Source organism: Tamandua tetradactyla, chromosome 15 (assembly GCF_023851605.1).
Source record: "Tamandua tetradactyla isolate mTamTet1 chromosome 15, mTamTet1.pri, whole genome shotgun sequence".
Taxonomy (NCBI): Eukaryota; Metazoa; Chordata; class Mammalia; order Pilosa; family Myrmecophagidae; genus Tamandua; species Tamandua tetradactyla.
The window spans coordinates 11,546,235-11,617,867 of NC_135341.1; the positions used below are offsets into that span (position 1 = coordinate 11,546,235).

A 71,633-nucleotide genomic window follows, 5' to 3' on the forward strand; every position below is an offset into this window, starting at 1 on the left:
GCACCTGGCACAGGACCTGGTGAGCTGTCGACACTGTCCTCCTTCCCCCTCACAATGACCCCATGAGGTTGGGGCTCGTTACTTCTATTTTACAGGTGAGCAAACTGAGGTTCTCAGAATTGGAGTGATTTGCCCAAAGCCTCAGCTGACTCCTGAGACCCGTGGGGTGACATATGGCGCCAACCCCTGTGCTGAAAGTCCTGTGTGTGTCATGTCCCTGCATCCCCAGGCCCTGCCCCCCAACATTTCACTCAGGTAGTTCCTCTTGGAAAGACATTTGGCCTCCTTTTATTTATTTATTTTTAAATATTTTTATTTTTACAATCAATGGCTCGCAACATCATCACATAGTTGTGTATTCATCACCATGATCATTTTTTAGAACATTTGCATCATTCCAGAAAAAGAAATAAAAAGAAAAAAGCTCATACATCCCATACCCCTTACCTCTTCCTCTCATTGACCGCTACCCAATTTTTTACCCTTTATCCCCTCTGTTATTTATTTATTCTCCTTAATTTTTTTTTTTTTTTTAAAGAGAGAGGGAGGAAGGGAAGGAAAGACAGAGAGAAGGAAGGAAGGATGGAAGGAAGGAAGGGAGGAAGAAAGGGAAACATCTTTAAACATTTTCTTGTTTTATTGTATTTTGTTTGTTTGTTTGTTTTTTACATGGGCTGGGGCCGGGAATCGAACCGGGGTCCTCCGGCATGGCAGGCAAGCACTTTGCCCGCTGAGCCACCACGGCCCACCCTCCTTAATTTTTTTACTCATCTGTCTATACTCTGGATACAAGGAGCATCAGACACAAGGCTTTCACAATTACATGATCACATTGTAAAAGCTATATAGTTAAGCATCCGTCTTCGTGAATCAAGGCTACTAGAACACAGTTCAACAGTTTCAGGTACTTCTCTCCAACCACTCCAACATGCCATAAACTAAAAAGGGATATCTATATATGTATAAGAATAACATCCAGAATAACCTCTTGACTCTGAAATCTGTCAACCACTGAAATTTGTCTCATTTCTCTCTTCCCCCTTTTGTTCAAGAAGGCCAAAGGGCTCATCCCAGGAGTCCTGTCCCATGTTGCCAGGGAGGTTTACACTTCTGGAAGTCATGTCCCACACAGGGGAGAGGGCAGTGAGTTCATCTACTGAGATGCTTACAGAGAGAGGACACATGTGAGCAACAAAAGATGTTCTCTGGGGGTGACTCTTAGACAAAGTTATAAGTAGACTTAGCTTCTTCTTTGCAGTAATAAGTTTCATAGGGGTGAACCCCAAGATCAAGGGCTCAGCCAATCTAATTGGTTGTCCCCACTGTTTGCAGGAATATCAAGAATTCCCCATTTGGGGAAGTTTAATATTTCCTCCTTTTTCCCCGGTCCACAAAGAGGACTTTATAAATACTTTTTTATTCTCTGCAGTTGACCTCCTTTTAGCCAGCCTCCCCTATCAGCATTGCTTCATGCCCTCACTCTCAGGAGTTGTGCTATCTGCTTGATGTCCCTGAATATTTGTCCTTCCTGCTTCTTTAGTAATCGAACTTCCAAATATTAGGTAGGCACCAATATTAGGTAGTCACCCCCTGATGTAAAGATGACGTTCTCCAGCCTACCATGCTGCTAGGTGTGGCCTTATGACTAAGTCATGCCCAAAGGGATGTCCTCCTCACCTTTAGGTCCGCCTTTCTGTGAATTAGCAAAAGATGCAGCTCCTCCTCCCAGGCTCTCCAAATGGACAGCTGCTCTGCGCCCATTAGGGAACGGGCCCCTCCACCGGGAGGATGCAGCACCGTGCCAGGACACACAGCTCGAGAACGGAGCGTGCACTGGGGCTTAAGCCTCTACGCACTCCCACATAAGCCAGTTCTGGGGCTCTGGGGGTGCATTACGGGGCTCCGGGCTTGGCCCCTGTGTGTGCTCCCATCCTCAGGCTGCCGGCAGCACAGGACGTGGAGAACGTGCCTCCTGAGCTGTGTGGACCCAAAGCAAGACTATCTTGGAGCCTGCAGCTGTCTGTAGTCAACTTTCCCATCCCAATTTCTCCCTCCTCCCTCCTTCCATTCCTTCCTTCCCTCTCACCTTCTTTCTTCCCCTCCCGCAACCCTTCTTCTCACCCTTCTCCTTCTCTCCTTCCCCTTCCCCCTTCTTCACACTCATCTCCTCCCGCCTCCTTTCTTCCTTCTCCTCTGCACTCGCCTCTCTCTCTCTCCCTCCCCTTTCCTGGGTCTCTTTCTCTCTCTGTAGGTCTATCTGTCCTTCCTTCATCTCCTGCCCATCTTCCTCCTTCAAGCTTCCCTTCTCTCCTTCAGTCTGAGTGTCCCTTCTTGTCGGTCTCTGTTTGTCCCTCCTTCCCTTGCTCCCTCTCCCGACTCCTATTTTATTTCTTTCTCCTCTGCTGAATCTGCGGCCATGCACTCACGCTTGCGAGAGCTGCCATATTTCTGTCTACTCTTCAAGATAACCAAACTCAGACTCCAAGGGCCAGCCTGCCGGGTGGCTGGGATGGTCACACCCAGTACTCCCCGCCATCCTTCCTGCAGGTGCCGGAGCAGGTGAGAGCTTCTGGGAAACTCCGCCCAGCCCCCCTCCCCCAACCCTGCCCCCGGCACTGCAGCCTCAGGTCTGCTGCCTGCTAAGGGTGGTTCCTTCTAAGCCACAGCCAGGAGTTAGCAGTTGGTATCAGAGCCTGGGGCCGGCCTCCTTAGGGACAACGTGGCCGCCCCCGCCCCCTGCTGCCCCCCCCCCACCGTCACAGGCCCGGCCACCTCCGTGGGGGTGCACTGAGCATCTTCCTTCTCCATCCCCTTCCGAGGGAATCTTTCCCCTCTCTTCCTTCTGGGAGCCCAGTTGAATCTAGATTTTACAACAGCCAGAGGAGAGGCTCTCTCCAAGCCCTGCAGGAACCCCAAGGGCCTGGCTAACCCCTGGGACCCACGATGAACAAGCCACAAACAGCTCTCCTTTCTGATTCTTCTCCAGCTGCAAAGACAAAACAAACGCCCAGGCTTGTCTCAGTTAAGCATTCTCCTTCCTCCTCTGGGCTCCTGAGCCCCAACTTTTCACACCCTTGATGCACCTTTTGGGTGCACCTGTGTCCTTAAGGTGGGAAGCTGGGGTAGGGGTGTGTCAGGCATACATGTGTTGGGGTGGGGGTGGGGGGTGATGGGGGTGGGAGGGAGAAGTGTCCAGCCAACTGAGGCCCAGTGGCTGGCTCCTCTCGGGAGGACCATCCCGCCGTCCAGGCTCCCTACCCTCGCTCTTTCCCCACAGCCTCGCTTGGAAAATCTTGGGGTTTAAAGAGAACTTAAGCTTCTTGGAAAAGACTGCCAGGGCCTCTGGGGAGGGGCTGGGTGTGGTGTTTTCCTCCTCCCAGTCCCTGTCCCCCCTGCCCTCCCCCCACCCCCGGCACCCAGCTTCTGCTCTCTCTCCTAGTCGTTACCCAATACAATGCTTATTCACAGAATTGATTTGGGGCTAGATGAATACGTAAGTGGCTAGGAGAAGACATGGGGGTAGGGAGGGCAGCGCCTCTGCCTGGGGAGATTCCAGCGGCACAGCAGAAACTCTGATTTGGCTGAAGAATTTGGATCTGCATGGAATCGGAGATACCTAGAAGCTGTCTTTCTCGGATTGAGGGGGGTTGGTGGAAAAGGCTTCTGGGCTTCCAAATCACCGCTTCCTGTGGGGCAGTGAGCTAGATAACCAGTGACTTAATGTCCTGAAGACAGCTCTTTACCAGCTGGGGCCCGCACAGGAGGTGGGAGGGGCCTCCTTTATCCGTGAACCCAGCCTGTCAGCAGTAACAACCTGGGGTTCTCTCCCGGCACTCCCGAAAGGGTGTAAGAGGCCTCAGTTTGGGGCCCGCCCTGTGGGAGAGATCCCCGAAGGGCTTCCCAGCAGCTCTGAAAAGGCCTTTATTTCGAATTACACTTGGCAGTGAGGAAGCTTTTTGAAGGGCTGCGGGGTGGAAGTCTTCAGCCAAAGCCCTTAATTCCCAGACCCGAGGGGCCTTTGCAAAGACAGTTCCTCTCCTGCTGAGCACAAACCCACCATTTCCCTCACTTCCAGGCTCCAAGGAGGAGGGCCAGGCCACAGTGTGAAATGCTCTGAGAGGAATCCTGCTGGGGTGACAAGACTCAGAAGAAAAAGACAGATGGCTCCCTACTGTCCTCGGGATGACATCCAAACGCCTGCCTCCTGCCACCTGGGGGGCGGAGTGGGGCCTTGCTCCAGCTTGGGCCCTTGCCACAGGCCCTTCCAGTCACCATCAGCTTCTGCTATTCTTGGAGCAGGTCTCCTAGCACCCCAAGTTTCCCTTCTACCAAGGACACTCTTCTGTTGCATCATCTCTCAGCTAACTACTACACAACCTTCAGGATTTAGAAGCCACTTCCTCCAGGAAGCCTTCCCAGTATGCCTTGGAGTAGAAACTCCTAATTGTTGGGACCTCAGATACACTTGGGTTAGAACCCCACTTACTAGCTTGGTGACTTTGAGTGTGTTACTTAACTTCTCTGAGTCCTGCTTTCCTCATCTGTTAAATGAGGAAAAAATGAGGAAAGAGGGAAGCATTGCCCCAGGATGAAAGGTTTAAAAATTGACCAGCTGTGTGGCATTGGGCAAATCCCTTATCCTCTCGGGGTGAGTTATCTATTGCTACATAACAAACCACCTCGGAGCCTAGTGGCTTAAAACAATGATAATGATATATTTTGTTCATAAATCTGCAGTTTGGGCAGGGCTGGGTGGAGACAGCGTTTCTCAGCTCCACATTGCAAAAGTTGAGGTAGCTCGACTGGGGCTGGATGAAACATTTTCAAGATGGGTCACCCATATGGACAGCAAGAAGGCGTTGGCTGTGGGCTAGGAGCTCAGCCAGCGCTGTGGGCTGGGGACCTTGGGTTGCTGTGTGTCTCTCCACGGGGCTGCTTGGACTTCCTCATGCCATGGTGGCTGTGTTCCAAAAGCAGGCATCCCAAGAAAGCCAGGCAGAAGTGGTATTGCCTTTTATAACCCAGCTTGGAAGTGGCACAGTCACGGTCACAAGCCTGCCCAGATTCCAGGGCAGGGAGCATAGACTCCACCTCTGGGTGGGAGGAGTGGCAGTGTCACATTGCAAGGTGCATATAGCAGATGGAGATACTGTTGTGGCCGTTTTTTGGAAAATGCAACTTGCCGTCTCCTATTGCCCTATCAATCAAGAGTTACCGCCTAGCCAGGCACTGAGCCAAGCCCTTCACATACACAATCTCATTTAACTTTCACAACGATGCACTGGTGCTCTTATCTCCATTTCACAGATGAGGAACCGAAGTTCAGAGAGGTGGCAGCTGGAGAGTTTTGCCTCCAGATGGACATCACTGGCTGCTGCTGCCCCAGAGCTCCTTGCCCATCCCACCCCATCTCTGGCTGTTTGGCCCCACCCTGGGGCTTACTGGGTTCCTGACATGGGGGATTCTCCCTTCTATGCTGTTTTCTCATGTTAGAGAGAGCCAACCGGTGGTGGTGAGGCAGGCGTGGCTCTCTGGACCAGCCTTTAGGCCCATGGTGCCTTAAATAAGCTCTTGTGATCAAGGACCATTATTCTTATGGGAAAAGCAACCGAATTGATCCCAGGGCTTTCCAGATACTCCTGGAAATGCAACTGGAAGCTGCATCTACCAACAATTCACCCAGATGGGTATTGAGAGAAACGGGGGCGTGGTTTGGTGTGGGTATTGTATATATGTGTATAGATAAGGGTTCAGAGCCTGACTCACCACCTGGGTGTCCCGATTCTGGCGGTCACAGGGTGTTGGTTCCCCATCAGAGCAGAAAGGGCCGACAACTATTACTTTCTGTTCACCTCACTCTCACCACTATCCCATTTGACTCATGAGGGAAGTTCAGAGAGGTGAGCTAACTTGCCCAAGGCCACAGGCCAAGGAAGGGGAGAACAGGGGAGCTGATTCCTGAGCTTGAGTGCTTCTCTTCTAAGTTCTTCCACTTACAGCTGGGCACATGAGGAATGCAAATGACATAACGAATGCGATAGTGACAACGGCTCCTCGGCTTGTCCTGGTCTCTGCAGGCTCTGCACCCACTGGTGGCAGAAGGAGGATGAGTGGTTTGGTTGTGTAGTTTGGTTGTGACAAGCTGGCTTAGACCTGATTTGGGATCCCGACTTTGCACAGAGGTGCTCCATAAATGTTTGTTGGTTGATTGAAAATTTCCATCTAGAGATGAGAGGGGAGCTAACTTTTTATGTTCTAGAAAGGCAGAAATGTGAGGACGACCTGTCGTGTGAATGAATGCATACATGCGTGCTTGCTGGGTTCAGCTGGGTTCCCTCAGAGGCAGACTCCAAGGCAGAGATTTGAGGACAGGTAGTTTATTTGGGACGTGACCCCAGGGAATAGTAGAAGGGGAGTGGGGAACAGAGGCAGGGAAGGGAAGGCTCCCAAGACAGGGCCTTGATAATGAGAAGGTGACTGCTGGGGGCTGCTGGGGCTCAGGCCCATCAGGGACCCCCGGGGAGCAGTGGGAAGCATGCCTTCGAATTGCCCCAGATGAGGTGCAAGGAAGCTGAGCATTTAACCCCCAACTCCCACCTGTCATTGGTGAGGCTGTTCCTGGGGGTGACAACTCCATATGCTCTGTGTGGCCAAGAGCATCCCAGGGCAGGAGAACTCCTGGGGCTTCCGAGAAGGTGTTGGGTGTCACGGGGATATGGGGGAGGCACCAACGTGGGCAAAGCTCATATTGAACTCTGAGGGTGCCCTGACTTGAGAAGTCCTTCAAAGGCAAAACATTATTCGGAGAACAATCTCCTATGGTCCTCCATCCTTAGCTACCCTGTGAAGGGCCTACGTTGTTCCTTTAGAACTCCTGCCTCGTCTTGAGGGAATCTTCCTCCCCCCACCGTCTTCTCCAGCATTCTCTCCCCAGTTCCTTGATAGTAGGGGGTTTGAGCTGGAGACCATCCCCCACCCAGAGGAGCAGAGCCTGGCTGGGAAGTCAAGGGGCTGGTCTGGAGGAGCTGCTGGGTAGGAGGGCATCTAACATGTTTTTGGGGAGAGAAGGAGGAGGAGGCTCTCTGCATGAGTATGCCAAGAGTGGGAGAGAAGCCATTTGCCTGTGGTCTGCCCACCCTACCTCACCTCCACCTCTGAGTCCTTTGGAGAAAAGGGCTGTGGTAGCAGCTGAAGTCACCTTTTTCTGTGGAATGAGGGGACAAGCTGCCTGCTTAGCACGGAGTGGGGGCATGGCATTTGTGCTGGATTTGCAGTCGAGCCTGGGTGCTGATCCTGACCGAGCCACTTTCTGGCTGTAACCTTGGACAAATCACTTTCTTCTCCAGCCTCATTCTTCCTCATCAGTAAAATGGGGACAGTTGAGCTGACTTTGTAACCCTAAGCTTTGTAACCCTAAGCTTTCAGTTGGACTTTGTAACCCTAAGCTTTCAGTTAAACCCTAGAGTGAGACGAGGAGTGTCTCCCCACTTCTGCCTGGAACCTGGGGCTTCTCTGGATGCATTGTTGGAGGATCTGAGCCTTTGGGGATCCTGGGAGTCACAGAGACTACTGGCCTAGATGTTGGGATGCGCTCAGCTGACTTGGCATTGGGGACACAGTGGAGGACCCTTTCAAGGGACTCCAGGCAGTGAGCATTGGTGAAGAGGGACTGGAAAGGAGAAGGGGTCCATGGCAAATGCTGCACAAAAGCCCCCATGAGACACCTCCATGGCAAACCTAACACACACAGGAAAAACTCAGCAGGGAGCTAAAGATCCTGATTTCCGCTTACAATGGGGGTGGGGGGTAGGGTGGGGCCACAAAATGTGTGTGAACTTTCCTTACAACAACAATAATAACCAGCATCCAGTAGTCTGGCTGGTCACTACCAGCCCAGCACCATGCTGAGCGCTTTAAAAACTTCCTTCATCCTGGCAGCAACGAAATGAGCTGGGATCTATTCTTATCTTCATTTTATAGATGAGGAAAAGGAAGCTCAGAAGGATGAAGCAGTTTCAAGGATGAGATTTGAAACCACGTCTGCACAATGCGAGCACCTGCATCTTAACCATGAGCACAATTTAAAAAAAAAAGGTTCCTGCTGTATTCTGAACAGGGGAAAGAAAAATAAATTGAGAAACTAGTCTAGCGTGCAGATCAGAGGAGCCCATGAAGAGGACAGGACAATCTTCTAGCAAGACCAGTTACATATTTTGCAAGATGCAGTGCCAAATGAAGATACAGGGTCCCTTGTTCAAAATTATTGAGAATTTCAGGACGGCGACCTCAGAGCATTAAATCAAGTGTGAGGCCCTGATGTGTATAGGGCCTGGGGCAGCAGCTCAGGTTGTGCACTCAGGCAGTTGGTTCTGTTTCCCTTGTTTTGAACAGCTGATGGGGATAGATGGGGTTACCCGATGGTTAAACAACAAGCTCCAGGGTCAGCTGGCCTGGGTTTTGAATCTTAAATGTCCTGCTTCTTAGCCAATGAGCTCGAGCAATTTTAACTTCTCTGCGCCTCAGCTTCCTCATCTGCAAAATGGGATGTTAATAGTTCTTATCTTCTAGGGGTGTTGTGAGGCGGCAAAAACTAAAAACGATGCAGCAAAGAGTTGAGCCAGGGTCTGGGCCATAAAAGAGGCACCAGTACCAGGTATTAGGGTTATTAGTGCCGCCCCACCCCCTACAGACCCCATGGGAATGCCAGGCCCCAGCTGCCATTACCTCTGTGCTGCTCAGTCTGGGCTGGAATCTGGAAGGCTGCAGCCTCACTTCTCCGGCAGCCCCTCCCCCCCACCCCCATCCCCCAGGCTTTTAATGAGTTTAGTATTTTCATCAAATCATTCTTCCTACAACACAGAGCCAGGGGAGGCTAAAAATAGCTCCCCAAGTCACATGATGGCTCCAAATGCAGAGGCTCCCAGCAAAGGTACAAGTGCGACTCCCTGTTTCCTAGGAAATGAGAGTCATTGTGATGCCTGACGCCAGGCCGGCTGCCCGCCAACGCAGCCAGGGCGGCTTGCAAAGCACAGCACATTGTTTCCTGCGATATCCCCGCGTGTGACAGGCAGGCAGTGCTGGGGGGTGGCATTGGGGAGCAGAGAGCTCCTGGAACTGGCAGATCCATTGCCTGGCAGCCCCGAGTCTGTGCCAGAAGCTGCCCCCTGCCTTCAGGAATAAGGGGTCCTCAGGCAAGGACTTCCTCACACCTGGATCCTGCTGTCCCCAACCCATCTACCTGGGTGCAGCCTGGGAATTGCTTTGCTGTCAGGAGAGGCAGTTTTTACTCACACCCCCCTTCCTCTTACTTCCCTGTCAACTCCTTGCAACTAAAGGCATTTTATTATTTGCATAATAAAGCAAATCTGTTGACAAACATTGCTCAGTGGTAACCCTTCTGGACCCACCCACACCACCACCATCATTCAGAATAACTCTTAGCATCTAGAGCAGTTGCACAATTCTCAGGCTTAAGTGCATCAGAATCATCTGAAGGACTTATTAACACACTGGTTACTGAGCTCCAGCCCCAGAGTTTCTGGTCTAGTAAGTTTGGGGTGAAGTCCCAAAACTTACGTGTCTTGCAAGTTCCCCCAAGATGCTGATGCTGTGCTCAGGGGAACAAACTTTGAGAACTGCTGTCCTAGATGCTGTGGCCGGTTTTTCCCTCAGCCCTTTCATTACCTTTCACTGATCGCTTTTTTTTTCAGAAGCCCTAAATTACTTTTAGCAGCTAAACCCACTGTCTCCATGCCCTGGCCTTGTGCTCAACAAGATTTTTCTGGTGTTTGGGCGTTTGCTTTGGCTCTTGCAGCCTGGAATGCCCTCCCTCCCACTTCTCATTTGGCTCACTGCTTCTCATGCAGCTATTGATCGGGCATATTCATTGTATATTCATATTCATATTCATTGTCTGTTCAAATTCTACATGCTAAGCACTGTTATTTGCGTTTTCCAGGTGATAAAATGAACATTTAGAGGCAGGATGTCACAACCCCAAGTCACAGAGCTGAAGACCCTGGAACTTAATGAAGCCTGAAGTTCAAGCCTACAGGTGAGTCACAGCTCACCAGTCCCCTTACTCAGGAAGCTATCACCAAAAGCTTCCAGACTGGAGTTTGTACAGCTTCTTTGAGTTCCTCTACACTTTAGGTATATCTTTATCCATGTACTTACAACCTTGCAGAACAGTTATTTATTGATGGGTCTGTTTTATTAGGGGTGGGGGAGGGGGGAGGTTTGCAGAATAATCATGCATAAAATACAGGATTCCCACACATCACCCTATTATTAACGCCTTGCATAGATGTGAAAACTTTGTTACGAATTGGTGAAAGCACATTTTTATAACTGTTGCTTAAAGGCATGGACTTTGTACTGATTACTGCAGCATCCTATGTACCTGGAATAGTTCTCCATCCATGTTGTCAGTTGAATGAATGAATTAATAATAACTGCGGAGAAATGTTTGCTGTATAAGTTAATGAATAGATGAGTGGCTAGTAGGTGCTCGTTAAGTGTCTGTTGTCTGGTTGAGTGAATAGATGTGTCATCTGGCAAAAAGACAGATAGGTTGGGTGGATGGATGGACGGACAGATGGATGGATGGGTGGATGGAGAGTGGATGGGGATGCTGGTATAGAGGTGAAAGGATGGGTGACTAGATGGAGGAATTGATAGGTGGTGTGCTGGTTTAAAACTATTATGTACCCCAGAAAAGCCAAGTTCTTTTAATCCAATCTTGTAGGGTCAGACCCACTGTTGGGTGGGACTCTTTGATTAGGTGGTTTCCATGGAGATGTGGCCCCACCCATTGGGGGTGGGTCTTAAATCGACTTACTGGAGTCCTATAAGAGGGAGACCATTTGGAGAAAGCCCAGATGCTTGGGTTCAGAAAATGCCTCCCGGGATGCTGAGCTAAGAGATGAAATCTAGAGTTTGCCCCTGAGAAGCCAAGAGAGGACCCACAGACACTTAGACGCGGGAAACACCCCAGGAGCAGCCAGAAGGACCCCACAGGATCTGAGAGCCATTTTGGAAATCAATCCAGGAGAGAAAGGTCAGCAGATGTCACCACGTGTCATCCTATGTGACGGAGAAACCCCGGACATGATCAGCCTTTCTGGAGTGACGGTATCCTCTTACTGATGTCTTACTTTAGACATTTTCATGGCCTTAGAACTGTAAATTTGTAACCTAATAAATCTCCTTGTAAAAGCCAGTGCATCTCTGGTATATTGCATTCTGGCAGCGTTAGCAAACCGACACAGGTGGGTTGGGGGATGGAAGGACAGACAGGTGGATTGGCGATTGGGGGATGGCAGGCAGGCCCTTGACTTTGGGCTTGTTAACATGAGGTGCTGTGTGTGATCCAGGCCTGTCAGGTGGATGGAGAAGGGTGAGTGACCCACAGAACCCAGAGCACGTGGAGCCCACAACCACCCGGACAGCCCAGCCCAAGGGCGCTGGGCCACCAACTCCGTTTTGAGAAACGACTGGCAGATGCATCATGGGCATCAGCAGGAGGCTTGGGAACTGTCTCACGTGTCAGAATGTCACTGGGATGGGAGATTGGGGCTTGACGTCTGCCGTATCCCCGAAGCGCTTGTTTTAATGACTAATTATTTTTCTTCCTCTGACATGGCTGCTTGGGAGGGGGTCTGGGGTGCTTGGCTAGAAGCCGGAGACCTGTGCTCAGCAATTGAATTTCATAACAAGCCAGAAGTGAATTACCCTGACCTGCCAGCTGCAGAGCAGACTGGAGGGCCGGGCGCCCAGGCCCAGCCCAGGTGATGCTCGGTTGGGAGGCCCTTCCAGGGCTGGCTGGCACCTGCAGAGTCCAGAATGTGCCAAAATCCAGGTGGACGTCTATTTGAGGAGAGGCAAGTGTTAGCTTCAAAGTTACTTGATTTTGATTAAAATGAAGTTATTAACCATGTATTAGAAAAATACATGCTTCCTATATTTGGGACATTGCATAAATGCCTCATCGGAATTATTTCCTTCACTCTTAACGTCATTCTTTTTAGGTGGACTGTTAGCATTTTCTTCCCCATTGTCTTAGTTTTTTGGCTACTAAAACAAACAACATGCAATGAGTTGGCTTAAACAACAGGAATTGATTGGCTCACGGTCTTGAGGCTAGGAGAAGTCCAAAATTGAGGCATCAGCAAGGTGGTGCTTTCTTCCTGGAGACTGTGGGGTTCCAATGGCCCCCCTTCTCTTGCAGAGAGGCAAGACAGAAAGTGGGGAGGGAGTCCTCACCTCTATAACTAGAACCGTTCCTGTCTTGCCTCTCTGCAAGAGAAGGGGGGCTGGCTGCACCAATCTCAGGGTCCTTGGCTTTTCTGCCACATGGCGGTGCCCATGGCGGCGTCTCCTCCTTTCATTGCTGGGTTCCATTGATTTCCAGCTTCCACGCCTTCCTCTGGTGTTCTCTCTGTCTGATTTTTATTTCACTTGTATAGGACTCTACTAATTCGAATTAACACTCACCCAGTTTCACAGGGGAGCACTTGAAATGTGGCTGCTGTGACTGAGGAGCCGGAGCCTTTATTTTACTGCGTTTTAAGTTGTTTGAACTGAAGCAGCCTGATGAGGCTAGTGGGGGCCAGGTTGGACACTGCAGGTCTAAAGGTTTGAAAGAAACGGTTCTAGTTATAGAGGTGAGGACTCCCTCCCCACTTCCTGTCTTGCCTCTCTGCAAGAGAAGGGGGGCCATTGGGCTCACTGGTGGGGAGGGTCACCCTGTGGTCGCATGTCCCTCACAAGGCATGGCTCCTCTCCTCTCTCCTGGAGCTGGATAGCTAAGCGGAAGTTCGGGCCAGCGTGACCATCTTGTCTTTCTCTTTCCTGCTTCTCGTGAGGCCAAGCAAGGCAGCCATACCCTGGGCAGGGCTTGCAGATGGCCGAAGCCTGCATGGGTCATCTGTGTGCTTCGGCTCATAATAAAAGGGCAACTTTTAGTTCCCTTCCCCTGACTTCTCATGTGAGTCTGTCTCCCAGAAGAGCTTTATGGGAACAGGAGTGTGCGTGTGTGTGCGTGTGTGTGCGTGTGTGGTGTACATTTGGCAGGGAGGTGGGGAGTGTTGTCTGGTCCTGGTTGGGCAGGATTCAAGCATTCCAAAGTCCCTAAAATATTCACATCTAATCGGGTTTCGACCCCTAACAATGCTATGTCCTCTTTTTTTTTTTCCTACTGGTATTTTAATTAAAAAGAAAACAAACTTCACATATAATATAAAACCACATTCTCTTTGTCAAAGATTCAAATAACTCAGAAGGTCATCCCCATGGGTGAAATTACCTATGGTCATCCACCCGGTCTTCCTTCTGTACACACACACACACACACACACATGCACACACACGTGCGTGCACACACACACCAGTGGGGTGGTTTTTCCCGCAGGAAAAGAGATCGTACATATATGTTGTTCTGTGACTTCCTTTTTCCCTTATCGTATCTTGGGAATCTTTCAAAACCTGTCTTTAGAGGTAGAACCCATTCCTTTTTAACTGTCACATAGTGTTCCATTATATGCATGTCATGAAGTTTATTTATTCTTCCTTATTGGTGGATATTTGCTTTTTTTTCCCGCTGGGTTTCAGTATCACTAACTCTGTTGTAATGAACATTCTTGTGTACACCTCTTTGTGCACATGTGTGAGCATAATAAGGCATGTACACACATTCATGGCAAGGAGTTGTATAGATTATTTTATTGCTTATTGACCCCGAACTCATTAGGAGGAGAATACCTCCTGCCCCACTGAATCGGGCTTGGCCACACGACTTGCTTTGGCCAAGGGCATAGAAGCGGAAGTGATGGTGGCACAAACACGTCCCTTTTGTGCTCCTGCCATCTCCAAAGGAATTAGAGACCCCAGGGAGGAGGAGGGACCTTGGCCAGAGCCCAGCCCCACCATGCTGAGGCCTAGATCAGCCGAACCCCAGTCGGCCTGTGGGCAAGTGCATGAGAAAAGAAATGCTTGTTTTACTATGTAGTTGAAATTTCAAAGTTGCCACACAGGAAGCCTTGCCTGATACAGAAGTGGAAACTGGTAGAGCTTTCAGTATCTATCAAGATGTTTATGCATATGCCCTTTGACCTAACTGTTGTACTTCCAGGAGTTCTGTAACAATCTTTAAACAAACTCCCTTTTGGTAAAAGAGGGTGTCTTCTCAGTCCCCTCCGACGGAAGGGGCTGCTCGGGCATTGAGCTGTTAAATTACTGAGCAGCTCACACAGGGTGCCTGTGGTGGGCAGGAGGAAGCCTTGGTGCTAGATGTGTACCCCTTCCCACCCACCCCCACCCCCCTTCATCAGCTTTGCGTTCCAGCAGTAACACAGTACCTACAACTACACCTGTCTTGGCACACCTGGCCTTTTCTGCAGCCACAGAGCATTAGAGCCTCTGACTCGAGAGCCTTCCAGTCTCATCATCATGGGAGCCTGTCCCCAGTAGGCCCTGCGCCCCCACAAAAGTACTTCCAATCGCCACACGGCTGCCTAGTGCTCAAGATTGGCTGGGAAAACTCATAAGATGGAAGGCCTGGGCAAAGAATAATTTCCCGTTGGATTGAAGTTGACTTGTTTTCCACACCCCCCCACCCCCTGGCCCCCACCCAGACAGCCAATCCCTTTTCACCAAGCAACTGCCATTTCTTAGATCTGCACCCCCCCCCCCCCCCCCCCCCAGTACTCCGCTGGCCTCTTGGATGGGAGCATGTGAAAGCTTCCTCGGGTGGAAAGAGGCCCAGGGTGCAGAAGGGGCTGGCTGCCTGCACCTCAGGTCTGCGTCCTCAGCTGCTCAGTCCAGCCCGAGTGCAATAAAACTGACTCCAGCCCCAGGTCCTGCGGACACCTCCGCAGAGAAATTCGTCTTTTGTTGGGGGAAAGCCCAGATGCAATCTCTGAGCTGGGAAATAGATCTGTTTGCTTGCTGTCCCCACTCGCCTCTCTGTTCATCTGTCACTGTTAGCTCAGTGCAAGATAATTTCGTCGAGTTGGAACACTCGCCTGGTTTGGCAGCGAATTGAGTTGAGAAGGATTTTTTCCTCAACAGAAACTCGCTGTGTCTACGGTTATTTGCAGTGGGTGCTGTTGTCAGGGTTGGGGAGGGGAAGTGGCTTCCCGTGGGGGGCAGGGGAGGGGGTTGCGCCATCAGGGTCTCCCTGCCTAGCCCTGACAGCGGGCACCCGTGAAGCAGCTGGCAGGGTCTGCCCACCCACAGGGAAGTGACGAGCACAGGAAAACTGTTCTCATCCGCCAGCCTGGGACGTCCACAAAGTCATGCTGAGGGAGCTGCTGGGTCCCAGCCTCTGCTAAGGGAAGCAGTCACGGGGGAGGAGGCGGTGGCTATTGACTGACAGCAGGGCAGGGACTTGTGAGCTGACACTGCACCGAGCTCTGCCCAGCTGGCATAAGCACATTCATCCCATGGCCACCACACACTCTTCCCTCCGGGCACGTGGTGAAAGCTCATTTAATCCTCAAAACCACCCTGGGAGGTGGGTATAGTTATCACCCGTTTACAGGTGAAGCCCAGAACGTTTCGGAAACTTGGCCAAGGTCACACAGCTAGCGAGCAGCAAAGCCTGGCTGCTAACCCAGGTCTGACTGGCTCCACAGGCCACCCTGGAAACCTCTTCCTCCTTCGAGGCGACCAGGCATAGGCTACTGAGACACACCCAGGGCCCAGGACTTGGGAAATTTGCTGCAGCATTGTTGTTGACAGGGAATGTAAGATGAGTCACCCTGGAAGCTCAACAGGACCATTCCTTAGTCCCTAGGTCTCTCAAGGTCTCAGGTATGACAATGACTCTTCCTACCCCTTCTCAAGGGCTTCAAGTAGCCAGAGTGGGTCTCCAGTCACTGCCGGCAAGAGAGCACTGAAGCTCAGCAGCCTGATCCTAACTAAGCCCTCCGGTCGTTTTGGCTTTAACTGCTTTCACTTAAATTATCCAGCTACCTGCAGCTTCAGGAGTTATTCAGCTTGAGTCGCAGAAGCCAATTGCAGCTTGTTCTTCTGGAGAGAAGCCTTGGCTGTGCTGGCCCCACTCTGGGGTTATCCTTGTCACAGTTGTTGCCTGGAACCCCAGCGTCAACTCTCGTTCTGCTACGGCTGGAGACCCCGGGCCCAGTATCCTCAGAGAGATGCTCCGGACCCACCCTTTGTTGGTCTTGGGTGTAGGGTGGGGGTGCAAAGGCTGCCTACTGAACTCTTGCACGCAGCCAGGAGCACTGGAGGGCCAGGCTGGGGTGGGGGGTGGGGGTCCCTTTGCCCAGCAGCTCCTGGCAGATGAGCTGCCCAGGCCTCCACTGTGCTCTCTCTTCTGTTTTCAGTACTCCCGGGCTGGGCCAACACTAATATTTACATTTCAAGGCAAGGCTGCGGCTCAGGGCTGCTTCCCGTCCCTGTGGCTCTCCTGGGCTCAGGGGATGGATTTGCAGAGTGGGATGTTGGGAGACAGCTTGTGCTGCCTAACTGGGAGCCCCAGGAGATGGTAGGAACCCCAGTGGGCAGGGACTTGGGCCCAAAGCTTCAAATAACAAAAATAACCATAGGGATAATACCAGCAATTATTTATAAAGTGCTCACTCTATGCCAGATGCAGGGACAAGTCTTTCATAAGCATTTTTCTTCTGGGTCTCACCCCAGTGCTCCATGGCAGGTATATCTTAGTTGTACAGACAAGAAAACAGAGGCAGAGAAAAATAAGTTGCTTGCCCAATGTCACACAGCTAGGAAGTGACTCATCTGGGTGGTCAGCTGAGCAAATGTACCTTGAGAATTCTAAGATCCAGGGCCTACAGCGGCCAGGTGGTTTAACGTGATGTGTAAAGCTTGGTGAAGTTAAGGCAATAGGGAGTGGTGGGGAGTGGGGCACACAAGTGAGGGCACCTCCATCTTCCCAGTTCCAGCTAGTTGCAGCCCCAAGGTAACGTGGACCCCATGGGCCAGATCATATGACCTTCAAGAGAAAATCTTAGCACATTTGCTTTTATAATCGGGGGGGGGGGCATATTTATACATCTACAGGTTTTTATTTGAAGTCTTCCAATTTTCAAACGTTGGCAACACTTTTCTAAAAAAAAACACCGCGGGAGCCAAGGCAAACACATCTTCAGGTGACAGCTCCGTTCTGATGGCAAAGCCCAGTGGATTGGCCCCAGGCCCTGCTTCCTCCCTGCAGAAGACAGGAATGGACCTTCACCCACGCAGGGGGGCCCACGGGCCACAGCCGTGTCCCTAAGCCACTCTCAGGGGTGGACGTCAGGAGATGATGTCACCCTTAGATCCAGAGAGTCAGGGCCCCTCCTGGACCCCCACTTTGGAGGGCCTTGTTCCCGCCCACCTCCTGCCAGGGCCCCTGCCTGCAAGGTGGAGGGTCTGCTGGACCAAGGGGATGCGGCCCCCCACCCAGAGCTCACATGCCCTCTTCTAGACCACCTGGTGGGTCCTGGGGTCCCTGGAATTCCCTGCCCCAAAGGCCTTGAGCAGTTATCCATTATTATATCATGTCCGTTATAATAACTGTCGTTTCCATTGCTGTACTATAAAACCACTTAAACTTAGTGCTGTGAAACAAGCCTCACTCCATTACTCTTATTACCTCTCACAGTTTGGGGACTGGCTGCATTAGGGATGCAGGTCTCTCCTGAGGTCCAGTCCTACCTGGCACTGGAATCCTTGGAAGATGTTTTCTTCCTCCCCCATCTGGACTGACTCTGGCTGTCATCTGGGGCGGGCTGCTGGCCACAACCTCTGCATGTGCCCTCTCTGAGTGGCCTGGGCGTCCTCACGGCGTGGCGACCTGGCTCTAAAACCAACCATCCCAGATGGAGAATGAGGAGGAAGCTGAATCACCCCTTATGAGCTAGCCTGGAAGTCAGGCAGCGCTGCTTCTGTCACACTGCCATGGTCACAAAACTCTGTCCAGGTTTAAGGGGATGAGACAGAGGCCCGGTTCTCTGCTGACTGTGGAGCAAGGCTACACTGTAAGAGGAGCATGTGGGAGGCGGATATTTTTCTGGCCATCTTTGGAAAGCTTAATCTGCAGCCGCCTGCCTGCTTCTTTTCCCCCAAGGTCCTCTCAAGAATGTATGCCATTGTGAGACTGAGGCGCTGCTTGGGGCTGGGCTGGAGCGTGGTTGCAGGTTCTCTGACCTTGTGGGAGTCGGGCAGGCTACTGGGAGGGCCAGACAGGCCCTTTTGGTTTGCTTGGAGCAGTCCCCACTGAGAGCCTCATGCAAACAAGGCAGAGGCCGCTTCCTGGGGATGTGAGCAGCAGCCACTGCTGGGAAGGAAGGCACACGGGCAGGAGAGACCCAAGTAAATGAGCAGCTGTGGGACCACCAGCCTCGCAGCTCGTGTGTCTTGACCAGGTGTGGAAAGAAAGGTGAGCACTTGCAGATGCTGGGAAGATCACTCTTGGTGCTTCCTTGTGAGAACTCGGTTTTGCTGCACAAGACAAACACACACAAGCCAGTCGTCAAACAGTGAAAATCATTGGGTAAATGTGGGCCAAACTTCAGGCCTTTGAAATGCAGCCGGGCTGAGAACTGGTGCTCTCACCTCTTCGTTCTACAGAGTCATCTGGGGTAGAGAAGAGGATTCTAAGAAGTCCTGATGCCTGAGTCTCGCCCGCCCCCAGAGATTCTGGTGCAGTGGCCCCATGGGCAGCCTATGCAGGGGGATTTTTTAAAGCTCCTCATTGGTTCTAATGTGCAGCCAAGTTTGAGACTGACTGAGTCAGAGAAGGAATAGACAGAGGGGAAAGGCTCCTGGGCCTTGAATAGCTATAGACGCATTTCAACTGAGGGGACAGCTGGAGCGCAAAAGAGGTGGTGGGAATAAGCATTGCAGATTGGGGACAATATTAGGGAGTAATATAGTAAGATTGGCTATATTAAGGTAATAATTTAAAAAAAAAATTGCTGACATATGTCAGATACTGTGTACGGACTTGACCAACACAACCTCATTCTGCCCTCACCACAACGCTGAGGTAGGTATTTTTTATAAATTTTTAATTTAAAAAATATATGTAACAACAAACAAACTCAAACACTCTTAACATATGATCATTTCGTTCTACATATATAATCAGATAAAACATAAAAAACTCATACGTACCATACCCCTTACTCCTCCCTTTCATTGATCACTAACATTTTCAATTTAAATATTTTTTAACATTTGTTCCCCCTATTATTTACTTTTATTCCATATGTTTTACTCGTCTGTTGATAAGGTAGATAAAAGGAACATCAGACACAAGATTTTCACAATCACAGAGTCATTTTGTGAAAGCTGTATCATTATACAATCATCTTCAAGAAACATGGCTACTGGAACACAGCTCTACATTTTCAGGCAGTTCCCTCCAGCCTCTCCATTACATCTTTTTTTTTTTTTTAACATGGGCAGGCACTGGGAATCGAACCCAGGTCCTTTGGCATGGCAGGCAAGCATTCATGCCTGCTGAGCCACCGTGGCCTGCCCTCTCCATTACATCTTGACTAACAACATGCTATCTATTTAATGTACAAGAATAACCTCCAGGATAAGCTCTCGACTCTGTTTGGACTCTCTCAGCTACTGACGCTTTATTTTGTCTCATTGAGCTCTTCCCCCTTTTGTTTGAGAAGGTTTTCTCAATCCCTTGATGCTGAGTCCCAGCTCCTTCTAGGATTTCTGTCCCACATTGCCAGGAAGGTCCACACCCCTGGGAATCATGTCCCACGTAGACAGGGGGAGGGTGGTGAGTTTGTTTGTTGTGTTGGCTGGAGAGAGAGGCCACATCTGAGCAACAAAAGAGGTTCTCTTGGGGGGTGACTCTTATGCCTAATTTTAAGTAGGCTTGACCTATCCTTTGCGGGGTTAAGTTTCATATGAACAAACCCCAAGATTAGGGGCTCAGCCTATAGCTTTGGTTGTCCACACTGCTTGTGAGACTATCAAGACAAGAGGTAGGTATTTTAATTCCCATTTTACAGATGGGAAAACTGGGCTCAGACAGACTATTTGACTTGCTCAGGGTTAATCCAGAGCTGGGATTTGAAATTTTTACTCTCTGGTTATGAAGACAATACTTGGAGGGTTCCAGGTACAAACACGGGAATGTCTGAACCTGATCTAGAGGTAGCAGGGAGTTAGTGAGTGGCATGTCATGGCACTTCATAAGTGTAGTTACTTACAAAGAGATGAGCAAAGAGGTTGGTGTGTGTATGTGTGTGCAGGGAGATGGAGGGGTGTGTGCATGTGTGTAGGAGAGTGTGAGAGGATGGTGGGCCAGCAGTGTAGGGAAATAAAAGGAGGGCTGGAGCAGTCTTCCTTAGCCCGAGGGGCCTTTCTGACTGTCTCAAGCCTCTGGCCTTTGCACATACTGTTCCCAGCCCCTGGAAGACCTTGCTCCTCTTCTTCACCTGTCTCAATCCCATACAAGCTTTCACGAGTAGCGGAGACATCAGTCCTTCCCCCAGGGAGTCAGACAAACTGACTTTGGAGTTTGAGCTCTGCATGGTTTGTCTCTTTGTTTGCCTCGCCCTGGAGACTGGAACTCCCTTGAGGGCAGAGGCTGTGCCCAGCTCAGTGTTTGGCTTAGAGTAGATTTGGTAGAGATGGCAAGGTGCTCACGCAGCGTCTGTTCTCCTTCCTTACCAACAGCACCCCAGCAGTGACAGCGATGCAGCCACGTCAAAGAACACAGTTCCCAGACTCCTTATGGCCGGGGTGTCCGCGCGACGCAATTAGGCCGACATGGTTGTCTTCCCCCAGAAGCAGGCTCTCTGGGGCAAAGGTTGACGAGCAACTGGCTTATTTGAGAGGTGACCCCGTGGAGGATTGGTGCGGAAGTGGGGGAGATGAGACAAGAAAGAGAAGAAGCCAATGTGGAGAGTGTGAGGGAGCAAATTATTGCTAGAGGCAGCTGGGGCTTGATCCCACTGGGGGCCTCTGAGAGATGAAATAGAACAAGCCCGAGTTGTCCCACCGGAGGATGAGAAAGCAGAGGTATTTAGTCACCAACTGCTTTTTGTCATTGCTAGAGGCTGCTCCCGGGCAGCATTAAACCCAGCACTTCTGGCTTACTCTGTGTGGTGACATTAGCAAGATGCTAGGGCCAGAGAAAGGTGTTTGCGGAATGAAGCTGCTATTGAACCTGAGTGACAAGTGTCAAGGGGACTTAAGCAGACAGCAACAGTATCTGTTATGAAAATGTAAGAGAAAGTTGTTGCTAAGTTCTCCCTGAAAACTTCCTTAAAAAGAGGCTGAGTCAACTCCTCTGGGCCCTTTTGTTCATGGTTTTCCCTCCTTCCTCTTGGTTAGAATACAAACTTAATGGCTGGAGCTATGGCAGGCATTTTATGTTCATGGGAGCAAAGGCCAAGAGACTCTCTAAGACAGCGGTTCTGACATCTTTTAGTCATTCAACAATTTGCTCCTGGATGTTACATCATATAAGAAAAACAAACTCTTCTCTTTATAGTTTAATGTAGCCATTGATAATTGGGTTTCCTGTTACTTGCAGCCTAACCCAAACGTAGTTCAATAAATCACAAATATTAAAGAGTGAATGAATAAATCTCAGGAGGGGGCCAGCATCATTTGCTTATAGAAATTTCCAGCAGGTTTGACCATATTCCTAGAATGTTAGCTCCTTGAAGACTGCACAATGATTATTTTTGCTCATTATCTTATCCTCAGCAGCTAGACCAATGCCTGCTCAGAGGAGGCTTGCAATAAATGTGGAACGAATGGCCAGTGATTCTGGGGGTAGGAGAGGGAGTGGAAGATTCTCTAGACACAATGTATTTGAGTTCACATTTATCATAGTCTTTTCATGTACCAGATGGTGCTCTTTTTTTTTTTTGGTAGAAGAGGAAGAGGTGGGGAGGGAAGATAAGGGAGATCAAGTGAGCTGGAATCAAGTATCAAAAACAGAGTAGATTAAACTTCCTCTCTCTGAGCCTCAGTTTCCTCATTTATAAAATGGTGATAATAACTGTACCTTCCTCAGAAGTTTGTTGCAAAGAATAAATGAGATAATGGATGACCAATGCTTAGGATAGTTCTTGGCACATAGTAGGTCCTCGATAAAGGCTACTTTATTATTATTAATTATTATTACTGCTGCTGTTAGTATAAGTTCCTCTCCTGGGCCCTGTGGTAAATAAATAAGCCATGTCCTTGCCCTCAGATAGCTCCTGATCTGATAGAGGAGGATAAAGGTTATTCCCATTTTATGTCTGGGGATATATAGCTGAGGCCAGCTTGCTGGTCTGTGGTGGGGTTCTCCCTCAGTCACCATGCAGGAGCTCAGGTGGGATACTAGAGGTGCTGTTAATGTTGGGGCACATTCAGCTGAGAAATTCTGTGATTTGGTTTTCGATCCCAAACCAATATTCGACAAGGGTCCAAGTGGGTTCTGTGATGGTAGATCCGAACTCAACCTTGCCTCCCTCATTCCATCCCATCCTCAGGCCTCATAACCTCCAAAGGCCCATCCCAGGGCTGAAGGTGAAAATGCATTTGTTGAAGGGAGCCCAATCATCATGAAACAACTGGAAATGTCATTTCTGAATTAGGATGAGGTGCTTTGCTTTCCAGGCTTCCTCACTCTCAGAGCTACTTCCATGTCCCATGGCCGCAGAGTTCTCCTTACCACCAGGACTGCAGTCCATGGTGACTGTGTGTGTGGCTGGCCCTGCTCACTGGAGAAAGAAGAGGTCCCTAACCTGGCTGGAAACCTTCCCCAGGTGGGTGAGGATGTTTCCAAAATGCTGTTATCCTAATTGATATAGCTATTAAGGTTTATTGGCTAAATAATGCTCCTGTTTACAAGAAGCTTGGGAACAAAGCACCTATGACTTTCTTGCAGCTAAGCTTCCTTACTGAGCACCAGAATGCCTACCAATTCCCATATGGCTCCATCACAGTCTCTAGTGGCTGCTGCTGTGTTCTGGAGAGATGACTTTCTAAAGGACAAACATCTCAGATAATTGCTCTCAGAAGTGAGAAGGTCCGGGGCATGGAGGTAAGAAGTCTTGCTTAGTCTCAACCTCAAGAAACGGGTTCCTAATCCAGGCAGTGTTGGGCATTGGGTGTCCACAGCACCTCCATGGCTTGGTACCTTGGAGCACAAGGCAAGAGTACCTCTCCCTCCTCCAGCATCTTGTCACCAGAGAGATGATTTTCCCATGATGATAGAGCCCCATAGGCATATCTCCATACTTCTATGAAACATAAGAAATCATAATTCTTGTCATCATGATTAAGAATATGTGGTGGGATATCGATTTTAAAGTAGTAACTGATGTGCTTTTTTGTTGTTGATGTTTCTTTCTACCCTACCCCCTCCTCCACTGTGCCAGCCTGTGCATTTTGTACTCACTGCCTCAGGGATGGCATGACTAAGCAGAAACTGAGAGAAAGGAGAGTCGACTCTTGGTTTCTGAGTTTCAAAAGCTTAGGCCTCAGAGGTGTGAGAAGGATGGATGGACATAAATAATAGATTTGGGAGAAGAGTGGGGCAAGAGGAAAGCTTCTTGACCTGTAGATAGAAAGGATAACTCTGGCTGGAGGAAGGAAGAGAGGTGGGGGAGACACAATGAAGGAGAAAGGTCTTTGATGACTTGGACCAGTCTGGGCTCTCCTGGGGCCATGGGAACAGAAGAGGACTCAGCATTTAGACCCTTCCTGTCCCCAGTGGAGGGGGAACTTGTGTTATCCATCGGGGAGGCCCATGGAAGCCCAGCCAGCACCTCCACACTCTCCGGTCTATCCGTGTGGTCCCCAAACACCATCTGCCTACACACAGGAGCTATCTGGGTTGGCCTTTCTGTGGATGGTGGTGAAGATCTCCTTTCGGAGGTGGTGGCCACCAGTGTCCCGAGGCTTTGTCTGGCACCTTCTATTTATCCCAGGTGGACGCTCCGGTTTCAGTTCTCTAGGACACATATAAATGTGGGTTGGGTCCCTGGGTACCTGCTGGGACGGGCCTGCAACTTGCCTCCTGAGATAGGACAGTGGTGAACTGTGCCCTTTTAGAAGCTCTGTAATTGCAGAAGCTTGCAGCCTGCTGGGAAATGGATAGGACGGCTTCGGAGCACATCCCTTAGGACCAGCTCCACCCTTTCCCCCCTCTTAGGAAAGCTTAACAGGGTATAAATGTGAACCTCCTCTTCCTTCCTCCCTTGCAAAGTTCTGGGGACTCGGCCTGTTTTCTCAGCTCTGCTATTTCTCCCCTGGGAACCCTCTTCCCCAGCCAGGCTGCCCAAGGGAGTGAAGACTCCCAACCCTCCGTCTCCTTGCCCTGCACCTATCAGCCCCAGATGGGTCTACAGGCCTTTTGCATTTCAACAGCTCATCGCCAAATGCTACAGGAAACAGATGGGAGTAACAAAAATAATAAACGGTGAGAATTTCAAAGGTTCCAGCAGCTTAGAGTCAGGGTCTCAGGTCTATAGTTAGAGACTTCCTTCCGAGATGGTAACCTCCTTTGGTCTGTAAATGACTGCTGCCACTGTTATTTGGGATAAGCCAGGCAGGTACTGGCAGCGTTGTGACTTGTCAGCAACTATTGGAATCGTAATCCTCTTAGCTATCCTGCGAAGGGCGGGTGTTGTTATACCCATTTTAAAGATGCAAAGATCGAGTCCCAGGAGCAGGGTGGGGAACGTGATATGAGGCCCAGTGCAAAATGTAAAATGTGGGCCCCCTTGTTCAAAAATTATTAAGGATTTCAAGACAGCGACAAATAGAGCATTAAACCAAGCGCAAGACACTTCTGAGCATGGGACCCTGTGCCACTGCACAGGTCATATACCCATGAAGCTGGCTCTGTCGGACAGAGAGAGAACTTGTCCAAGGACGTCCAGCCAGTGAGAGGTAAGCTTTCACTGCAAAGTCTGCTACAGCCTTGCACTGAATTTGGCTGTCTCCTTGGTGTTAGCTGCAGGCATCTACACTCCTTCCCTTCCATCCACCACAACTGATGAAAGTTCTGGCCCTTATTTTTACTATTTAAAAAAAATAGTAAAAAAGCAAAACCTGACTGTAAGACACCAATGTTACACAAATCCTGATGCTTCTCCAAGAAGCCCTGGGGCTCTTGCTAAAATGAAGCTAAGGAGATCATTGGGCAATTGGGCATTGTCCCATCCCCAGCTTTCCCCATTCAATTAACTTGACAAGTAAACATTTTTGAGACAGATGACTCTCATTTTCAATGCAGTTTAAAAGTCCCTCAGGGCAGGAAGAATACTCAGGCTTGTCTATTTCAGGGGACGGTGTCTTCACTCCAATTTATGTGGACTTTGTTTTAAGGAACCTCAGCTGGCTCAGCCTATCCAGATATGCCTCCCCAATGGGACATGTATAATGTAGGGTTTGCAATATGTATTCGTGCAATATCTTAATGCATGTTTATAAGAGCATATATTTGTATTTTATCCTATTATCACAGTGGTTCTCAATGGAGGAGGTGATTTCATCCCCCAGAGGACATTTGGCAATGTCAGGAGACTTTTAGTTGTCATAACTGGTAGCAGTGGCGGGGGTGGGGGTGGGGGGCGGTGAGGGCTGCTGCTGGCCTCTGGTGGGTAGAAGCCAGAGATGCTGTCAAACATCCTGCAATGCACATGACAGGCCCCCACAACAGAAAACGACCCAGACCAGAAGGTCAATCATGCCGAAGTTGAGAAGCCCTGATAAGTTATCATAAGCAATTTTGGTATTTTCAAGGAATCCTGCTCTGAGGGAATAAAGTTTTGAGAGCTGCCTCCTGAAACTGTGATCATTACATGAGAACTCACGGCGCCCCACGCCAGGGGTCATTTGAACCTCAGATAAGCCTCACAACTCCAAAACGTTTGAATTGTTGCCTTCTTTTACCAATGAGGAAACTGAGGCTCAGAGAAGAGACATCACGAGGGTGGGGCCTTCTGGAGGTGGGGTTCTCCCAAAGAAGCTGCCACAGAGGCAAAGAGAAATATGGGGGTTTCTTATGCCCTAAGAGATTGGCTTCTGTCTTCTGTCCCTGGGCATCCCGCCAGCTGGGATGACCCACCTCCCTGCCTTTGCATCAGGAATCCCCCGCTGCACCTTGGTTCACAGCAGATCCAGTTTTTCTTGCCTTGCCTCCACCCCATTCCCACTGCTCGTGAATACACTGTCTACACAGCACCTGGATTTTGCTTTGGGAGAACCACCCTCCTTCCAGGAGCCTGTGATGAACTGACTCTACCCTCAGTCTGGGGGTGAAGCATGTAAACCAGGCATTGGCAACCAGTGTAGTTAAGCTCCCCTGGCCACAGGGATGGGCTGGCGAGAGTTCCATGATCCTCTCTGAGCCAACACGATGCCAGGAGAGATTTGCTTTCCGATTGCTACCACAAAGGACCTAGCCTAGGGACAAAGTCCTGGGACTGTCAGATAAAATGCAGGGTGCCCAGTTAAATCTGAATTTCAGAAAACAATGAATTATTTTTTAGTGTAAGTGCAGTGAACTGAATGGTGACCCCTCTGATGGTTGGAAGCTGTATGCACCCCAGGATAAATCATGCTCTTAACGCTAATCCAGTCTTCTGGGTGGAGACCTGTTGTGAGTGTAGACCTTTTGATTAGATTATTTCAGTTGAGGCATGCCCCAGGTGGGTCTTAATCCTCTTACTGGATCCTTTTTGTGAGAGAAAAACCAGAGAAGTTAAGAGAAACAGATGACAGAGAGAAGACGGAGAGGCTCAGTGAGGAAGTCACTGAAGCCAGAAGCTGGAAGCCAACAGAACCCTGGAAAGAAGGAAGAGACCAACAGCTATACCATGTGCCTGGTGATGTGACAGAGGAGCCCCGAGTCACCAGCAGTCCCTTTCTTCAGGAAGAAGGTATCATCCTGTTGATGCCTTGAGTTGGACATTTTCACAGCCTCTAAACTGTAAACTTGTAAACCAATAAATCCCCAGTGTAAAAGTTAACCCATTCCTGGTATATTGCATTCTGGCAGCTTTAGCAAATGCAGAGCACCCCTGTCCTCAAAAGATATATCCACCCAGAATCTGTGAATGTGACCTTATTTGGAAAAAGGGACTTTGCAGATGTTAGCAGGAAAAAGATCTTGATATGAGATCATCCTGGATTAGGAAGGACTAGGGTGGACCTAAATCCAATGACAGGTTTCCTTAGAAGAGAAGAGAATACACTGAGGAGGGCCCCTGTGAAGACAGAGGCAGAGGCTGGAGTGATGGGTCTACATGCCAAGGAACATGGAGGATGGCTGGCCGCCAGGAGGAGGCTCAGCAGGAGGCTCCTTCCAGAAGGAGCCAAACCTGAGCACCTCTTGATTTTGGACTTGCGGCCTCCTGAATCACAAGAGAATAAATGTCTGTTGCCTTAAGGCACCCAGTTTGTGTTACTCTGCTACAATAGCCTGAGGAAACTAATTCACTAAGTATGGCTTGAACTAAGCCTACTTAAAATTAGGCCTAAGAGTCACCCCCAGAGAACCTCTTTTGTTGCTCAGATGTGGCCTTGCTCTCTCAGCCAACACAACAAGAAAACTCACCACCCTCCCCCTGTCTACGTGGACATGACTCCCAGGGGTATGGACCTTCCTGGCAACATGGGACAGAGATCCTAGAATGAGCTGGAACTCAGCATCAAGGGATTGAGAAAACCTTCCAGACCAAAAGTAGGAAGAGAGAAATGAGACAAACTAAAGTGTCAATGGCTGAGAGATTTCAAACAGTTGAGAGATTATCCTGGAGGTTATTCTTACACATTATATAGATATCATCTTTTAAATTAAGGTATATTGTAGAGGCTGGAGGGAACTGCCTGAAACTGTAGAGCTGTGTTCCAGTAGCCATGTTTCTTGAAGATGATTGTATAATGATATAGCTTGCACAATGTGACTGTGTGATTGTGAAAACCTTGTTTCTGATGCTCCTTTTGTCTATGATATGGACAGATGAGTAAAACATATGGACTACAAATAAATAAATAATAGGGGGAACAAATATTCAAATAAATTGAGTAGACTGAAATGATAGTGATCAATGAAAGGGATATAGAAAAAAACAGGGAAAATAAAGGCTAAAATATATTGGGTACATGGAAATACTAGCAACCAGTGAGCGGGAGAGGTAAGGGGTATAGTATATACCATTTTTTTTCCCCTTTTTATTTCTTTTTCAGAATTGATGAAAATGTTCTAAGAAATGATCATGATGATGAATATACAACTATGTGATGGTATTGTGAGTTATTAATTATATGATAAGAATAGACTGATCATATGGTAAGAATGTCCGTGTTTGTATGTTATGTTTAAAAAAAATTTTTTAATTAAAAAAAAAATAAGTAGGCCCTGAATATTTACTAGGACTGACATACTAACAAAGCACTTGTTGTCAACCTGAAATTCAAATTTAATTGGGCATCCTGTATTTTATTTGCTAAATCTGGCAACCCATCGAAAAGGAAGCCAAAGGGAGACGTGCCTCTGGACACCTCTGAGCCCTAAAGCCAAACTCTTTCCCCATCTCTTGTTGCTGAAAGATTGCTGAGGAATTTTCTGAGTCTTCTCAAAGTCTGGTCTTGGAAGGAAAGAAAGCTTCCTAAGGGCATCCTAGGCCTCTCTTCTGTCCTTCACGGTGCTCAGTGTCCAGCGACAAGAAAGTTTTGTTGAATAACAAAGGCTCTGTGTGCAGTTCTTGTAATAATAGCTGCTCTTATTCTCCTATTATGTACTATTCTCTGCGCTGGAAGCTTTCTCTTTGATTACTTCCCATCCTTCAAATATATTCAACTCAGGTGATTATACCATTTCACAGGGAAGAAAACAGAGGCCTAGAAAAGGTTATCTTTTACTTTAGGCCACTGGCTCGTAAGAAATGGAGAACTTGAAGAAATGGAGAACATGTGAGTCCAAAGCCTGGGCTGTTTCTTTGCAGTTTGCCCATTTTGTCCCACCCACCTGGCCTCCCCGTCTGTCCCTTCTTAAGGAAACCAGTATTAGCTCTGACTGTCCTTCTCTCAGCAACCCCCCCACCCCCAACACCCCATTAGCTGCCCACCTCCCCCCTTGAAACATGCCGCTGAACATCTGGAAACCTCAGGAGGCTGTTTCGTTAACAGCCTTTGCTTTTAAAGGTCATGGAAATGTTTGCTCCCAGGGCTGGGACATAAGCAGCCCAGGTACACAGGCCTCTGGGGGCTGGACGGGGCTGGCAACATCTGCTTCCAAATATCCCGGGGCGGGACTTGGCTGCCAGCTGCTGGTAACAGGAGCGGACCCCTGGCCTCTGATTTATGGCCCATTTGGAATGAGGCCCTGGGAGCAATTACTCGGTGGTTTGAGCCAGGCAAGCAGCTAGGGCTTGCAAAGCAGACAGCAGGCCCTGGCTGGCTGTGCTCCCTTCCCAGGCAGACGGAGACCATTCAGTGGGCACCTTTTTGTTTCTTTAAGTTACCAAACTTTTGTGGACCTGCTCCTGCAGACCAGGCACTATTCTAAGTGCTCATGAAGCCTCCCTAGGAGGGAGAAGCTCTTAGCCCATCTCGTTGTTGAAAAACTGAGGCCTGCCAAAGATGGCAGCTTGCTACTGCCACATAGCTGAGAACTTGGGCTCAGCTGGGATTTGAACCTGGATAGATGCAAATTCATGCTCTTAACCATTATGCTGCTTCTCAAATGCCGCCAGGTTCCCTGCTCAGCGTAGCCAGGGCTCCCATTCACAGTTAGAAGGAACCCAAAGTTCTGTAAAATGCTTGGTGGTCTACTCTGGGTTTTCTTTTCTCTGCTCTCCTGCTTCTGACCCCTTTGTCTTTTTAATTCCTTCCTTCCTTTTCCTTTTCCTTTCTTTCCTTTCCTCCCTCTATCTCTCTCTTTCTTTTGTTCTTTAGCTTTACTGAGCAGCAATTTCGAGACCATAAAATATCCCCATTTAAAGTGTACAGTTCAAATGGTTTGTAGTATATTCACTGCATTGTGCAATCATCATCACAATCTAATTTTAGAACATTTTCATCACCCCCCAAAGAAACCCCATACCATCAGCAGCCATTCCCACCCTCCCTCCCCCCAGCCCTGGGTAACCACTACCCACTTTCCATCTGTATACATTTGCCATTTCTGGATGTGTCACATCAGTGGAATCCTACAATACGAGTCCTGTTGTGTCTGGCTTCTTGCACTTAGCAAGGTGCATCCACGTTGCAACATGTCTCAGAACTTCATCCCTTTTTCCGGCTGAATTAAAATATTCCCTTGAATGGATATACCACAGACCACTGAGCTGTTCCTCCACTGATAGACATTTAGGCGGTTTCCACGTTGTAGCTACTGTGAATGATGCTGCTGGGAGCATTCGCACACGTTGTTGTGTACAGTTGTTAGAAACCTTTGTGGTTTCTTGACCACGTAAGCCAGCTCTGTGGCAGAGTCGTGGCCCTGCCCTTGGCGCTCCCTGAGCACCCTTTCCTCTGGACCTTCCTGGGGCTGGCCTCAAATGTCACCTCTTCAGATAAGCCCTCCCTGTCCCCCCCCATTCCCCCACCCACTCAGCTCTTAGCATTCTTCATTGTCCTTGTCACTACGGGAAGTTACTTTACTGTGTGTTCGAATGCTTGATTTCAGCGTCTCCCTGCCTTGCCTGAAGCTCCGTGAGGGCGGGGCGCTTGTCAGTCTTGTTTACTGCTAGCCCTCTGCTGCCTGCCACCCAGAAGCAGCCCTGCCAGTACGTGCCGAGTGAATAAATGGAGGGACTGGACCCCATGACTTGCTCCAAGCTAGCACAGGGTTTCTCAGCGGTGAGCAAGGCAGGCGCAGTAGCTCTAGATAATAACCAGTGCTACTCGGAGTGTCACCACACCAGCAATGTCTTAGTCTTGCTAATTCCCTCTCAGGGCAGTGAAGGAGACAGACAAGGAAACCAATGATCGAATGGGGTGCTGTGTAGGAGGCAGGAATGGAGTGGCATTCCATTCAGGATACATTGGCACCAGAAAGATTTCTGGGTTGTTATTAGCTACTTATGAACCCCATGACCAATGGCAATCAGCATTATTTTCTGTACCTCATTTGTCTCATCTGTCATTATTAGAAAGTATTAACGGTACCTCCTTTACAGGATGGTTGTGAGATATAAATTGAGATAATGTGAGTAAAATACTCCACGTATGTTGGCTGTTATTTTTGGGTAACTATAGCGATTAGGAGAGCAGAGGGAGTGAGGAGGGGGGCACTAACTAGCTGGGAGGGAGTGGGCAGGGAGTCAGTGAGGGCTTCCTGGAGGAGGTGGCATCTAAACCACATGACAGCCTTCCTCACCCTCAGCCCAGGGCTTAGACGGACCAGAGGATTAGACGGACCACAGGAAGTCTGAGGTCATGATACCATCACTTGTGCCTCCTTGCTGGAGTCTGACACTTGGTTGGAAGGCTGCTGGCAGAAGAGGCAACACAATACAGGTGTTAAACTTGGGGTCCATGTCAGATCAGGTAACCTCATGCTCAAAGCCCCTGGCTCCCAACTGCCTACCTGCTTATCTGGGCAATGTGCTGTGCCTCCCCGAGCCTCAATGCCCTCGTCTATAAAATGGGGATGAAGAACACAGTAACTACGGCACAGGGGTGTGGTGAGAATTCTTCAAGATCCTGCACCAGAAACACTTGGTCAGTGGAGCTCGTCGGGTCCATGTCCACCCTCAGCCTTGGAGGAATCCCTCTCTAGCTTTCAAGTGTCGTCGCCTCTCATGTGTGCCTAGAGCAGGGGAAAGCTGGTAACCAGTTTTGAAATGAGGGTTGCTGCTCATCTAAAGAACCGGAGCAAGGACGTGGAAGGACAGAGCCGAGGTCAGCCCCGAGCCTGCAGTGTGGTCTGGGGAGAGTGAACCGACCCGCTGCGCCTGTAGGGAAACATGCGGACTGGCGAGGGGGAAATGAGATAAACGAGGTCGAGCCCTGTGGCTTCCTGTCTCCCTGGGAATCCTTCAGAACATTCCTTGGTTCCCTCCTCCGCCCTCGCCCCTCTCCCGGGGCTTAATTGGGCAGCTGCTGCCACTCAGCACTTAACCTTTTTCCATCTGCCCTCCAGGGAGAGAATTAACGCTAATCCCTGAGCTGCTTCCCTGGCCCTGTCACTTCCCAGGCAGTGTCAGAGTGCAGGCAGGAGGGAGCGGCTGGGGCCTCCCAAGAAGAACAGCCCGGACATGGCACCTGGGGGCTCCCCTGCCCCCCTGTACTGGAGCCCAGCGGAGGCCTCCGCCCCTTCCAGGCAGCCACTATGATTTCCCCATGCCATCGCCCAGCGGTATCCCACTGACACGTATAACATGAGCCGCATATGTAGTTTTAAATTTTCTAGTAGTCATGTTAAAAAATTGAAAAGAGTCAGGTGAAATTTTAATGATCCACCATTAACCCAACATATCCCAAGTATTATAATTTCAACATATAATGGATATGAACAATTATTAACAAGCTATTTTACACTCTTTGTTTTGTTTATTTCACATTAAGCCTTCCCTATTTGGTGTGTATTTTGCACTCTCCCAGCACATCTCAATTTGGATACTTTTGGATAAATTTTAAGGGAAATACTTTTGTTCTGTATTGAGATTTTATAAAATTGATAGTTGAAAGAGATTTACCTACTCAAGTTGTTCCAGACATACATTAAAGTTTCTGAATAACAGTCGAGCATCAGTTTTTAAAATTTAAATGTAAATTAATGAAAATTAAATAATGTGAACAATTCTGCTCATCAATTGCACCAGCTACATTTGAAGGGCTCAGGGGCCATATCGATAGCACAGCTGCAGCCTTCATGCTGACCTCCTGCAGCTGCTCCTCAGCTGGCCTTCTGGGCAGATGTGTGGTGCAGTAGAGCTAAAAGAGCCAGGAGCTCTGCCTCTAGTTTTCTGTGTGACCTTAGGTAAGCTGCTCAGCCTCTCTGGGCCTTTCTTTTCCCAGCTGTCAAATGCATTATTTTAATGGAAATGAGTGTCTTTGAGGCATTACATCCTGTTCTAAGCTCTGGGAATGCAGCAGTAAAGGACATACCATTCTCTTTCCTACAGAGCTTCATTCTGGGTGGAAGATAGCAGTAAAAACAATATGCTGTAACAGCCGACATTTATTGAGCCCTTACTATGTGCTGGGCACTGTGAGAAACCTTTGATGTCCATCAACTCCTTTGACCCTCACACTAATTTTAAGGAAAGGTGGGGCCCCATCATCTCATGTGCGGAAACTGAACTGCACAGAGCAGTTAGAAACTTGCCCAAGGTTACCCAGCTAGGAAAGGACATTGCTGGGATTTGAACCTAGGCCATTTTGCTGTAGCTTCAGTGCTTCAATCACCCCTTTCTACTCCCTCCAATAAATGTAAAATAGCAGTGATGAGTGCTGGGAAGAGAAAAAAGGAGGTGATGGTGTTGTTTTAGATCAAGGGGACAGCGGCTGCCCTTTCCTCCAGGCTGAGCAGCTGCTCCCTCACATCCTTTGCAGCTTTATTAAGAACTAGCACATGCCAACCTTTTGGAGGTGGTGAAGGAGGCCAAGATCAAGGAGTGAAGGAGACAGACAGGGGCTGAGAAGCTAGGATAAGAATTAGCTGGGCACCAAGGTGGGGTGTGATGAGCTGGAATCTCACTTGCCCTGCAGCGAGGAGGGATGGGCATCTGAGTTGCCAAGCACAGTTTAGCCCTGCCAGGCAGGTGTGTCACGCAGGCCCAGAGCCAGCAGCCAGCAGCTGCGGTTGAAGCCAGGCCTGTGCCATGGAGGCAGTCAACAGAGTAGCCAGACGCTCGTAGGTACTGAGCACTTAGTTTCTTTCTTTTTCTTTCTTCTCCCCATCCTCCCGCTCTCCCTCCCTCCTTTCCTTTCCCTTCCTTCCCTCTTTACCTCTTTTCAATCCCCCTCTTTCCTAGCCCCCTTCCTTTGCTCTCGCCTTCCTTAATCCCTTCCCTTCTCTTTCTTTTCCTTTTCTCCCCCTTTTTCTCTGCCTCCCTATCTCCTTAATTCTCATCCATCCAGCCATTCCATTCACCTGCCCATCCACCCGGTATTTATTGAGAGCATGCCATATGCCAGACCCAGGATCTGAGGGTGCGGCAGAGGATACGTTGTCCTTGTCGTCAACATTATAGTCTATTTAAATGCACCCATAAATAAACCTGCTTTATCAGCTTAGAAAAGAGATGGATGTTCTTCGAGAAAAATACTGAGACGAATTTTGGGAATTAGATATTCTTTGTACATGGAAGGACACTATAAACAAAGTTGAAAGCCAAATAATAGGTCGGGAAAATATTTGCATCTTCTTGGACGGATGAGGCGTCTCCACCTATGTACAGTTGTTCAGAGCCGGGTGCAAAGTGCCTCTCACTCTCTTAGAGCGGTGCTTGCTCTGATTTTTTTCTTTTTCCTTTTTCTTTCTATTTTAATATATTTTTTGTTCTACAGAAAATGGCAGTGACACGTCAAATGAAGTGGTCAACTTTCGGGCTCAGTTTATGACATGAGGTCAAACAAGAACAACAACAAAAAATGCTCATGAAGCAATTCACTGGTTCATTCCCCAACTATTTATCGCGCACCTACTACGTTCTAGTGTCCAGGCTACAGCGTTGAACAAGAGGCAATCCCTGACCTCAGGTATCTCTGAGTTCAGTGTGGGCGACAGGACAATGAGCAAAGACTCTTCATTGGGAGAGGGCGGGACAGGTGCTGTGGGAGCGTCACAGGGGTCACCACAATGCAGGGGGGGGGGGGAAGAAGAGTGACAGCTCAGGGCAGCCCCAGGGTATGGGAAGCAATGAACAAGGTGAAAGAGGAGAGAACAGCTTATGCAAAGGCCTACGGATAGCAAAGTTAGACCCCGATACACACACACATACACATACTTTGGACCCAAAGTAATTCCACCTTATTTTGCAGGAGTCTGAATCAGGGAATCCCAGATGTTATGGATGGAGCGGTAAATGGGGGTCAGACGACGACGAAGGGCCTAGTAAATCAAGCTGAGGAAGTGGGACTTGATTTGAAGATCAGTGAGAATTGAGAAGCCTTTGAAATCATAGACAAGAAAGTAACTGCTTCAAACTTATGTTTACGAAAGATTATGTCGACTACATCCTAGATAACAGGAGGGGAAGACTGGAGCCAGGGCAGCCAGTTAAGGGACTGTTGCCAAAATCCAGGGGAGAATTGATGGTTGCCTGAAATAAGGAAATTGCAGCAAGGATGGAGAGAAATAGAAGGTCAAGGTGGAAGAAGGCTACAGGGACTGTTTACTGGGGAGAGGGAGGAATCAAGAATGATTCCAGGTTGATGGTTTGAGCAATGGGGGTGTGTGATGAGCCAGCGTGAAGTGGACCACTGGACAGGGAGCTGTTTGGAAAGAGGAGAGGCATGAGTTCAGGTTGGATGGTGAGCGTGAAGTCCTTGCGGAATACCTCAGTGGAGGAATCCAAGAGGCTATGCGAGGAGTCGGAAGCTGAAGTCTGGGCTGCAGATGCAGACATGGGAGTCGCAGGTGAACAGACAGGACCTCAAGCAGGGAGTAGCTAGAGTAGCTCAGGGAGACTGCCTCATGAGGTTGACATTGGGCTAGGGGTTTGGTTCAAGAGCCAGGAGGCCATTGGGTCTCTTGTCTCTGCTGCTCACTGGCTGTGTGAGTTTCGGCCGGTGATTTCCCCTCTCTGGGCTTCATTTTCCCCATCTGTAAAACCCTGGGGTTTGGAGGAGTTCCATGGAAGCCTTCGGTGGCCACAGCAGGGGTTGGAGTGGCATTGGGTATTGTGGCGGGAGACTGCCACCTCCTTTTCAGGCACAGTAGTTCTGCTTTGATGTGTCTGGTAACTTGGCTTTCTAGCTAAAGTTTGATTTGAAGAAAGAGTTCCATGACTCAAAAGAGGCAAAAAATTATAGGAGGGGCTGACCTCTAAGGTTCCATCGGGCAGAAGGACAGAACCACACAGAGCTGGGAGTTTCCCTGGTGCTAGAAAGAGTGAGTCAGGGGGGATTAACAGCACCTACAGGTCTTAAAGCACCCTGTGGGGTAGGGTCCTGAGTCAGGGTCATTGCCTGCAGCGGATCTAAGATGACTTAAGTGAAAGGTTAACCTCATTAACTCCGGGACTCCAGGGATGACCAAAGGGCGCCAGTTTCAGTTACACTGCCAGTTGATGGTAGAGGCTCCTGGAGAGGCACTGAGAAAGAGCCTGAGAAAATGCTGGGACTGATAGGCATGTCTGCTTTGGGTGGCAGCTGAGTGGTGGGGGCTGTGTGGGCCAGGTATCTGCTAGCTTTGATCTAATCTTTGGTTTTACAGGGACATGAACTCTTTCATCCCCTTCATAGCCCCCGGCAGCTCTATTGTGCGTTCTCTTCCTTCTCCTCCTCCTGCTGTCAAGCACTTCAAAGGTCTGTCCTGGCCCATCTCCCAGGGGACCAGTCACTTCAGGAAAGGAATGGGCTGTTCTCTGGAGGAAGCCAGATCACTCAATGAGTTCCCATTTCTCCAGAATTAGATGGTTAGTCATGCCGGCCAGGGGTGGGAGGGAGGCTCACGGCCAGGGAAGCTCAGTGCTGCTCTGCTTCAGAAACACCGTTGTGTTCAAGAGGCTTCTTGATGACGCTCCAAACCTGCTTGTTGGGGGACTACCAGTACAAATAGGGCTGGGGTGGGGAGAGGTGGGAGCAAGCAAAGGGCACTCCCATTTCTTTGCAGGGCATTTAAAACCTGCCATTATCTTGTGGTCTTTAATATTTTACAAATGTAATTTTCATTTCATAAATAAGTCTTACTTATTGTAGAAAAGTTGTAAAACATAAATAAGCTAAAGGAAAAAGAAAAGAAAAACTGCTTACAGGTCCCACAAGCAAAGAAAAGGATGTATATCCTTTTGATGTATAGCCTTGTAGCGATTAGCACTGGCCAATCAGAGAAGACAGTGGCTCTAGTCTTAGGGTGGGGGGAGGTCCCCTGTTGGGCCAGGCATTAACCCTTTAGTTGCTGGATCACAAGGAAGGATGGGATCCAGGGGGTGGAGCCAGGACAGCTGGGGGCTCTGGCAGCAACTTTCACCAGCCAAAATGGAAACAGTCAAATTTTTAACAAACAGAACCAGCCTCCTGGATGATTAGCAGTGGTGTCTGTGCAAGCTCCTCTGAATGTGTAATTGGACTTAATGGGCGGAGGCTGGCCTGGGCAGAGGCATTTGCTGGTGGTGACATGCAGAGGGGGTCACTTCCACTCCAACATGCCTCTTTGCAATTGGGGCCTTCATCACTCCTGGAGGAGCAACAATTTTTATCCCTCCCACCTGCACGAACTGAGGAGTTTCCTGGGAGAAAATAATTTGGTACTTTGGCTTTCTCCTTGGGACTCAGAGGTAAAAACAGCCTCATCTTCTGGACTGGCTGGCCTCAGTCAAGGTCAGATGGTCAGAAGGACCCCAGGATTTTGCAGTGGAAACTTCTCATAAGGGCGGGAAAAGCCTGACCAGGACCCAGAACCCAGCACCAAGTCCCAGGCAGCTGGAGGAGTTTTTGTTTGGAGCGGGGTTTGAGGCTGATGCTAGAAGCCCCCTAATGGAGCCACCCTGGCTGAGCAGGCATTCCACAGGGCAGAGGGTGTGTGTGAGTTTTTAAAGGCTCTAACCCTTTAGAGCTCAGGCAGCACTGCTGCAGGGACCTTCTCAGCTGCTGCAGGGAGATGGGAGCCTTCTCCCCAAATGCGGGATCAGGGAAGCAAGTGCAGATCTCACACAATAAGATTAGATGGTGCAGCGAGGGGAAGCACAGAACCAGCTGCATAGTCAGGGTCCAGTCTGGTGAGAAGGCGTGACTGAACTTCTCCATCTCTACCAAGTGGCAAAGATGTTTGGGATTTATCTGACAAGTAGTTTAAGTTGGTGCTTAAGATCACAGATTTTGGAGCCAGGACTGTTTGAGTTTGGATCCCATCTCTACTGCTTATAAGCTGTGTGACTCTGGGCAAGTGATTTAACCTCTCTGTGTCTTACTTTTCTCATTCATAAAGTGGGGAACCCATAATACCTATCTTTTAGAGTTGTTATGACAATAAATGTAAAATTTTCTGTAAGTGGTTGTTATAGTTTTTTGCTGTCACATGCTTTCCTGGGTGGCCTTGGAAAATGTAGCATTTTGGATGAGGACACTTGGGAAAAGGTAGAAATTCTTGTTAATTTGGGAGGTGGGGCCTCAATGTCTTGTTTTAGGTCTGTGGTTCTCAAACCTGAGGGCCCATGAAAATCACCAGGAGGACTTGTTAAAACAGGGACTGTGGATCCAACCCTCAGAAGGTCTGGGGTGGGACTGAGAATCTGCATTTCTCACCAGCTCTCAGGTGGGGGCCTTGCTTAGACCACACTTGAAGCAACGGCTGCTTTTGAATATCGCGATATGTGTGTTCTCGAGGCATCACTTTGCGACAGGGGCAGGGGTCATGTCCTTGCATGACCCCTTGTAGCATCTGTCAGAGCACCTGGCACAAAGTAGGTGCCTAATAAGTATCTGTTGAAGGGAGGAAAGAAACATGCTTTTTGCACTCAACAATATTCTTGTGTACATTCTTCCTGTTAATAAATATCCTCCCACAACACTGTTTAGTTGGCTGCATAGTTTTCCCTTGTATGGATGTAAATAAGAGAATGACTTAAGCTGGGTTTGCATGAACAAAAGGAGAATTTATTCGCAGGATGCAGGATGCCCCGGCAAGTGGAGCTCCCAGGGAGTGCAGGGAATTGAGATACCACGGAGTGATCTCTCTCCTTGCCTCTCACCTGCCTCTCCCCGTGACTTTTGCTTCAACTCTGCCCACATGACAGCCAAGATGGCTGCCCATGTCCCCACAATCTCTTGTACAGATCCTGCCATGGGGAGAGTTAAGACTGTCTGCCTCTTAGTCTCTGCCCTAGTTACTGCAGCGGGGACTCTGATTGGCCCTTCTGAGGTCAGGCGCTCACTCCTCGTCCAATCAGGGAGGCGGGCCACATTATTCACCCCTGGACCCTCGAGGTGGAGGCTACAGCAGAGTGGGTGGGTATGATTCCGGAATTATCCATTCTGAATTGTCTTCAATTCATCTTATCTCACTACTTAAACCTGATTTCAATTTCAATCTGGTGACCAGGATTTGGTTTCTGGGGGCTTTTCTGGGCTCAGAGCAGGGATTTGACTGACTTAACCTCATCTCTCATCCATTAGCAATAATGGCACATGGCAGCATCATAGGTTTCATCTGATGTCTTTGAACATTTAATCCGCACAACGTGATTCTGAGGGAGGCAGGAGGTTTCAACCAACGAGGCCTGGTTAGCACCAGCAAGTCTGTTCATGATCCTAAATGCAGCTGAAAAAATAAATATAATTAAAAAGATAACTCAGGCCAGCATTCCCGGAGAGTGTTTTACATGGGCGCATAATGAATGCTAAGCTCAGTGCAACAGTGCCAAAAAGCAAAATAAATTCTTGGAGTTGGTCTGTTCCCTGCCTGCAATACATTTGCTTGTTCCAAACAGATATATTTGTCAATACAACACAATTAGGAAAGCTGAGCCCATCAGACCATCAAATATCCAGAGAAGCAGAACACAGCTTCCATTGCCTTGCTAGATGAAGCCAAGGTCTGAGCCTGGACAAGCCTCCCTTTCTCCTTCAGGACAAGCTTTCCCATTTCTTCTGGTTACAGAGAAGAATTCAACCTTTTTTTTCTTCTTTTTTTTTATATCTTTCTCAGTGTTATTCATAAACCTTGAGGCAGCCCCCCTCTCCTGACTCCCCACCTTTGAGATTAATTTGCTTTCTTTGGTTTGCCAAGAGCTAGCAACAACTGCTGACATACACAGTTTTTAGAATGAGGGCCTGCCAGGATAGGACTGAAGATTAGTTTTGTTACTAGCTACTGTTTATTACATAGATGTTAGGCTCTTGCCATATGTGGTTTCACCTGACCATCACAGGGATGCCCATTAGTAGTATCTATCACTTGATAAATGAGGATCCTGAGGCTCAGAGAGGTTAAATGGCTGCCCACGGTCACACAGCTGGGAAGAGGCTGAACTGAGATTCAAACCCTGACCCCACCAGTGCTAGAGCCTGTGTTAGGACTACTTATGTTAAAAGACATATAACCTAGGTGATTTTTTCTGTAAACCTTCAATTGTTCTAAGTGAAAAAAAAAAAAAAAGGACTGAACCTCATTCAATTTAGCTTTAAACAATAAAGGGATTAAATGATGTATGTGAATCGATCATGTGGGCTTCAGGCAAAATTTAACCCAGTCACTCATATGGTATCCCTAAGGCCCCATTGTCTCTGCTCCAACCCCCTGTGGCCCCACACCCTTGGTTTCTATAGCCCACAGCTCTGTCTCCCTCCTCAGAGAAGGAAATAGCTGCAGTAGCCACAGACTTTGAATCCTCAAGCCACATCAATTGAAGGAAGAAAGAACCTCTCCTCTTGTAGCTCCCGTGGAAGAGAGAGGAATTTCTACTCAAACTCTTGCTATCCCATTTGCTTGACTTGACTTTTACACCCAGCGCTGAACCCCACCACCAGCTGAGATATGAGGATTGGTGGAAGCTGGGGTGATGTCAGTCTCAGGGGCGGTCATCAGAATAGAGGGGCTGGACTGGCAGAGGTGACAGTTAAAACAGTCATTCAGTTGGCCTGGTGCAGATGCTGGCCAGTCGGACCAGATGCTGACCCCCAAAGCCCCATCAGCAATTTGCTGCTCAAAGTGGGATCCTGGAACAACAGTTTTGGCGTTATTTAGAGCCTGCTGGAAATGCAGAATGTCAGGACTCACCCCAAACCAAATCAGAATCTGCATTTAAAAAAAATCTTTTTTTCTTTTTTCAAAGAGAGAAAGAATTGATTGCTAGGCAGGAAGCAGGAGATCAAATGGTTTAGCAGCCCCAGAATCTTAAGAAGCCTTTTAAACTTTTAACAAGATTTGACAAAGTTTAGGAAGCACTGATTTAGCAGAATGGTGCAGTAGAAAGGACAGGGATTCTTTGTCTGACACCCAGGATTCCGATCCAAACACCAGTGCTAGCTGGCTGGGTGATGTTGGGCAAGGGGTCCCGCCACCACCCTCACAAAATTGTTGAGAAGAGTAAAGGAGATGACTTTCGTAGAGTGTCTAGCATGTGTGGTGTGCTTAATAAATAGCTCCCTTCTCCGTGACCGAATGTATGCGAATGGGGTCTTCACTTGCCCAACTCAAAACCAAATAAATCTCAGGCATCCTGAGCCCTAGCCTGGGGCTTTGCTTTTCCCAATATATCAGACATTCTCAGCCCTGGGGAGTTTAAAAATCAATCTCAAATCAACTAAATTTGAATCTCTGGGAGGAAACCTAGGCACCCGTATGTTTTTAAATTCCCCGGGCAATTCCTATGTGCGGCCGCAGTTTAGAACCAGTGCCGCACGCTTTCCTGCCTTTTTAATTAGTTCAGCTGGTAAGAACCCTCTGTCTCTCACCTCTTGCTTTGAATGCTTCTGGGTGGCTGGCTGCAAACCCTTTGAAGGGTGAGGATTCATTTCTTCAAACACTGAGCATGTGTTGAGACTTGGCTGTGCTGGAGGATGGGGAGGAAATCGTACCTACTGGTTCTGACTTGCACTGCTCAAATGGCTAGTGGAGGTTCACTTATGACCCAGAAGGTCATGACGCAGGTGGCTTGGACCCCTGGAGCCAGCAAAGAATGTGGTGAGTCCTTCTCTGCATCTCTGTACCCCCATTGGCATCTTCAGGAGAAGGAATAGACTAGAACGCCTGGACTTTTTGTGTACCAGGGACTCCTTGGCAACTGGTGAAACCTCTGGAACCCTCTCAGAAAAATGTTTTTATTTGCATAATAAAACTAAAGAAAGCAACTATTTTGAAATACAGTTATCAAGATATATATTTTTTAAATTGTAATTTGGAAACATGTTTTGTTAATGCGTGAAATAACATGATCTAGCTATGATTCTAATAACTACTGGAAGTTTGAAGTAGTGTTGAATGTGCACAATATTTCGAGATATTATAGCAACTGTCCTGTGATATCAAAGTATTTGTGATTTCTATTAGAACGAAGCTGCAGGCACTGCTGACCGGCCATGCCTGCCTTGGCAATGGAAGCACACGCTGAATTTTGGTTAGAGGTTAGTGAAAATAACGAGGTAAAATTCTCATCCCCCAAGTTCACAGAGCCCTGAACTCTATCCAGGAACTTCTTGGGTTCTTGGCCCCCCAGTTAAGGATCCTAGGGATAGAGGAATGGGGCCAAAGACAAATCATTGGCTGGCAGGGGTGTTGGGGGCGGGGGGCGAGGGTGCAGCGCAGTGTGTCTCTATCAGGAGATCCAACCCAGTTTTCTTGTGGGTCCTGGATGCTGAAGAGCGAGTGGGAAATGTGTGTGTCCTGGAGTTTAGGGTGTATATGGAAGGAGTCTGGAGCTTTGCAGGGGGCCGTGCCAAGGTTCTTCTCCCAGTTCCTCTCACCACCAGTTCTATGAACTTGGGCATGCTTCCCAACCTCTTGGAGCCTTGTTTTCTTAATATATAAAATGAGAGTCCTAACCCTTACTTCTAGAGTTTTTGTGATGAAGAGATAATTAATGAAAAATGCTTAGCGCAGGAGTAGCAAAACTACTGGTTAAATGTGTTGGCTGGTGGCCTCGGCTGAGCCCCTTAACCTCTCTAGCCCAGAGAGGGGTTTTTCCACATGTGTAAAACATGCTGCTACGGGTGCCTGCCTGATTGTGAGGATGTGGTGCCTGGCCCCAGGGAGCGTCTAATAACCCTGACCATTATTGCTGTAACACCAGGGGCTGGCACAGCAGGAGACCCCAGCGCTGGGGGCCCAGGCACCCCATGGGACTCCAGATATGGCAGCTCTGGAGTCGGCTTCAATTGGCTGGACAGTGGGGTCATCCATCCTAGGAGGCAGCCCTGGAGAATGCCTGGGGACCTTAACTCCTCAGGAACACCAGCTGGCCCTGCAGTGAGGGACAGGGCTGATGAGAGGAATTAGATGGGAACCTGGGCAGCTGGTGCCAGCCATCGCCGACACCCCCACCCGCAGTTCTCTCTCCACGCACTGGGCTTGGCTTTCAGGGGCTCAGCCGGTGGGTGGCCCTGGTTTTCTTAGGGGGCAATCACTCTCCGCATCTTGTCTCTCCATCATGCCCGTCTTTCTGGAGTCCATCACTCTGTCTGTTTCTTTGTCTGTCTGTCGGTTGGTGTGAAAGGCCCTGTGCTTCGCTTCCATTTTTCTCCCTCGTGGTCTCTCTCTCAGTTTGTTTCTGTGTCCCCTTCTCTCAGCATTTACTTGTCTTCCTCCCTCTGTCCCATCTGTCTCTCCCCATCTCTCGTCCTCTGTCTCCTTTTCTGCCTGTATCTGTGTATCTTTGTCTCTATTTCTTGTATGTCTCTGTTTTTGACAGTCGCTCTTTAGGTGTGTGCCTCTCTTTCTATCTGTTTCTCTTTCTCTGTCCTTTCTCTCTCTCCATCCCTTGTCTTTTGGCCTGCCTGCCCCCTCACAGTTTCTCACTCTTTCCTTTGCTCCGCTCTCCATCTTCTTCTCTCTCTCTCCCACCCTTTCTTTCTCAGGAACCTCTCTCTCCGCCACCATCCACCTTACTCTCTCTTTCTTTTTCTTTGCGCATGTGCTCTCTGCTCTTGGTTTGCTCTCTCTCTGCCTTCTCTCTGCTTTCTTGGCCCCCTACCTCTCTCTCTCTTTCCTCTCTCCCTGCCCACCTCTCTCTCCTCTTTCTCTGTTCTGTCTCCCTCTCCCCACTCTCTCTGCCCCACTCTTCTCTCTCTGTCCCCCTCCCTGTCTCTGCCTCTCTCATTCTCCCCTCCCTCTTCCCTCTCTTTCTCTGATTCATGCATTTCAATCATCTAATAACTCTCTCCCACCTTCCCTGCAGCTGTTTCAGGTGCCTGTGGTATGGAGTCCCTCCCATTAGACACAGGGGACTGGGTACTCGGGTGGCTGTCTCTGGGGAGATAGCGTGGAGAGATGGGATTGAGCATGTGGAGTGCCTGGAACTTGTAAAGGAGCAGTCATCCTCAGCTGTGATTTCTATTCTGATTAGACTGTGAACTTCCTGAGGGCAAGATCCTGTCTAAATTACCTTTGAATCACTGGCAACTAGCGCAAGGCCTGATACCTAGTTAATGTTCAGTAAATACTTTATTTAGCTGAATAAATGATAGGATGAAATGAAGCACTCAAAATTATTTTCTATCAAGTAAAATTACTCATGACAATTTTTACTACCTCTTTATAGTTTTAAATGAGTGCCCCTTAGATACTGAAATCTAATTAATTTCTTTTTTTCTTTTTTTATTAATTTTCAAATTTTGAAAAAATATAACAACAAAGAAACACAAACATTCTTAATTTATGATCATTCCATTCTACATAAATAATCAGTAATTCACAATATCATCACTTAGTTGCATATTCATCATCACGATTTCTTAGAACATACAATTAATTTTTTAAACCACATTTGCTTTTTTTAATTCTACCTCTCCCCAGTCCACCAAAAACTTCGTGTTACAGAATATTCTAGAATGTTCCAGACTGTCTTTAGCCGCAGGGCCTTTGCACATGCAGTTCTCCTTGCTAATTCCTACTCCTTCTTCACATTTCTGCTTGGATCTCCCATCTTCCAGGAAGTTTCCCTGACTTGGCCGGGCTGAGTCTTCCCATCTGTTCTCCCATGGTATTCCATGCACACACCTGCTTTATCTCTTTCTAATAAATTGCTCCTCTCACCACGAAACTGTCAGCTGCCTGAAAGAAGAGCAGCGGGGTTTCCCTCCTATCCTGCTATCCTGGGCAGAGTGCCGGGCGGGCGCTCATCAAAGGCGTGCTGCATGCAGGACGCATGAGGAGTTGCTGGGAAGTGCACAGCAGCGAAGTTGAAGTCTTAGGTCTATCTCTGGTTTTTAGCTATTAAAAATCAATCCTATCCAAGAATGAGAAGACCACACAAAATGCGGTACAGGAGAAGGCTGGTTTGGGGAAGACACTTCCCCAGGAGCCGCTTGCCGGCGGTGCCTGGGCTGGGGCGGGAGCCTGCAAGGGAGTTACCTGGCCTTCAGCTTCCACTTTTGATGCTGTTGGTTCAGAGCCAGGCTGAGCCCCAGGCGGAGAAACAACTACCTGTTCAAACGAGTGGTGCCGCCTCCCCCACCCCGCCCCGCGACGCTTTTTCAATAGCAGGAGGCGACATGAATGAAGGATGAGTGTGTTCACGCGCATGCATTCTGTCACGGAGCTCCCGTTCTTGAAATGTGGAATCCCAGTCGCTAACGAAGCTCTCCGATCCTACCCCGTGCTCTGGAGGGTTTTCATAACTGAGCCTTTGTGGGCTTCCTTGAATGTCTGCCGTGCCGAGGAGTCCGCGCATTCCTCCGCCGCCTCGCTGGGCTTTGAGGAATCACGCTGGCGGCCGCAGGCTTTGCAGGAGGCGGACGGGTGGCTCGTCAGAAACGCTGCTCTTAATCTGCCCATCGCCCCGGGAGCCCCCCCGCAGCCCGGGGAGGGGGGCAAAGCCCCCTGCAGCAGGCTGGTGATTAAGAACCACTGTTTTTTTTTAATTGCTGCGTTCAGAGTGTCCTGCAACGTGGGCGATAGCAGGCTGCTGGTGAGGAGGGGTGAGAGGTGGGGGGGAGGGGGAGGGCCTCGCACCACCCAGCGCAGCAGCCACCACGCTCTTGCTTGGAATCTTTCGTGGGCAGCCATGGCATGGAGTAAATGACATAAAATGCTTCTGAATTGTGGCCCGGAAATAGGAGATCTGTGTAAAGACTTAAGGGTGATGATGATTATAACAACAAACGTTTACTGTGCCCTTGCTAAGTGCCAAGCGCTAAAGTAAGTTTTTTTTAAATTATCATCTTTTATGGGAGGGGCGGGGTGCATGGGTGGAGAATCAAACCCTGGTCTCCTGCATGGCAGGCGAGCATTCTGCATGTATCATCTTAATCCTCGTAGTAAGCCTGTGGTGCAGGTACTGTCCTGATTCCCACTTTCAGGATGAGGAAATAGGAACATGCAGAAGGGCTCAAAGAGGTTGGCAGTGAAGGTGAGATTTGAACTTGGGTAGCCTGACTTGAGAGCCTATACCTGTATCCGGGATCCCTTGCAGCCAGCATAGTGGATATGACCTTTCAGAGGAAAACCTGTAGAGGGACTTTAGCAGAACAGAAGTGTGTGCAGCTTCCAGTTCTCCAGCTTTCTAGGTGGGTGCTTTTGGGCCAGTCATTTCACCTCTCAGAGCCTCAATGTATTCACCTGGGCTGCGGCAGGGGTTAAAGGATACAGCAGGTATAGGGTGCCTAATCATAGCTGGCATTGCTGCAGCCTCACCCATATTCTCCAGGCCACTCCCCAAATCACCTGCTGGTTGGTTGTGCACCGCATGGCTTATTACCTCCAGCACTGATGTCTCTCTCGCCACAGGCTTTCTCTGAATGCCGAAGCAAGCTCAACTGGGCACTGATCAGGATGCAAGGGCCCAAGAATGAATGCTCCTGGGAGCAGCCCTCAGCTGGTGAGGGATGGGGGCTGGTGGATAAGGACCCTAGCTTTCTCACTGCTTGGTGGGACAGGTCAGATGTTCTACACAGTCTCTCAGAGCGTATCCCTTAGGATTGAGCCCCAGTTGCCCACAGTGCTTACCCACTTAAGTTCTACAGGTTGAATCATATGCCATTCCCCACACCCCCCAAAAAAGGACATGGTCAAGTCCTAATCCCTGGTCCCGTGAATGTGACCTTATTTGGATATAGGGTTATTTCAGATAGAATTGGTTTAATTAAAATGAGGACAACTGGATTAGGGTGGGCCATGATCCAATATGCTGGTGTCCTTAAAATAAGAGGAAATCTGGATACAGAGATGGACACACAGAGAGAAGACAGCCTAGTGATGAAGTAGGGATTTATTGTGCCACATGCTAAGGAATGCTAAAGATTGCCAGATACCACCATAAGCCGGGATAGAGGAATGGAATGATAGAGGGGAACCACTCTCTCTTCCTGCTGTTTCCTTTATATGATCACAAATGGAAGGTCTGATGTCTAGCTAGTCCTAGACCAAATGGGAAACTTTGAAGACTATGAAGGCTCTCAAAAAATGATCCAGTGTCTCAGGGGAAGATGATGGCATGAATGAAAATAATGGCAGCAACTTATAAGATAGAGAAAATGGAATCAGCCAGAATTGTTGGGGGTGGGAGTGGGGGTGGGCAGCCAGCCAGGTGGACTGCTCTCCATGAAATACCGAGGGAGACTGGGCTGTTGCTTTACAGGGGGTTGCTTGAGGCAGGAGGTACATGGGTTGGAAGCCTGGGCTTTTGGAAGGTAATAGAAGTGAGGGGAGAGAGAATGGAAGACTGGCTGTGTACAGGGCTGTCCTTCCCAGTGACTCCTCAAGACTTCCAGAAGATGAAATCTCTGCATGTAACAGGATTTCTTGTGAGGCAAGGGATGGGGCAGAGAGGGTCCATGTGTGGGCCAACTGAACTGGCACAGTACACACAGGAGGAGAAGTGGGCAATGCACCAAATTTGGGGGTAGGGGCCTGGACTCACACAGGATGGGACACAAGGGTTTAAGCCAAATGTACCCAAATCCTAAGAGACAGTGTAGCTCAGAGCAGGTATTAGCCATTGGAAGCTGCCCATCACCCTGGAACCCTGCCCCTACATTTTGGATAATTTCTCACATTTGAATCCTGTCCTATCAAGATAGAAGGAAGAAGACCCACAGTGTTAGGCTCCCTTGTGTTTTGGAACATGACCTGAGTTCTGCAACTTAGGTGCATCCGTGGGAGCCTTGTATCGAGAAGTGGGCACCATGAGGAAGTGATTACATGAAGACAGCCTGCTCTTCTGGTAAGCATGGTGGTCAAGGTATTCTGCCTGGTAGGGGCTGCAGAGAAGGAGCCCTGGCACTGGCTCTGCATGTTCAAGGGGGCTGATAGCCATGGCAGTGGCTCAGAAGCTGTCCCTACCACAGGGCTGGACACATTTCCTTGTGCAGAGCTTCAGAATGGCCTTCTATAGTCCTCCCAGGGATTCTGCGAGCGATCTGATATCCTCTAATAAATTCTTTTCTGCATAAGCAAGGCTGAGTGGATTCTGTTATTTGTCCCTAACTGCCATGTCCAATACAGGCCAAGTGACTTCTGGGTTTCAACAATCATAGGTAACATTGATCAAGGGTTTCCTATGATGCTTACTGCATCTGAAGCACCTTACATGCATTACTTCAATACATCATCCCAACAACTATATATGACAGAGTGGGGGAACTGAAGGGGAAGCTGAGCCATGGACTCAGATCTATATGGGTCCAAAGATTGTGCTTTTCATCTACACTGTTCCTTGTTGGCCAGGATAGGTGTTGGCCGCTTACCTTAATTTGTAAATGAAAGCCTTGATGACAATTACATTTCCTTTTTTAGCTTTCCTTTCCATTACTCTAATGATGAACCCCTTCTGCTAAAAACAAAGAAAAACTATGTCCTGGGCTAAGTATATCAAGTTATAGGGAGAAGGAGATTTGAAGTTGGGAGGGTGTTTTAGTTTCCACGCAATGGGTTGGCTTAAACAATGGAAATTTATTGGCTCACGGTTTTGAGACCAGGAAAAGTCCGGATCAAGGTCTCATCAAGGCAATGCTTTCTTCCCAAAGACTGGAGTTCTGGGCCGGGCTGCCGGTGATCCTTAATTTTGGCTTTTCATCACACGGCAATGCACATGGTGGCCTCTCCCTTCTCTTCCAGGTTCCACTGACTTTCAGCTTTTGGCTGCTCCCTCTGTGGCCTTTTTCTCTTTCTGTGGCCTTCCCTATAAGGCCTCTAGTAATAGGATTAAATTCAATCCCAGGCCACACCTCACCTGAAATAACCTCATCAAAAGGTTCTATTTACAAGGGTTCATACCCGCAGGAATGGATTAAGTTTAACCATTTTGATTTTTTTAACCACTTTTTTGGAATGGATTAAATTTAGAACATGCTTTTTGGGATCCGTAGCTCCAAGCCACCATGGAGGGCTTTGTTCATAGAGTAACTTCATTTTTCCTACACTTAGCTGAGTAGAAATGATATACAATAAAATCTTGTGGTATAAATCTCCCCTACCCAATCCTCCAAAAATTGGTGGTAATTAATACCCTGTGGTCACCACGGCGTGAGCTCAGAGTAATGGCCTTTGAAACCTTTCTGAGGAGGCTAACAGTTCTGTGGACACACTGAAGATGGTGGTTAATTTTTAGACATATCAGCAATTTAATAATAGCATGCAGGGGGGAAGAAAAAGAAATAATGGCTAACATATATTGAGAGCATCTAACTGCCAGACGCTACACTAAAGCTCTCTCATTTATTATCGATTAGGTACTATGATGAATATCCTAATTACAGATGAGGAAACTGAGGCATCCACAGGGGTTTGCCCAAGGCCACACAGTCAGTACCTGATAGAGACAGTGTTTGGCCTCAGCGTGTCCCCAGAGCCTGCTTTTAACCATTATCCTACAACACCTCCCACCTTAAATCCTCCCATTGATTTTAAGCCACAGCCTGATTTCTAAAATGCTCCAAAACGAAGAGGCAATGTCCTCATTAAGGAAATATGGACGCTCTAAACTTGTGAAGAACCCTGGGATGTTTTCCATCATCTGTCGCAGCCTCGTGCAACAAATCCCCAGGAGGAAGGGGCAAGGATGGCATGTCTCAAGGGTCTGCTGGCTCAGCGGAGCTGGGTCCTTCACTCCTCTCCCTTCCTTGCCCTGCATCTGCCCTTACAGTTGATGCAGCGTTATGAATCAGCACTGGACTGGAACCTGCTGTTCAATGCCCAAGTTTTCCTGGAGTGATTCTATCACGGGTACTGTGCTGAATTTAAAACTCCGGAAAGCCTCGTCAAGGGGCTGAATCACACTCCCCTCCTCTTTTAATTACTCAGGACCTGACACGCTGACTGGGAATATATCACTCAGAGTACATGGCTGGTAAGATTAAATATTAGAGGAAAATCTTTTAATTAATTTTTCATGCGTTCTTTAGAAAAATTCTTCATACCTAACCACACACTGAAACAGGGTACTTAAAAGAAAAATTAACGTTTAGGATCTCATGGGCTTGTGGGTCTGGATGGCCCTGCTGTTGATTACCTCTGAGCTACATATAAGGGTGCACATAATGACACCCACGGCATAGAAGTAGGGCAACTATACGTCCTGGTTTTATTTGAAGAGTCCCAGTTTGTACCCGTTGTCTCAGTATAGTTATTAATAGCACCCCCCTTTACTCCCCAAAGTGTTCCAAAATTACACAGTCACCCTACTTAAAGGCCACCACTCTGCCTTCCCTTGCCAGTGACAGACATTACTAGTTGATCACAAGACCCTTTTCTCACTGATTCCAAATGCATCTTTCAAATCCTTCTTAATACAACATCCCAGGCAGCTGTTTCCAGTGATTAGGTTAGCATCAATATGAACTCTATTTTTCTTTGCTGAGAAAGCAGTTCTCATCAACTCCTAATATTTCTATTTCATCCTTAGCTTTAGACAACTCTCCCAATCAGATCTTTAAATTTGCAACTTAGTATCTTTCAGTGTGAGCACTATGTCATTTGTGGGGGTCATTCTTTGTTATGGGTGATTATCGCAAGCATTAAAGGACATTTATTCTTCCTGGCCCCATGGGCATTTAAATAGTAGAGGCACAATCTCTCCTCCTGACCCCAAACCTGGTCACAGTGACAAACAAAAATATGTCTCCCCCCCCCACATTTCCAGAACAACTTCCAGAGGAACTGACTTGAGTTGGAAATAAATATAGATATTAAGAACTACACTAGTCAAAGTATGTGCTTTGGTTATCTATTACTGCATCATAACCCCCCAATTCCTCCCAGAAGTGTGCATTCATATGGCAGGCAAACTGGTGCTGGCTGTCAGCTGTCAGCCCAGCTGGGGCTGTCCACTGGTGTGCTAGTTTCAATCTGTTGTGTACCCCAGAAAAGACTATATTTTTGGAAACCATTCTTGTGGGTGCAGACCTGTTGTGGGTGGGGCCTTTTGATTAGGTTGTTTCCACAGAGATGTGACCCACCTAATTCAAGGTGGGTCTTAATTCTTTTACTGGAGTCCTCTATGAAGAGAATAAAAGACAGAAAACACAGGGAGAGACATACAGAGAGCAGACAGAGGAGACCAAGTGCAGGGCACAGAGAGAGACATGCCATGGAGGGGCTAAGGGAAGACCTGCAGGACATGGAGAGCTCAGAGAGGTTTCCTAGAGAAGCGAACAAGGACTCACAGAACCTAACAGCAATGGAACCCAGGAGCAAAGGACCAGCAGATCCTTCCCATGTGGCAGAGGTGTCCCAGATGCTGGTAGCCTTTTTTCATAGATGTACCCTCTTATTAATGCCTTAATTTGGACATTTTCTTAGCCTTGGAACAGTACATTTGCAACTTAAAAAATTCCCATGATAAAAGCCAACCTATTTCTAGTATACTGCATCCTGGCTACTTTAGCAAATGGAAACAACTGGGAGCTTCAGTTCTCCCTATGTCAGCCTCTTCACAAGGCCACTTGGGCCTCCTCGCAGCATAGTGGCTAAATTTCAAAAGGGAAGACATGGAAGCTGCTAGTTCTCTTTCAGATTAGGTCTGTGTTCTAGTTTGCTAGCTGCTGGAAGGTAATAAACAAGAAATGGAACGGCTTTTAAAAAGAGGAATCTAATAAGTTGCAAGTTTACAGCAATTTACATTTCTAAAGCCAGGCTATAGAAATGTCCAATCTAAGGCATCCAGGGAAATAAACTTGGCTCAAGAAGGCTGATAATGTTCCAGGTTTCTCTCTCAACTGGAGAGGGACATGGTGAACATGGCAACATCTGCTAGCTTTCTCTCCAGGCATCTTGTTTCATGAAGCTCCCCCAGGGGCATTTTCCTTCTTTATCTCCAAAATTTTCTGGCTGCATGGGCTCTCAGGGATCTAAAGCTTTTTCTGAAATGGTTCTCTCGTAAAGGGCTCCAGTAAGCAGCAACACCTTGAATGGGTGGAGACACATCTCCATGGAACCCATCTAATCAATTGGGTGGGTCATATCTCCATGGATAATCAAAAAGCTCCCACCCAGTGATATTGAATGAGGATTAAAGGACATGGCTTTTCTGGGTACAACACATTCAAACCAGCACCGTCTGGAATAGGCACATAGACACTTTTTTTCATATTCTGTTGATTAAAAAGCAGTCACAGGCCCAGTCCAGACTCAGGGAATAAAGAAATAGACCTCACTTCCTAGTGGGGAGTGAGAAGGGAGACAAAAAGTTCACCACATATTCATTCATGTGATCTCATTGTGTCAGTTTGAATCTGTTGTGGACCCCAGAAAAGCCACGTCCTTTAATACTCATTCAATCTTGCTGGATATGATCTTTTTTATTGTTTCCATGGAGATTGACTCACCTAATGGTGTGTGATAACTTTTCACGAGGTAGTTTCCATGGAGATGTGTCTCCACCCATTCAAAGTGGAGTTGCTTACTGGAGCCCTTTAAGAGGGAACCATTTTGCAAAAAGCTCAGAACCAAGAGAGCCCACACAGCCAGAGACCTTTGGAGAGGCAGAAGGAAGGTGCTCCTAGGGAAGCCTTATGAAATGAGTAGAGAAAGCTAGCAGATGTCGCCGTGTGCCTTCCAAGCTGAGAGAGGTGTCCAGAACTCAAAGACCACAGAACATGATTTCCCAGCTAATGGAGCTGTTCCAGAAGCCATCAGTTTTTTTGAGTGACGGTAACTTCTTTTTGGTGCCTTAATTTGGACATTTTCAAGGCCTTAGAACTGTAAACTTGCAACTTAATAAATTCCCTTTTAAAAAGCCATTTCATTTCTGGTATATTGCTCTCCAGCAGTTTTTACAAACTAAAACACTCATCTTGAGAATCATGACCATCTTAAGAAGTAGATTGGACAGCTCCCGTGAATTTCCCTGGTTTACATAAAGTGAAACTGAGTCTCAGAAAGTTGGTCCAACCTACCCTTTACAGATAGGTAGTTAATTAGCCGTGGGCCTGGAACAGAAGGAAGGGGCACAGCGATCCCCAAGGATTTGACTTTCCTGGAGTCTGTGGAGTGAGAGTCACACCAGAATCAGAGGACACCATTTGGGTGAGGACCCAGTTTTTGGTAGCTCGACCCTGACATCACCCTTTGGACCTGACATTTGTGCCCAGGCTCCTGCCACAGACCCAGTGCCCTCTTCAGTGACTCACTCACCAAATATCTACTGAGTGACTCCAGATGCCAGACGTGGTGATGGGTCCTGGGGATTGAGATGAATGAGACAGAAATGACTTCGGTGTCTGAATTATAATAAGGTACCACAAATGGATGTGTTAAAACAACAGAAATGTACAGTCTCACAGTCCTAGAGGCTACAAGTCAGAAATCAAGGCATCGGCAGGGCCACGCTCCCTCTGAAGCCTGTAGAGGAGGGTCCTTCCTTGCCTCCTCTAGCTTCTGGTGTGTGCTGGCCGTCCTTGGTATTCCATGGCTTATAGATACAACATTCCAATGTCTGCTTCCATCTCCATTTTCCCCATCTGTCTATCCATGGGTCAAATTTCCTCTTAGAAGGACACCTGTTATATTGGAGCCAGACCCAACCTAATCCATTCTGGCCTCATCTTAACTAATCACATCTTCATTCATGGGGCAGGGTTTAGGACTTGAGCATGTCTTTGGGGGACACTATAACTGTGTCCATGGAGATGACAGTCACAAGGGGAGATGATGATTTAATTGCATAAACCGAAGAAAAGCTACAGCTGTGAGAATCACTGTGAGAATCACTGTGAGAGGGGGGCATGGGGCTGGGTGGGTGGGACGCTGGCCTGCAGGGGTCAGAGGCGGTGACCCCGAAGAAGTGACACTTCAGCTAAGATCTGAAGAACTGGGGACAAATGAGAAGGCAAAGAAAGGACATGGTGGGGAAGGATGCCAGGCAGAGACACCATATACCATGGTGGAACTGAAGGAAGGCTGAAGCAGAGAGTGGTGCGAGAGAGGACCATGGAAGAAGGAAGAGACCAGACACAGCAGCACCTCCTAAGCCAAACGTGGAGCACTTCTGGTTGTTCATCTCAAGTGTTATTCTGAGAACAATGGGGAAACATCTTGTTCGGGAAAGATTACTCCAGCTGCACCATGGGGAATGGCTTGAAGGGCAAGAGTGCATCTGGGGACAAGTCCCTTAGCTGTCGCTGACACAGCAGCCAAGGCAGGGGACCACATGTGACGCATGCAGTCCTTCAGGCTACTCTATAACCGCCCCGCCCCCATCTTCTGCCCCACTATTGAAGTTGTAGATGGGTGACTCAGGGTGGTGGCTCCGCTCTGCAGGGTTATCAGGGCCCCCCTTCCTAGGAAGTTGCCCTTATCCAAGGGGCGTGGGGCCAGGTGTGGGAGGCACCTAGGGTGCAAACCTTAATGAGATGCTCATTCTTGGTCTGCACTGTGCCTCCTTAAAAGCGAGTACCTCCTTACGTTTTGCAGCTGAGGTGCCTCCCTCACCTCTTTCCAGTGCTGGCCCTGCCCAGAGGGCTTATCACACACTCCCACGGCAGCAGCAGGGAAGCGGGCAGGGGGAGGCATGCCCTCCAGGGCCCTGACGCTGTGCTATCACTTCCCTACACATCACACTGGATAGCACGTAGCTGGTGGCCCTGCGTAAGTGCTGGGGAAGTTGCAAATGAAATCTTGATTCTGGGCAGCCTGGTGCTCAGCCCACAATTTGAGGCTCTGTGACTGCAGGAGGCAGCTCACTTCCGGGTTAGAGAGGCTTTACGGCACTGTGGTCAGGGACGGGGCTGAGCTTTCTGGCCGCAGAGCCTGGGTTCAAATCCCAGTTCTGCCGGCTCTTGGCAGAGTGGACTCGGGCAAGTTGTGTAAGCTCTGAGCCTCCTTTCTTTATTCGCTAAACGGGGATCGCAGTAGTGCTTATTGCACAGGTACTAGGAAAATATTGATTCTGGTTATTACGTGTTAACTAGAAACACAGACTGAGAGAGAGCCAGGAGGTCATCTAGCCCAAGTGTCTCACTTTAAAGATATGGGAATTGTGGCTCAGAGAGGGCCAGGGTTTGTCCAGATCACACAGGGACTACGGGTTGGGAGACTGGAATGCCGAGACCCACGGGCACAGCAATCTCCTGAACTCCTGCTTTAGGCTGCCCTTCAATGGAGCATCCTCTGCAAAGTGTTCTCAGCAGGCAGCATTCCTGTGGGAAATATGTGGGCTTTCCCCCTGCTGAGAGGTGGTGGGGCGAACGTGGGAGGAGCCAGGAACAGGACTTGGAGACTTTAACAAGCTTTTCCTCCCCTCCCCCTCGCTCTCCGTTCCCTCTCCCCGTTCTTACCACCCCTCATCTCGTCCTCCTCCCTCCCTACCGCCTCCTCCTTCCCTCTTCCCGTCCCCTCTCTGCCCCCTTCTTCCCTTCAATCTCTCCTTCCTCCCCCCTCCCTTATCCACTTACTCTCTCCCTTCCTCCTCACTTCCACCCCTTCCCTTTTCCTTTCCTCACTTCCCTCCTCTTCCCTTCCATCTGCCCCTCCCCGCCCCCACCCCCTTGCCCTTTTGTCCCTCCCTGGCATTTGCTGTGCCTGTGGAATGAATGGCTCATGATGGAAAAGTCTCCATTTAGCACCTTGAATGAAAAGAGCCCTATAAATCCTGGGCCCCAGCAGGACACCGAGCGCTGGGAGGCTGTGGAGGGGTGGCAGGCAGCTGAGCACACGTCTGTCCGAGTCCCAGAAGGCAGGGCCTCCTGCCATGGCCAGACTCGGGCGCCTCCTCTTCTTCCCTCCCGGCCTCTCCACCTCCTCCCGTCTCCTTAAGTCTGGCCCAGAACTTCTGGAGGTGAAGGGTGGGGGGAGGGGGAGTGGAGGGGGAGGACGACGTGGGGCAGGAGGAGAGGCACTGGGAGGGTTTTCTGTTAGGGGTACAGCCCAGCGGCTCTGTGTGGGGAGACCCAGGATGCTGGAGAACTGGGAGATTTTAATACAGAGTCTTTAAAAAGAGCCGTTTCGGGCTCTTTCCTGGATCCTTTTTATGTTCTTTGAACGAGCAAATATTGGTAATCCTGTTGGATTGTATGTAGCACCCTGGGGGAGTAAACCATTCCTCTCTCCCTCCTTCCCTCCCTGCTTTCCCCTTTTCTTTCTTTCCTTTCCCTTCCTTCCATTCATTCCCCCTATTCACTTCTTATTTCCTCAGTAACTTGTTTGCCTTTTATTTTCCTGCTTTCCCTTTCTTTTTGAAAATAATGAAACAGCAAACAGTCTGTGCCATGCATTGGGCTAAGCATCTTGGCTTTCTTCTTAAGAATCCCGTAAAGCGGGTTCTATTAATATCGCCCTTTTCCAGGTGAGGAAACCGTGTCACAAGGAGCTTACATCATTTGCCCAGTCATGCAGCTAGTTAGTAACTGACAGAGCTGGGCTTTGAGCCCAGGCAGGCAGCTCCATCTTCCACACCCCGCCTCCCGCCACCCCCTCCCACCCCCCCACCCCCGCTGCCTTCTATCTGTGACTGGCCCTATGGAGTAAGCTGAGCCTCTGTAGCTTCTCCTATTCGTTGTCTCCTCTCCTCGGTGTCTCCCTGGGGCATCTCCACGCTTCTGGCCCTGCCTCCTTTGTGCCCTACCTGACGGGGCGCCCCTTCATGGCTTGGATGGGGCTGCAAGCATCCTGGCATCAGCTCTCTTGCTTGAGGCCGAGTAAGTGGCCCAACTGCAGGAATGTGCCCAGGGAACCCAGACAGCAGCCTGGATTCCTCGCCAAGAATTGGAGTGACAAAGGTTCCAGGTCAGGGTCAACGCCCGTATGCTCCATGGAAGGGCGAAGGAGAGGAATAAAGGAGGGGAGGGTGATGGCGTGGAGCATCAGGTCGGGCTAGCTGCTCACCACATGTGGCAAGTGGGTGCTTGAAAGGTGGTCTATCCAAATTGAGATGGTGCATTTTAGTGCACCAGATTTCAAAGGTGGGGAAAAAATATAAAGTATCTCAGTAATAACTTTCTGTACTGATTATATGTTGACATGATAACATTTCAGATATATTGGGCTAAATAAAATATATTAAAATGCATTTCACTTGTTTCTGTTTTAACTTTTTAAATTGCACCCAGTAGAAAATAAAATTTTCCACGAGACAATAAAAATTTACCTACACATTTGTGGTTGGCAGTGTATTTCTATGGGATAGTGCTGCCTTAGGGTGTTTGGGACTGCAAGAAATTTAAAGCCTGACTTCAACTGCCCTCGATAATATTGAATTCGCTATTTCACAAAGTCTGGAGTTAGGGTTGTCTCTGGAGTTGGTTAATTTGGCAGCCTACTACATCAGCAAGACCCAGGTTCTTTTCATCTCTCCACTTCACCACCCTCGGCATATTCACTTTATCTCCCCTCAAGTTCACAAAAAGGCTGCCACAGCTCCAGAAGCTTATGTGGATATGACCATAGCCAGTGGAAGAAGAGAGGCAAGCTCTTCCTGTGTATCTGTTTCTCTTCAATTGATGCCCATCAGTACACTCCTTTTTTTTTTTTTTGGTCACATCTTTTTGGCTTCCATCAAATTACACATTTGAACTAATCCCAGGCAAAGGGATGGAACCATCATGTTTGGTTTAGATAAATCATAATCTGCTCTCTAGTGCTAGAGCTCCAGATCTGCCTCCTGGGAGCACGTGTCCTCTGGGAGTCAGGGGGAGACCTGAACGGGGAGCTCTGTGAGCCAGGGAGTTGATTTTTGTATCAGAGATTTTTTTTTTTTTTGCATTTGGAAGATGCTCCCCATTGCCTATGCCAGGCTGAATACCTCATTTTGAAGGCAGCAAGGCAATTCTCTTATATTATATGCTGTTGCTCGAATGATCAAAGGGGCCTTCTTTTATTTATTTTTGTCCAACGTCTTTTTCTCTTTGAAAAAGTCCCTCTCCCTCCTGGAGGGGCTGCAAATGATAGAATCTCAGAGATGGATACATGACCCAGAATTGCCAGTCAGTGCCCCGTCAGCCAAAAGAGAGTGTTTATTTCCTAAAATAAAGTCACCGGGAGGGTACTGTTCGACTGTTCCAGTGACCAAGGAAAGCGTATGTCTAATGTGCTTCACGTCTCCATCACGGGAAACTGATTTGTGAGGATATTCCAGAAGCCCAGCCTAGAACCTACAATAGCTGCTGGTAAACATTAACTTCCCAGTAAACACATGAGGACTGAATGTCTCTTTAAAGTCTCCCTTGTCAGGAGCCAGAGGTCTAGACTCCAAACTTCACCTCATCTCCTGCCGTCCTCTGTACCTTGGTGAGTCTCAGACTTTTCTAAGGGCAAATGTATCAAAAATGTAAATAGAGCCTGGTTCTCGAGGTGTTTGACCTAGCTGCTCTTTTCTTTTCTGTGCCTGTGAAACATTTGAGATTTCAGTTTTGCTTTTCTGCCCAGGATCTGTTAGTTTGGGAGACAAAGCCAGGAGTTGAAGGCAGACGGGCGTAAGGGCTAAAACTGGTTCCCTAAACCCGACTGCCTGGGTTCCAGTGCTGGTTTCGCCACTTCTCAGCTGTTTACTTAACCTTCTGGGCAGTTTGCTTAACCTCTCAGTGTCTTAGTTTTGGGGACATTGAGGAAGATAACTGTCTCACAAGGTGGTGGTGATGACTATGAGTTCATCATTTCCAAGGGCTTAGATGGAAGGGATATGTGGCCTCGGCACGTCCCTGTGACTTAGACACGCGGCTTGGCCTTTGCCCACGTGTGTGGATTGCTCCCAGGGTGAGTGTGCCAAGTGCCTGGCACATCGCGTGCTGGGTGAAACGGGTCAGAGAGAGCTGGTTTAGGCATGATAGGAGAGTGAAGGAGTCTGCTGTGGAGCAATAGATTTTGCCTTCTCACACTCTCATTTAAGCACCTTTTCAAAGCAGTCTCACATCCCTTTCTCGGCTGATTTCTCTTTCCTCTCAAAGACAATAAGTAGCTCGCTTAAAGAGCTGAGCTGAGTGCTCACGTGACAGCATTCCATTAAAAATCTCTTTGCATAGCCGTTCTGCAGTGAGAGACGTTTGTGGTAGGTTTGGGGGAAAGCGCTGCTTTTGAAAGGAAAAGGGAACAAAGTGCTTTTATTCCCTGTTGAATGAAAAAATACTTCCAAAGCTCTGATGTCAAATCATTTCCTTACTTTCTCCCTCAGCAATTTGCCAGAAACCCAGCAATGAACTGCTCTCCTACTAATTGTTCTGGTGGAGATGTCTTCTATTTGACTTACATTTAAACCATGGATCACGTCAAGAAGGAAGCTCATTGATCTGCTAAAGGCTTGTGCCTTTCTGTGGAGCATCTGCATTGGGTGAAAAGAGCAACGATTCTTTATTCAATCAACAGCCCCTCTTGGAGATACAGAGAAGGAAATTCCTTCTGGGCTTGTCCTGTGGAGAAGTCAGAGGAGCTACTGCACTGAAAACTGCAGTTTTCTGCTTTAGACCAATCTGCCTTACTGGCAGGCCAGGTGGGCAGCGTCTGCCTCCACAGAACCCAGAGATGGGAGAATTGTGACTTGAAGCCCAGCTCTGGCTGTGTTACTTTGGCTAAGTTGCTTTCCCTCTCTGGTTTCCACATTTGTATGTTAGGAATAAACATCCAAAAGTTGGAAGTAAGGCAAAAAGATGACTGCATGTCCTTTGAATGTCATAGCAGAACACTGTCTAACAGGCCCGCCTAAGGGTTATCTAATTCTCTAGGGTGCGGGCCAAATCCAGCTGTTGCCTGTTTTTGTAAATAATGTTCTATTGGAACACAGCCACACCCATTCATTTTACGTTTAGTCTGTGTCTGCTTTCACGTAATAATGTTAGAGTTGAGTAGCGGTGAGAGAGAGCATATTGCCCACAGAGCTGAAAATATTTACTGTCTGCCCCTTAACAGAGAAAGTTTGCTGACCTCTCTTTAGAGGAACATGTCTCGTTTGAGTTACTGTTTACGACTGATTCAGGCCCAGATTTTAGGAAAGCTTGATAATTTGTGGAAAACAGACAACTTGCAAAAAATTTTGGTCCCAGTAGGCATGAAAATGATTTCAGTCCAGTATAAAAGATAACCCCAAAGAATATAACTTGATTGATGTGTAGGGCAGTCATCATTTCTGTGTCTCACTTTGCAATCTTATTTATTCCAGCTTTCTCTCTGTCACTAACTGCATCTGCTTTGGTCTCTCCCATAATCCTTTGAACCGACTTTACCAGCTGCCTGGTCCCGCCCAGCCCCCATTAATACATGAAATAAATCTGACACATGCACATTTTCTATGTGTGTGAGAGTCATAGTCTTAACTTTTTGAAAATCACAGTTTGATGTATGCAATGAAGACAGTGGTCCAGATCAGTGGTTTTCAAACTGTCCTCTGGGGAACCCCAAGTGTCTAGAGATGATGCCTTAGGTGGACCCAAGAAGAGAGGCCAGGGTTCCCCATCCCTACACTAGCCAGAGAAGCTCTATTTATAAATGCACTTTCTATTATGAGGTTTCAAAAGTAAAATCCCTTGAAAAAAGAAAAGCCATTTTAGTGCAAAAAAAAAAAAGAAAAAAAAAAGGAAATTATACCGAACTAGGAGATGGTGAGAACTCTGTCAGACAGCGCTGTGTTGGCTGCTGCTGGCTGAGAATTTCTGGGCCGGGTCTGTAACAGGCCCCTGGCCTGCTTGTGGCCGGTTCGAATGCAGTATACGTATGCTCCATCAGAGGAGGCAGAGGCCTCCAGAGAACCAGCTTGAATACCCACAACTCCCCCAGGTCTTAACAAGGAAAAAAAGTGTGCCTTTCCTTTTAATTGTGTTTCTTAAACAAGTCTAACTGGGTTGCACAAAGTATGGTCTGGGGTGTCCAATTGCTGACGATTTCTCGTGAGAACATTCTGGAAACCAGCAGGCCTTCATGCACTCCAAAGAACTGCAGAGCTCTTCAAGGGCACGGAGGGTCTGGGACCCTGTGGGATCCGATGGGGGTCTGGTGGAGGTGGGAGGAAAGGAAACTGGTCAAGCCACGTGGGGTGAATGTGCATGTTTCCCTTTTATTTGGGGACTTTAGTTATTAATTGCAGGTCTGGGGGAAGGGAGAGCCATGGGGCTCAATTCAGCTACTACCTTTCTGGGAGCAAGCCTGTCCTTTCTCCTGGCTCTCTGGGGCTTCCTGAGAGCAGGGCATGGATGGGGTAAATTTGAGCAGATCTTGGCGTTTGAGACACGTGTGTTGGTTGGTGTTTGCTTGGGTTAGCCTGGTCACCTGTTGCACGGGCCACTCAATTCTTGGCAGATCGATCCTCTCTCATGTAACCCTCGCTGTCCCTTGGCAGCCCAAGTGCTCATGCAGTCACCACTCCCAGCGTGAAGGCTCCCCAAGTATTTCTGGGTGTCCCTGGAGGTCTTTCACACGAGGGACATTCGGTTCCAGCAGTCTGGCTGCATACCCTGCTGCCGATGTTCTCTGCCACACACAGCGGGCGCTGCTGGAGAGCTTGCGCCGGCCCTCTACCCTTGTCCTGTGGCCAGTTGCGTGGAATGGCTATGTGTGGGCAGGACCTGGGAAAGAATGGCTTCGTTATAACGTGGACACCTCACCATTTCATGAGGGCATTTCCTTCTTCTCCTCTCCTCTCACCCCACAGGTCTTTTTCCCTGAGGCAGTCACTTTCCCCAGAGAGGAAACTTCTAGTGTTGGTAGAATATGACTAGGGTGACCAACTCATCCTGGTTTGCCCAGAATTTTCTCCATTTTAGGCCTTGAAAATTCAGCATCATGGGAAGTTCCTTAGTTGCAGGCAAACTGGGACAACTGGCCACCTGAGATGTAAACCTACTTGGGGGTCTCATCATTCAGCATGTTGGGTTTTATGCAATCTTTTCTATTTTGAATTTGATGGATGAGCCTTGCTTGTGTGGAGGTTAAACCTCTTTTCTTCTACTGGATTGGAGGAGGTTCAGTCATCTTGCTGCCTTGACATCTAAATTCTCTTTTTAAAGATTTTTAATCTAATTCTCTTGCTTTCAGCCCTATCCCACCCCTTATTTTTAGGGCTTCCTGGTGCATCTACTTCTTGATGTTTTCTGAGGTTCTGAGGACATAAACCACTTTGTTTCACGTTTCCCCTTAAGCCTGACTTCAGCTTTCTCTAGTTTGCTTTAGAGTTTCCAATTTTTTTTTCTTGGACATTTCTTGCTTGTTCTTCCTTTCTGCTCTCTTTATCCTTGCAAGCTTATGAATTTATTTTTTATTTTTTATTTTTTGCTTTACTCACATATCACTGATTCTCAGGAAGGAGCAGAGAAAAAAAACATGTGCTTTATCTGCCATGTTTAACAGGAAGTCTCATTTCCTCAACCCTGGGAGATGGCTGCTGGAGTCAGGCAGATGTGGGTTTCCATCTTGGCCCAGTCTCTTTTGACTAAGTGGCTGCCCTCTCTGAGCCTGGTTTCCTTTAAAGCCTGGATCCCCTTTTAAGTAAGAAGAGTAAAATGGAGATAATAGGAATAAGCCAAACAAACACATATAAGGAAGCACTGGGCTGGGACTGGCACAGGGCAGCTATGAGTAGGGTTTCTGAAGAAGCATGCTCATGCCCCATGTGTCCTGGGGTCTTGTACAGATTTCCTCAGAACCCCTCCCCTCTGCTCCCCACTCTTCTGGGGCTGAGAGCTCATGTACCAGTCCAGAGAGAACCTACTCCATTCCATCCCCTCCTTGCAACAACTGATTTTCTCCAGGGCTTAGGAGCAAAACTCCTTCCTTCTTCTGCCCAAGGGTCCACAAGCCTAACCTTTCTACAGGTATCTGCATTCTAACTCCCAGAGAGCCCCGTTTGGACACCTGATCCTCAGCCCCTTCTCACTTACTTTTTTTTGAAACCCTTTGAGGCTAAGCTCTTAGGCATCTTCCCCCAGGGAGCCTTTCCTAAATTCTTCAACCTCTGTAGGAGCCCTGCTCCCTATGCTTACCAGTTTAGGTAGGAAGTACAGCTCAGGGATTAAGGGCTCAGGCTCTTAAATTGTCCAACGGGGTTTAACTCTCAACTCCTACCACTTCCTAGCTATGCCACACTGGGCATGTTACTGACCTGCTTCGAGCCTCAGTTTCCTCATGAGTAAAATGGGGGGGAGGGGTAATAATACATCATTCGATTGTTCCAGAAATGAAATGATGTGACACATAAAGAAAATACAATGGCTGATGTGTATAAGTATTCAATGAAAATTTATCATTTTTTCTGCTTCTGCTGTATTTTGACTTAGACTTCCTCTGCCAAGCTGCACGTAGGGGTAGCTGAGGAATTTGTCTTAATCTTTTTATACTTTGCAGCCCTGCCTTTGTGGTCCAGAACATGGTAAGAACATGGAGCAGGAATCCAAAGATAGACAAGCCTGCAGGTCTTGCATCATCAACGGAGTGACCTTGAGTAGGTCACACCTCTTCCCTGAGTCATTGCTTTTGGAGGCAGCTGGAAGACAAATTTCTGCTGAGCTGAGCAGAAAAGAGAAGAGACTATAGCTTTTTGTGTGTGTGTGTGAACAAGAGATAAACTTCTATCAATTTTATGCCATTTCACATGTTGGAGGAGACTGTAGCTTTTAATGTATGTTTTCCCCTCCCCTTACAAGTTCATTCCCCAGTCACTCCAGTGGAAGAGCCTTTTCTAGGGTCTGAGCTGATTCTTTAGCTCCAAAACTTGGCTTTAGATTAGAATAAACTGGGGAGATTTTAGAAGGTATTAATGCTAGGGCCTGACATTAGACCAAAACAATCTGAATTTCTGGGGATGGAGTTTGACTAGGGATGTTTTTAGAAGCTATGGTTGGTGACCTGCTCCTAATCTGAGGTCTCTGCTTTGAACAGCCCACCATACACAAACCTTCTGTACTTCCAGGAAGCATTTATCTAGCACCTTTGTGCCAGGCAGAAGTTACAATCTCCCTTTGCGAAGCTCATCCATTGGCCTTTGGCTTGAATTCCTCCAGGATCGGGGAAGTCACTCTTTTTCAAGGGCCCCAATTCACTTTTTAATAGCAGCTCTGATCATCAGAAACTTCTTTTCACTTAGCTCAAAGCAGTAGCTTGAGAAGGCCCTTCCTTGTTCTTTGCTGAGGTTGGCTCTACCTGGGCAAGCTGTGTCACATCTGAGCTGCCCCACAGTGGTGTGGTCAAACACCTGGGTCACCTAGAGAGCAAGCAGGTCTCCAAAGGCAACCTCATGGGCTTTCAAAAGGCCACCCTCAAAAAGCCTTGGACCCAGAGGAGAGGCCATCCTATTGAGCACAGATTAGTCTAATGTTTTCCAAATGCACTTCCAGTAGAATTTTCTGGGTAACACACATTGAATGAAAATCTGCAGGGGAAGGTCCAGGAAAGCATTGCTTTAACACTTGCCACAGGTTATGATCAGGCAGCATGGGAAGCACCTTGTAAGTTGATCAGATACGCTAATTCTGGCAGCAGAAGGTTCCAGGGAGCAAGACTCAGAGATGGGAAAGTCCTGGGGCTTAAGGCAGCGGAGAGAAGCTGGCAGTGGGCCGAGGGACTCGTGGACCCAAATGAGTTCCCCACCAGGACCTGGGCCGTGGACACAGGGTTTCCTGGGACAGTGTTATCCATGCTGTTACACAGGAAAGAAGACCCTACATTTTGGAGAACTTGAGATTGTAGATACAACTTACCCACTGTCAGGTTATTCCGTCCCATAACCAACAGTCATGAGAAACCAGTAATCCTTTACTCCTTCTTTGCCTGAAGGGTCCTTCCCTTTCATCCTCAGTGAAGCCTGGGAAGATGGAGGGGACAGCAAAGCCTATTTATGTCTCACTCATGCCTCGAGAATTCTGTTCTCTGGCAAAAAATGCATACTTACCACCACCCCCACCCCGCCACGCCTGGAACAAGAAAATTAGCCCTTAATTAAAAATATGGTTCTCCTGAGGGATATGCAAGTGTGCATATGAAAATGTTGAAAGAAGGCATGGGAGGAGTATCTGTTAAACAGGGGTAGGGAAGAAGCAGAGAATCTAGGGTGAGAGATCACAGCCTCCTTAGCTCTCCTGCTTTCCTCACCTAGTCTCTCTGCTAGCGAGTGCTTCATTTCCAGAAGCTCTTCTTTTCTCTTCATTTCTGAGGGCATCCTGTTCTTGTTCAAAGGATACAATAGTTTCACTTCTCTTTCTGAGAGTGTTTAAAAAAATGTTCTCCGCTCCTCGCATCCTGTAAGTTTCCCCTTCCTCTATTATAGTGTCTGTCTTTCAAGTTGGAAGCTCTCTTTAAATGCCTAATGGGGTGCAACTGCCTGATTGGAAAATCTGTGTGGTGGGCATTTTCTCCTAAGGGTTCCCAAATACCAAATTCTAAAGGTCTTTGCTTTCATCAGCTATCTTTTCTGGAAAAGAAGCCTCAGATGTGCTTGCCTGGCATGGTGGGCTTGGGAAGAGGCCTGGGGGGGGGGGGGGTTCAACTTTTAAAGACTTTCAATTCACCCTCTTGTTTCGGCATCACCCCCATTCTGCCTCTAGAGCTACCTGGTACCTCCACTTCCTGAATCGTTTGAGATTCTGAGGAGCAGAATCTCCGCTGCTTATTGGCTTCCCTCCCTGCAACCACTTAGCAGAGGAGAAAGCCGAGACTCACACTGGTTGCCACTTTATCCATTTTCCATCTTCCAAAACTGTGTATTGGTATTTCCAATTTGCAGTTGTTCCACCTTCTGGTTGTTTTCTTCTTGTTTCTTTACAGGTTTTTTATTTCTTCTATTGAACTTGGGTGAGTTTCGGGGAACTGAGCAGATTAGCTCATCTGGCATGATCAACCAGCAGTTGCCCTCCTCTCAAAGCCTTTGAATCCTCACCTATAAAGCAGGGCTAATTATAGTTTCCACTTTAAAGTTTGTGGGAGTTAACTGAGAAGGTACATATAGAATGTTTAATGTGAAGTCTGGCTCCAAGTGCCCAATAAATATTAGCAGAAACTACCAAAAAAAACAAAAACAAAACAAAAAACCCCATCGACCTCATCCAAGCACCCTTGGAAAACCCTGGAAACAATAAGGTGTTTGGAACTACATAGAGGAATTTCTAGTTTAACATTTTATCCATATGCTTCTGGCACTTACCTCTTCTCCCCACCCATTCTGAAAAATGAAGCAAAACTTCACATCTAGCCATAAAGAGAAGTAGATTAAAGCAGTGCTCCTCCAACTTTACTGTACTAGCAATCACCTGGGGATCTTGTTAAAATGCTGATTCAAATTCTGGAATAGCCAGAAAATTCGCATCAGTACCGATGATGCTGAGTCGGCTGGTCCAAGGACCACACTTTGAATAGTGAGAGAAACCTAATTGGCCAAATGAGGAGCCGTGTCAGTTTATAAGCTGCTGGATTGCAGTATACTAGAAATGGAACGGCTTTTAAAAGGGAATTTAATAAGTTACAAGTTTACAGTTGTAAAGCATGAAAATGTCCAAACCAAGGCGTTCAAGGAAAGATACCTTAATTCAAGAAAGGCTGATGGGTCTAGAACACCTCTGTCAGCTGGGAAGGCACATGCTGGCATTTTGCTGGTCCCTGGCTCCTGAGCTTCATTGCTTTCAGCTCCTGTTCCTGGAGGGCTCCTCACTTTGCGTCTCCAGGGCTGGCTTTCATCTCTTGGCCTCCCTTGGCTCTCTCCAGGTTCTGGCTTGCTTAGCATCTCATGGTGATGTCTGGGCTCCACGCATCTCCAGACATCCGTGTCTCTGTCTCCAAGTGTCGACATCTATTGTCCACTCTGCTCTGAAATTTCTGTAGGCTTTCAGGCTTTGAGGCTTCTGTCATTTCTGGCCTTCTCTAAATGTTTCCTCTTTTAAGGATTCCAGTAAATGAATCAAGACCCACCTGAAATGGGTGGAGTCACATCTTCATCTAATCAAAAGTTCACGCCCACAATTGGGTGTGCCGCATCTCCATGGAGATAAACTAATCAAAATTTCCACCTACAATATTGAATCAGGATTACAAGAAACGGCTGCCTTCACAAGATTGAATGAAGATTAAAACATGGCTTTTCTGGGGTACATAATGCTTTCAAATCGGCATAGGAGCCAATAGAGGGAAGATGTCATCCTGGATCTCCTTTGGCTAGTGGCCTTTAAGGACCAAAAACCGAAGTGGAATGGTGTGGGTTCCTCTAGGTGACCACAAGATGTCATAATGTCATTACACAAATTCTTCCAGAAAGGTTCAAGTCTGGGTATCAAATTACACCCCTTAAATCAGGAAATGGAAAGTGGCATTATCTATTCATTGCTGCTTCCAAGACCAGCACTGGATCAAGCCAAATCTTCTGATCCATAGTCTTTCACTGTAGCCTGTCCTTATCGTCGCAGGGGAGTCACATGGGTACTAGATATGGCATCTGTAAGAAGGGGAGACTGGCCTTTTTAGGAACACAAAATTCAGGATTTCCCACAATGTCATTCACAGCACCATAATTTGGAGGAATGCTTTTCAAAAACAAAGTTCTCCTAGAACAAATCAGTTTGGGAAATGCTTTATCCTACACAATTTCTAGAGACTTTAAAACTCATTAGCATATCAAAGGCCCTGATAAGTCCTGTGGGAAATAAGCCTGGTCAACATGGTTTCTCCTTACTTCTCAAACATCTTCAAACACAGCAACCCTTTTTCCCTTCTCATGAATGACTATTAAACCCTACGCTTCCTAAAATGCTTTGGTTGGGGTTCTCCTATGAATGACTATTAAACCCTATGCTTCCTAAAATGCTTTGGTTTGGGTTCTCCTATGAATGACTATTAAAACCTATGCTTCCTAAAATGTATTGACTATGGTTCTCCAGAAGAACAGAACCAAGAGGATGTGTATATATTATATATATATAATATATATATAAATACATATATATATATAAAGAGATTTATTATAAGCAATTATGAGGGCTGGCAAGTCTGAATTTTGCAAATTTCAATAAAGGTACCATTGAAGTCTTGAGGCAGAAATTCTTCTGCCCTGTGGAACACTCAGTTCTTGCTGTTAAGGCTTCCAATTGATTAGATTAATCTACTGTATTATGCATTATGGAGGATAATCTCCTTTACTGAGGGTTACAGATGCTAATCCTGTCTGTGAAATACCTCCACAGTCACAACTGGGCCAGTATTTAACCAAACAACTGGGCATCCTAACAGCCAAGCTGACATAAAATTCACCATCACACAAAGCCCCAAGGTAATTGAATCAGAAACCAAGGAGACCACATTTCCTGTCGGACCCGGAAGCTGACTTGGTGCCACCAAGACTCTAGGTGGGAGAGATGAGTTGGAGGTCACCCAGCAGAAACGTTAGCTCTCCTCACTTCTTAACCACCAGAAAAACTAAGTCATCTCTACCACGATGACGAGCTTTTGCACTTTCTTCCTCATACTAGGGTCGTTTGTGTTTATTTATTCTCCTCCACTGTTAGGTAGAACTGTATGAAATTACTGTTGCATTTCACAATTTCAATTTCACAAGGTTCTACCCAGACCGGGGGCTGGCAAACTACCACACCAGGGCCAAATCTGTCCCACTCCTGTTTTTGTACATAAATTTTGATTAGAATGCAGCCACCCGCATTCATTTACAACTACTTTCACACTACAAAGGCAGAGTTGAGTAGTTGACATGTAAAGCAAAAATTCCTATCCAGCCCTTGACAGAGAAAGTTGTCAACCCCCGTATAAGTGGTAGTTCCATGAAGAGAGAACCCATACGTGAAAAATTTTTGTAGTTCCCCTGCCCCCAATGCCAAAAGCTGTAAATAGTAGTGCTTTATGAATATCGGTTGTAGAAAACAGCCATGGCTTCTGTATCTTGACTCATAAACGTTGGGCAGGCAAGCTCCTCCTGCCACCAGCAATTGACAACTTGCTCCTTTTCCAGGAAAAAAAACCTCTTCAGAAAGTCTCTCCAATGGCCTTTGGACACCTATCAGCTAGCTCTCAAAGCTGGGTGAATGAGAATGTATAAATGAAGCAAACATATGAATTATATGTCCATCAAGATACACACAGGCTCCAAAATTAAGTGGGAAAGTGTTTTGTGGGGTCACTCCATTGCTTGGCTGGCGCCAAAACTATTTAAGGAAAGTTTGAGATGTTTGATAAACCCAAACACAGTGTGGGGAATTAACCTTTTTCTTCCCAGGCTATGCAGAAATCTCAGAGTGGGCAGGCTGCTGTATACCGCTATTCATGTGACAGGCTCCTTGAGTCTGATTCAGTGAATGATTGGCAGTTGTTTATGCCCATTTGGGGGTATATTTTTTCAGACTCCCTTGGAGGAGCAAAAGGAAGCAAAGGTATAATTTGTTAAGGCTGTATTTTCATTTCCCTTCTGATGGTTGCCTGGTGTTGTAAAAAAAAAAAAAAAGACTAAACGAAAAATTGATTACTCACCATACATGTTCGTTGTCAAGAAAATGAGAAGAGACAGATGAACAAAAAGAAGAAAATAACAACTGGTCTGGTGTCATTTTACAGTGATGGGACAGCCAAGGAGTCATATGCTTAGACATTCTCACAGGAGAAGGCAGTGCTGAGGGAAGATATTTTGGAAGATGAATTGTCTTTCTTACAATGCAAGATATATATTTTGGAGGTTGAAAAAACCCAAGAGCATTCTTGGGGTGGGAGGTGGGGAGTAAGGAAGGTGGGACATGTCATCTACTGATTTGGACTCTTCTCAATCTCTCAAATTGGAAATTTAGAGGATTTGGCCGTTCTCCCAATGCCATAGAATTACCGGGATAGCCAGGAATTTGGCTTCGTGCAACAGGAAGACATGAATTACTTTAAGGCAACTTTTTAATGGGCCTGTTAGACTTTCAAAATACTAGTCTTTTTGGCAGCATACTTGAAGATGCAGGACTGCTGGCTGAAGAGAGCTCCTTGCTGCCGTGCTGCAGTAAGGGGGTGGGGTGGCCTGACTTGACATGAAGGTGTGCCGCTCAGCTTATGCTTATTGCAAGTTGTACCTGATTTTATTCCTTAGTGCAGGTGGCAGATTCTGCTAAATGTTACCCTCACACAGTTCCCAGCCTCTTTTCCCCTTACCACTTCACAATATACAGGGTAGAGAGCTCGATAATGGCCCTCCCAGCTTCCTTTGCTATAGGAGCTATCCAGGTCTTGCCTGTACTTGGGAGTCTGCTGGGTGGTGCCTCTGGGAAATCTTTCTCTTTCTTGGGCAGAAGGATTGATATTGTCCCTTTTTCTCTATTGCCACCTTATTCTTGAGCTGAGCATGGATGAGATACCTGGAGCTGAAGCAGCCATCCTGTGTCCACAAGAGAAAGAGCAAGAGAATAATGGAGGCTGGCCCTGAAATTATTGAAATCAATGCCAGCAACTGCCTACTCCATACTTTCTGATACGTGAGATGATAACCTCCTTTCCATGTAAGTGGGAGTGAGTCAGGTTTTCTGTTATTTGCACCAAGTGACATTTAGCAGATGCATTGCATGGCCTGCCCAGCTCAGCCTTGAGACAAGTCCATGTCCTGGTGATGGCACATAAGCTTAGTTGGGAAAAAGAAACTTTACACACTGTTCCAAATTTGGAGGCTGTCCAGGTGCTTCTCAGCCTGGAGCTGATGACTTCTCAAACAGGGTAATTGAGGAGAGTTTGATAAAGGGACTATTTACAAAGGTGTGGGAGGGTTAAGGAAACCACAAGGGATTAGGCAGGACCCAAGGCCTAAGGACAAGGAGATGTTACTAACCCTGGATCTAATGGGGCAAGAAAGTGAGTGGTTACCTGAAGCCAGGTCCTGCCTGGTCGGGGCTGTGACCCAGGATAGAGGATGGATGATGCTGACCCAGTGAGGAACTAAATACCCTGCCCTCCTCTCTTTTTCTGCCCTCCAGTCTCCTGCCAGCACTAACAGGAAGGTACTCCGAACAGGACAGCTTTCCAGGACCCGAAGCAGGTGGAGGGGCAGCGGGAGGTCTCCAGCTCCAGCCCAGGAGCCTCCTAGGAAGGGTCTGAGGCTTTCCAGGGAGTTAGGACCTGCCAGTTGAGAATGATTGCTCAGGGGGCCAACGTCTTTCCCTTAAATATTAAGGACTCTTTGAACTATCTTCTGCCCAGTGGCCCATGGCTGTGCCTCCAGCTATGACTGGCCTCCAGGCTTGGGAGGCTCTTAGCAAAACCTGCTCCTCTCGAGAGCCCCTGATTTGAGGATATTAATTGGGCGCCTGGTGGCGGTGCGGGCTGTGTTCTCCAATCAGATTTTTTTTTAAAATTCTAACTTTGTAAATGCCCCCAAGGGTAGGTAGATCAACCCAGCTAAGCACAAATCCTGAGCATCGGAAGAAAAGAAAGGCAGGAAAACTGCTGTCCCAGGTGTCAGGGCTCCCGCCCGGGCCGCTTCTCAGTCCTGATCCCATTTAATCCGCACAACGCACACGCATTCTCGGTTCTGGGGAGGGAAGGAAGGCTCTGG

At 48.0% G+C, this 71,633-nt stretch overlaps 1 long non-coding RNA gene across 1 annotated transcript; it reads left to right on the plus strand.

Moving 5' to 3' along the window:
- Positions 1–9,435: 9,435 nt before the first annotated feature.
- LOC143657855 (uncharacterized) lies at positions 9,436–35,271 on the plus strand. The gene is made up of 6 exons (XR_013162982.1): positions 9,436–9,546; positions 9,959–10,054; positions 22,618–22,766; positions 22,889–23,044; positions 34,474–34,665; positions 34,948–35,271. It is a non-coding gene; the product is annotated as an uncharacterized LOC143657855 (long non-coding RNA).
- The last annotated feature ends 36,362 nt before the right edge of the window (positions 35,272–71,633 follow it).